Below are 72,089 nucleotides of genomic sequence, written 5' to 3' on the forward strand. Positions count from 1 at the left end.
TGGAACTCTTGCAAAGGATAGCGTTTTTGAGACCTCTGTCTTTTTTGCTGGATGAGTTACAAGGGAGGCTGGAGAAAGTCAGCTGCATTTCCACATGAGAATTTTTACTAGGGCTAAAAATTACTTTTGCATGCACTTCATCTCCTTGAAAAGGATATTGGTCTCATGTTTCTGTGTAGCCACAAGACTTTTCTACATATGTATCTATTTTTTTGTCTGTTTCCTTCTGTGCTGAGCTCTCACAGGCACTGGATGAGGTGCCAATCTCCTCACAGTGGTCTGCAGAAAGGCAAGAGGAATAGGCCTTTCTGACACCACTGAGGGACCAATTTTAGTTCCTAAAATCTCTTCTTGTACCCCTTTTCATTCAAGAACACTATGTTTCCTTCCAACTGGGTTTCCTTTTCTCACATGAATTTTGGTGAGACTGGTCTAAAAAGTGTTTTCCTTCTTAAATTCCAGGCAGGGGTAACTTTGCACCTCATTTACTCCATGTGCAACATATTTCTAATGAAACTCACAAGTCTGAAAACCCTTTTAAAAAGAAAACTGGAAATGTAGCTGTATTTCCAGTCTGAGTATTTGGATGTCTTGTGTTTTGACAATCTACCAAGACACCATAGTTTGCATAGCTAGAACTGATAATCCTGTTTTTTGTTGAATCCTAGAAAACAGTGATTGCTACCTATCAACACATTATTTCACATTAATCCAAGCTGTCTGCTTTTTCTGAGGCATGAACAAGAATAACTATGCTTTAAAATCTGTTACTTTAACATGTTCTTAAATGATTTTAGTATTATAGGTTTGATAACACTTCTGTAGCACTTTGATAGTTTGACAAGTTTGAAAACTTTTCTTGTTATTAATTATTGCAGATTCAAGTGACAGGTTTCTTCTAATGCTCTGAGTCTCTTTTAATATCTTTAACCCAAAAACTAAAAACTCCCCTGTTTTGTACCAGGCAAATTGTCCTTCCTTGAGGTAAACATTGTATAAGTCTATCCCTGCTTTGAAAAAGTCTTATTTTAAGGGTAAAATCTTTAAGGAAGCTTAAATGTAATCAACTATTAAGTAAAAAAATTACTCAAACAAGTAATCTTGAATGTCTGTAATAGCTGACATTCAATAATAGCTGGCAGATTGTGGTAAACTTTCAGATTTGCCTCAGAGTTGCCTTAAATTGGTGAAGAATTGATGAAGAATAACACAAGCTGGGCCCTGTGCTTATCTTGCACAGGGCTTGGGAAAGGCCTGAAGACTGAGATATATCTGGAGGGAAGCAAGTCCTCTCAGCTGATGTTGTTTCAGTGAGGCACAGGAGAGCACCTGCATCTCTGCACCACCTCCACTCCCCTTCACTGTGGGAAACAAGCCTTGTTATAAATCTGGTTTGCTAAGGAGATAACGAAAAACTCTCTGTTGAAGGTCAGAGAGCCTCAACTGCTGCCTCAGAGGGTGGAGGAGGACCCAAGTGTTTATTTTACCTTTTGTGTCAACTATAAATTCTAACCAAAAACAACTGAGGCTCTCATTTACATATTAGTTTTCACCCCCCCAAGAATTCAAATTAAGAAAAAAAAAGAAAACATTCTGTACACGTATGACCATGGTCACCAACATTCCACCTATAACAGGCGATCGTTCCACCCCTCTGGGAAGGGCGAAAATTATGGGATAAAAGAAGAGGATTGTTGGCGGCAAAAAGGGAGGGGGGATCATCCTCAGCTCGTTGGGATCACTCCACGGGTTCTGTCTCTTCTCCTCTTCTCCTGAAGGACCACCTTTGGGTAAGTTCTGTGCCTCCAGCTGCATTGGAGCAGACACGGGAATATTTATATATCTACACCTACAGATATATTATATATATATATATATTTATATCTATATCCCTCTTATAGGTCTCTCTTACTGGACCCCAAAACTCTGTAGCTAGTGCACCTCTCACCATAGCTCTGAATCTGCCCTCTGTTGTTTCAATGAGATGATTTTTGAATTTTTGTGAAATCTGGGTGAATTCACGTGAAAGTTTGTGATTCTGGGCTGTGTAGGTTTCTTTATGAACTCAGCCAGAGCACCAGCAGCTGGTGAGCTGCGCTATTTGCGAGCCTGGGATCGCACAAGTTCCTCCTGAACGTGGCCAGGCTGATAGAGCCAAATTTACTGGAGAGAGAAACGAAGCCCAGCTGCTCCCAGCCCCTCTGGTCTCTGAGGAGCAGCTGGAGCACAGGGTTGTTGGGTTTTTTCCCTGCCAAATTTCTATACCCTTATCACAACACTAGTTTCAAAAAAAAAGAGAAGGAAACATAGCTTTTAAGTGAGGCAGAGAATAGAAAAAACTTTTTATCCCTTGTATTGCCCTGACTCTGGCAATAGTCAGTCTGCTGTTTGGGGCATTTTCTTCTGTTACAGGGCATTTCAGATACAGAGATTTTGCCTAATATAGGGAAATATCAGTTCTTAAAAAATCAGTTCTGTCATGAAAACTTAAAGCAAACCGCTTTTAGGCTCTGCTTAAATTTCCTTTGAAACTGTGCAAGCCGGGCCTGCTTTGCATCACTTGATCTTGACTGATATCATGGAATGTGTCTGTGTACAGCCAGGAATTCTGTCTCATAAAGGCAGCTGGCTCTGTGACAGAATTCCACATCCATTCTGACTGTGAAGTTTTCATTTTCTTTAACTTGCACATAGTACTGAATTTTCAAGGAAGTAGAATACATGGCTCACACTAAAATTTGATGTTCGTCAGCTCACAGGCAAAATACCTTGGATAAATACTTGCCCAATATGTAACATTTTTCTCTCGTGACAACTAAGTTGCAGGTTCCTTAAATAAACTTATTGAGGTCACACAAAAAAAATTGAGAAGTTACCGAAAATAATTTTGTTCAGAGATTTGCAGGAAAGCGGACAAGAATGGGAGAAAAAAACCCAAAAATCTTCTTTCCTGTTAGAGAAACAGGTAACACTTTGGGTAACACTTTATTCCTTGTTTTTGAGCAGCAGCTTATTGGCAGGAGGGATTAAATTGTTCACTGTCAGCTGGGAGGACTCCCAGAGAAGAAACATTGCTCAAAATTTATGTGGTAGATTGGCAGAGAGGTGCACAAAATTCTCCTCCAACCAGTAAGTATGCTCTGCCTGAAGCAAAAAGCTGTTATTTATTTGAACCCTTGAGAAGTGAGGGTGTCAGTTAAAATACCACTTTGAGGGATTTTTTGTAATGGTAGGAAGGTGGTACACTTTGCCTAATTACGTAGAATTTTGTGGTACCATGCTGTAAATTTCAAAGAAGAGAATACCTGCAATACCCAAAGACTGCAAATACCTACACATTATTAAACAGAGTGCTTTTACATTCTGAGTACTCCTCTTGCCTATTACAAAAGGATAAAAATGTGCTGATTAGAAAAATCTGATTTCTATTAAGCTATTTGCCAATACACTGTGAGTTGGCACCATGACACAAGGAAAATGCCAGGCTTTACTGCAGTGCTGTTTATAGTTTAATTACATTCTAATAAACAGCATAACTAACAGTCAGCCCCAGAGGGTCATTTTATCTATAAGAGAGCTTATTCTGATTGAAGAAAATGATAATATTAATTTACACTTCTAGCCGAGACCGTAGACCCTGCATGGTATGCCACGACAAAAAAAAAAAACCCAAAAACCAGGGCTGGATTTACTTGTTGAAGAGAGGGTGAAAAGTAAGCTCAAATCAGAGTAAATCACACTGCAGTACAAAACTGTCAAAGTTCATATGAGAACATCAGTTTCCAGTCATGGAGATCACTGGTGTCAAACAAAAAAAGAGCTCAGGGCTCTCACTGGAGCATGCAGGTTAAATGATAAAAGTGCAGCAGCTCCCTGGCTCTCCTGCAAGTCGCAGGGGGTTTAAGATTTCAGCAGCACAAGTGGGCATGAGGGAGGAGGATTTTTCCCTGGGCATTTAGCACAGACACCCTTGGATGTTACTGTGCTGAAAGAGCAGGCAGTGATGCCTAATGCAGGTATTTTCTGAACACCTGGCTGGTCTCAAAGGAAAATGTTCTTTGCTTCTCACACTGATCTGCCTTTGTCCTTCTTTCTTGATTACTTCAGGGATCAGGTGTGTGGCTTTTCTTCCTTGGGCTTAATTCCTAGGTTCTGCAGGATGTTATAAACATGAACTGGTTTTGCCTTGCACTTTCTTTTTATTGCAAACAGGTGCTGTTTCTAAACTCCAGGCATGCAGCTTCTTAAACTTCTGTCATGCACGTTCAACCAGGCACTTTTTCCCCCTCTAGATTTGCCAAGAAAACAGGAGTGTCCAAAATTATCTCATGAAGTGCCTCCAGCTCCAGTAAACTGGCTGAATGGGAAGTGGAAAGTGTGTGTGTGGAGCTGGTAACACTCAGCAGATCAGCTGTGCAAAAGCAGGGCTGTTTCAGTCTTGTGGATGTGCTTGCAAGAGATCTGTGTTCTTAAAAAAAAAAAAAAAAGCTGAAAGATGGGGTAGGGAGAATCTATGTTTATATATCTTATTTTTCTTCCTATAGCACTTAACTCAAGGTTTGGGGCACACATAACTCAAAAGACACAGAACTGAAGTAACAGTTAGTTTCATCCTCTTTTTTTTTTTTTTTCCATATAATTGCTTATTTCTTGATTCAATGTAAACAATTTTCTTACCTTACAAAGGATTTCCAATATTTCTTTGCATCTAGAATCTAAGAAATCTGCAGGAGTGTTATCTGTTGGTATTTTTGTCAGAAAGGATCAGTAGAATTTTCAGGTCACTGGAAAGTAAAAAAATATTTTTATTTCAAACAGGAACGAAGTCGTATCCAGAAAAAAAGAAAGCTCCTGTCAAAGGGCATTTCTGAGATTAAGAAGTCTTCTCTTTTACAGAATTCAGGTGAGACAAAAGCTAAAATAGAGATATATTCAATGATGATAAATTAAATCCTACTTTGGTTTAATGTTTTTTGGCTGTGCAAAGTGTAAAGCAACAGGTTGGTACATTCAGCAGATGCATTGCTATATGTATGCCACAGGGAAGATAAGAAGATGATGATGTAATGACAATTTCAACAACTGGTATTAGAATTTTGAATAATAATGAGAACTCTGTACCCTTTTCACTCCAGATCATGCTGTGCAGTACCTTCAAGCTCCCCTGATGAACCCTTTTCCTGCTCTGAATACCTTGGGAAACTTGGTGTTCTGGACTATCAAAACCTTTGAAAAATATCTGTGAAAAACAAAAAAAAAGAAAGAATAAAGAATTACTAGAATCAGTGTCATTAAATACATAAAGTTCAGCTGTGGCTTTGATGATCCTGAAGCTCCAATTTTATGGTGTCTTGGGTCACAGAAATACATTAACTTCATCCTTTTCCCTAGGTCTGGAATGGAGGGTGGACCCAGAGAGATCAAAGTAATTAATAACTGATGCTTTCTTTCTGTTCTTCTCCCCCGTGGCAAAACATTCAGTAGGACGAGGCCTAAGAAGAGGAATCACATCAGGTGTGTGCAAATCATCTCCCTCACAACAAAGGGTGGAGGCAGTGTGGTGCTCTGCTGACAGGTTGTGCTCTCAGCCTTCAAAGTTTCTTCAGAAATATGCTCTATGTTTAGATGGAATGTGATGTATCTACATTTTTGGTTGAGTTGATGAGTTTTCCCCCCCTTACTTTCACTTTTGCTAGGTACCTTCTTCTTCAGTAAGACAACTTGGAAAGAATCATTTATTTAATCATTTGTTGCTTGGATACTGAGACTCTTCTTTGACCTAGAGCTGCACTCCTAAATCAATCTTATACAAGTTGAATGAAACTCTAAAGTAGCTTTAGATTAAAAATAACCATAGCATTGCAAAGCCTTAATTTTTTTTCCAAGAATGTCATAAATCTGCCCTTCTGATGTGATTTTCTTCTTTGTTCTTTCTGTGGCACAGTTAACAGTCCTAGCAAGTAAAATACAATGCAGATTATTTTATCAAAACAAATAGTTTTGCTTTTCTTTATAAATAACCATTCTAGTGACTATTTATTTTCTTTTGTGCTCTTAGAGAACACCACAGTCCCTTAGGAATACTGTATACACTTCCCCAAGATTAAAATTTGGATAGCAAAGAAAGACTTCTATTCCATAACCAAGTAATTTGTAAACATTTGAGAATTACTTCTCCTGCTAGAAAAAATATCGAGCAGTTAAATTCTATTTTGTTATATAAGAGTCTTTAAAAGACAGATTTCTCTTTGAGAGAAAAATACTATATGTTGGGAATGCTTTCATATAGAAGCTTAGTATATACTTGTCTATATTATGTAGATAATTGCAATGTTGAGTATTATATTTGTCTGATGGCAGGTTGAAGGTCAATGGCAGCAATGCTTTACATTCACCACTAACTGTCTCTTGCTGGGCAGCTAGAAAATGAAAAGAGAATGAAAAATCTAGAAATTAAAGAACAGGTACTACACATGCATCATCTAACTATACAACCTCATTATTTCCTGGGTTACTTATTAATTTCAGGGTTAAAACCTCAAACACTTTCCAGCTGATTGATGATCTATCTCTACAAATGAAAGGGGTTCCCTTATGGAAAGGAAAAAAAAAGTTTCCATCAAAATGTGCAGAATTTTTCATATCTTTCTTCCATCTTTTCCCCATTCAACAAGACTTTGAAAAACAACATCAGGGGGAAAAGGGCAATTTCTGCCTGGAAAACTGGGAGTTTTACTAACACAGAGTGTATGAATTATAATGTAACTTACAGCACCAGTTAAAAACCTCTGTAATGTGTAAAGGATGTACTTTGCAGAGGACTTCATCTTTAGGTTGGGTAAGTGTAAACATACCATAAAAGGGGATATAGGGCAGTTCTGCTGAAAATTAGTTGTGAATCTTCAGTGCAGATTAGCTTAGTGAATCAGGGCTTTGCCAGGCTGCCCAGATTGTTGTGTGGCCACATCACCTTTCCTCCATAGGTGAGATCTTCCCTCCCATTCCTGGAAAGGCCTGGATTCAGGGCATTCCTTGAAGAGGACCCTTGCCAGCCCACCAAGAAATTACTGGGTAAATAAACATGAAATTTGGGTTTGCTGAAGCATTGGCAGCAAACCACTTTCAGGGTAACCCACCTGGCAGAAATGCCCCCTAAGCAATGGTGAAACAATTGTACAAAGATTGAACTTGAAGCCCAGGTACTAATTTATCCCTTTCAGGGACCATTGCTGACTGGAATTCCATCCACACATTGGCATAAGCAGGTTTAACAGTTTTCAGATGTCCTTATCATGTCGACTGCCTCTGTCTGCCTCTGCCTGCAATCCTTCACTGGGTGAACTGGAAGAAAAACCTTTTCTCTTGATAGGTTATTCCCTGGATTCCCAGAATTAGCCATCTAGTTCTGGTTAAAACCTAGGTCTGGCTTTGATTAATGTTACTCTAATGATCACAACAAAACAACTGGTGAGTGGTGAATCAAGATCACAGGAGATCTGTGTGGAACTTGGTGGTTCACATTTAAAGTCTATTCACCTTTACTGTGCAAAATGATAATGGTGAAAAAGGTATTAGTTTCATCCCTCAAAAAATTTATTTGACTACAGGAAGCATGCAGATCATCTTTGTATTTCAGATATGTTCTTTCCAGTTTCACAAGCAATGAAAGTATTCTTAGCTAAAAAGCTGGCAGAATAATTTTGAGTTTTTCAGTAATGCTAACTATAGACTTTTTTCCTCTCATTCAGAATCTGAAATTTTTGTTCTGGAGAGGCCTTATGTTGTCTTCTCATTTAAAGATTGACAGAGAAGCTGTTATACCTTTGGCAGACTATAATTCATGAGATCAGTATTAATCCAGTTTTTAATAGAGCAATTAGAAGGTCAAATATCAGAGATAGTGTCGTTTCTATTAGCTTGGATTGAGCTGAATATAGAAGCCACGAAAATGAGGAATATTTTATTTTAAAATTTATTAGAACGATGTTGCTGAACAAGTTCCTCCATCTGTGGCCCTCTGCATAAACTATGCTCATAAATTACATGATAGTTTACAAAAATGAAAGCAAACTGCTCTTGTTTGAGTCCCTCATTGTGTCCTGAGAAGTTCAGATTAGTAAATTTGCACTGTGAGTTAAAGCAAATGAATAACATGGTACTTCTCAGTACCATGAGCATACCTTTGAGCATTTTCTAAAGGAAGATTTAGGTTTTTCTGTGTGTTTCTCCTGGTTATTTACAACTTCTTCAGAGAAAATAAGTCAGCTTTTATCATACCAGTGACAACAGGGACTTCTTCGAGGTATAATTGTTGTTGTTCTTCCTCATCAGGGGTTGTTTCCCAGAGTAAGGAAGGTAGTGGAATTTTATGTGCCTCCTGCCATGCAGGAATTGCTCTTATTAATGGCTTTAAGCCATTATAAAGCAAGTAAGCAAGAAAGAAAAACTAAGAGATGCCGACACCTGGGATGCCTCTTGCTATCCAGCTCCCTGGCATGAGCTTTTGCTCTAGTGAAAGTTTGAGAGCAGGCTTGAAAAAAGGAAGTTTTTGATGTGCAAGAGGCTGTAAAGTCTTCCCAGGACTACACCAGGTGACAAAAAGTTTGATCAATTGTGATCATGTGACATGAAAGTTTTACTGATCTCTGATTAATATTTTCACTGTGCTTTATTCAAAGCATTAAATCACTCTTGCCCACGCTTGGGAATACACATTATTATTGTTTCAGATCCTGCTGACTATATAATGCACCACCCAAATATGCTGCAGTTTCACTGAATAAGGTTGACTGAGTCTCAGCTTTATCAAGTCAGTGTTCTGGGAAAAGGAATATTTGCTTAGAAACAACACTGTGTCAGGATTTAGCTGAGGTGCAATTTTGGTTCCATAAGATTTAGAAATTAATTTGGATTAGGAGAAATTGAGACTGTCTTAAAACCTACATTTCATGCCACAACTACTTAGCTCATTTTTATCCATCATGATATATAGGGCATGGCATCCTTTTACACTCTTCATTAACAATAAACAGTTCTGACATAGCTGTTTGTTAAATATATGTACAGCTTAGGAGCTTAGGCAGAATAAAGCCTGATAGGCTTGAAGCAAAACAGGCAATGCAAATTGGTTCCTAGTATTTAAAGCACTTTGCATTTCCAGAATGGGGAGGGACAGCAACTCGACATCAGTGCTGGTAAAAGAAACAGGCACCACTTTGCCAAAGTGGATACAAAATGCCTGGAATAACTGTGACCAGCACTCAGACAGTAATTTCCACCTTTCTGCATCTTTTGGTTACCCTAAGTGCTGCCTCAGGGCTGAAAGCAGCAGGTCCTTGGGGGAGAAACCTGTAATTTGGGTGTTGGGGCTTTTTGTTTAGTTTGTTTTTCTTTGTTTGTTTTATTTGTTTGGGTTTTTTGGTTTTGTTGCTTTTTTTTTTTAGTGACCATAGTGCTTGAAGGAAGAGCAGAGGATATTGTTGCTATTCCATTCCAACAACACACAACATTTGTGGAAATCATCTTTTAGAGACTACAGTCCAGAACGATCTTTATCACTATCATTTGCTATAAAAGATGTTCACATTGTGCTTTTTAAAGGAATTAGTTGGCTGAGGATGTCTTTTGCCGTTCAGTTTTCCTCATAACTTTCATCTTGCTCTGGACATACAGTGTCATATTATTAGAATTAATTCTTACTGGTAGGTTATTTGGTTAGTATTTTAAAATACAGGAAGACAAAAGTGTGCAAGAGTGAGAATAAAAGTAAGAAAATGAAAATAGATTAAATGGGTAAATGCTCAGAATTTGTTTTAACAGGAATACTGACAAAAGGAATACTGACAAAATACAAGACATTTTTCTGGGGAAAGCAGTATGCTCAATAGTGAAAAAAAAATAAATTATGGCTTTAAGACAGCTTTTCAGAGCATGCATCCAGAGATGTGGCTCTGCACAGATGCTGGGAGCAGCAATGAGGATCCACTCTGCACTGAGATGAGCTGAGCTAGGAGTTTTACTACCAGGTTTATAAAATAGAGCTCCCTGACAGAAGGAGGAGCAAAGTAGCTGCTGTTTTGCAAAGTGCAATTGTTTATCTTGATTGCTGCTGGGGCACTGCTGCCAGAGTCTGATTTACAGGCTATGACCAACCTGGGTTTATTTTCTCAGCCATGCAGGTGACTTCTGTGTCAATTGGTCTCTGAGTACATTGTCAGCTTCTACTTTCCCAACTACTAATTAGCTAAAGATCATTAACAAGGAGGGTAAGACCATGAGACAAGATGCCTCTCATGTTCTGGGATAAAAGCTAATTATCTGAGTTCAAGACAAAAAAAAAAAAAAAGTCAAATTCATGATGCAGTTTAAGATAAATGCCCACTACACACAACTCTGGAGCAATTTTCCCATGCTTTAAGACTTTTATTCTATTCTCTAGTCTAAATGATCCTGATTTTTTTTCTATTTGTATGAAATGATTAACTTTACCAGGAGTTTTGTTTTTTTTTTTAACTCCTAGGCTTCAAGATACTGTTTTGTCTGCTTTGGTGTGGTGGCACTTTGGTTTGTGTCATCCACTGTTTTTCTTCCTTGTTTTGTAGCAGCAGAGCTTTGCTGATACATTCTCAGACAAATTAAGTCCCTTTTTACAGAGCTATCGACTGGTCAGTAATTCCTTAAATTAATTTATGCAGTTGATTATTTCTACTCACACAAAGAGGTTAATGGCATCACATAAGTGATTTATTTGCTCTTCCTTTCTGCAGCTCATTTATTATTGTCTCTAGGGAAAAGCTTGTGGATGTGTGGATTTGTAATGTGTGTTAGCACACATTTGGGGAGAACTCACAGCAACAGGCAGGTGTTGGGATCTGTCTTTGGCTCAGGAAATAAAGTAATGAGAAATATTCTGGAGCAACTCACCATTATGTGAGGTCTACACCTTCATTAGCTCTTTGTAAAATTTGCCAGAATGGAGGGGATGGTTTATTTAGATGGTTTTAAGTGAGGCTTAACTGACCTAGTGTCTTAAATTTCACCCTTAAAGAGCAAAAACACAAACCAGATTTTTCAAGAGGCCCAATTTCTTTAGGAACACCTAGAAATGAGATCAGGTTCAAAGATGGGGTTGCCCTGAGAGGCTCCTTCACTGGGGATATTCCAGAACCATCAGGACACAATCCTGTGCCAGGTGCTCTGGGATGGATCTGCTGGAGCAGGGATGAGGGACCAGATAACCCTCTGTGATCCTCTCCAGCCTGACCCACCCTGTGGTTCTGTGATATCTGACGCTGAGAAAATCTGATTTGGTTTGGTTTGTGCTAAGCAGCAATGGACATAATCTGAAAAGGGGAAGATTCTGTTTCAAAAAAAAAGATAAAAGCAACTTCAGTGTAGTCAGCCTGGCAGAGGAGCAGGGGCCCAAGGGGGCTGTCTTGGGAGGTTTTCAAGACATGACTGGTTGTTGTATGATCCTGAGCTGTCAATCTGAATTTAGTGCTAACAGAGTCTGAGCTGGAGGCTGCTCTAGAGATTCCCCTGGCCTCTTACAACTTTAATGACTCTCTGAGTCCATAGGAGTGGACTCACAGCAAATTCTGAATCCAAATATATATTGAAAAGTATACAAATCACTGTGTAGTACTTGTGTAAAATGTGTGTGAATTCAGCCAGTTGGTATTTTTCACCATGGCTGAAAATTTGCAAAAGTAATCTTGATAAAATTTTTGCTGTATTGCCTTTGCCCCTACTATAATATACTGCAATTCCATTTAAATATAACTCTATGTAATTCCATTTAATTCCATTTAAAATTTTCCAGCCATGGTGTCTTGATGGTTGCCTGAACCAGGTGTATATATGCTACACCAAAAGCAAATGATGAAGGAAGAAAGCATAGCTAAACATTCAGTCTGAAAAACACTTTCCAGACCTTTCAGACAGCAAACACTTCACACAGGGGAGGAATGGTCAAGTTTCCAAACTATTTGCTAAACAAAACAGAGGCTAAATTCTTTATGAATGGCATTAATAATTGAATAGCCAGTCAGCTTTAGCTCTAATTTTCTCTCCCTCTGCTGCATAACTGTGCTTACTAAGTCATTTCAGAACACAGGTTCCCAGGTCACCAACTTTTCCCACCCCTGGAAAGCCTCTAAAAGTCAGAGGGGGGTCAGGCACATCTCTTTGGAGGCCAGGTTCATTTCCTAGCTTATGACAAACAACATTCCCTACTTTGCTGCTGGAGAGGAGGGAGTAAGATGGAGTGTAGAGTAGTTGAAAGGGAGAAAAACAAGTGAAGGGAAGGTAAAAATGAAGTGGTATTTGCAAACAAAAACTTCCTCTGTTTTCAGAATTAATCCAAACACAGGAATGACTGAAGTTTTTGATGGGAAAATAGAATGTGAAATGAACAAAAAAAAAGATGGGGCAGTTAAGAGACAAGGGATGGCTGCTATGTGTTTGGATGTAAAAGTAAAACAAAATTAAAGGAAAAAAAAAAGCTCTCAGAAGCTTTCTTTTTGAAAAGAGGACTGTTTTCCAAACAAAAAGGAACCAGGAAACTCTCCATTTCAAAATACAGGTGAACTTTGTGGCAGTTAGAATGAGCCAATAGTTAAATAAAAAGAACATGTACCTGGGTGTGAGTTTTCAGGGGATCTCTGTATTCATAGGAGACTGCAAAAGAAAACACCCCAAGTGCTGCACAAAATAAAAATCAGTATTTGCCAGTGACCAGGAGTTGAGGATCAGGGGAGGAAGGGGAATGTTGCCACTGCTGCCCATGCAGTCAGTGACAGAGACATTTTTCTTGGACACATTGTGCTAGGAATTGGTTGAAGGGAGCTGGAAGCCTCTGAATAACAGAGAAATGTGCCCATTCTTTCCCATTCCGTATATTCTTTCCTGTTCCTTCTAAAACAAGACATTTTTTAGCCTGTTAATCTGTCTGAATACCTGAATGCCACCCCAGGGTTTCTGATTTAGTCAATCTAAGTCAGTCAAGTCTGGCCTTTGTCTGAACTCCTCAGTCATTCCCTTCTTTTTTTTTTTTTTTTTCTCTTGCATTATGGTATAAAAACATTTTACCTGATTTTGTTGCCCTTGATTCCAGGATTCCAGGATATTCCCATTACACATCTTTGTTCCTCTCTCTTTTGTTCCTCTCCAAGCAGCAGGAACACTCAGTGTGCTGAAATGGCAAAATGTTTCCAGCCACAAATTATTATTGCCTGCTCCAGACCTGATACCTGAATTTAAACTAGAGGTTGGCCTTCAGTGCAATAAAATGTTGAGCCAAGGGGAAAATGTGATCTTTTTGCTGGGCCTTGTTTTTTCTATTTCCTCCAAGCCTTTGCTCCCTAGCAAGTGAGATAAATTTAACATCTGAGTGCTTTTATTAATATATAATTGTTTTGCAGTTTGTCAGTAACTTTTACAGATTGCAAACTGTCACTGTGCAGATTTTCAGCCAGCTAGAAGAAGCCTTTTACTGCTTTAGCTCTTTCTCTTTCATCCCTTCTGCAGGAAAAAAAAGGTCCTACTGAGTTCTTACATCTGGTTGTTTGTTTTTTTCCCCTACAATGACAGAAGAAGGTAAGAGGAGGTCTTCAACACATGGACAGTATTCCTTTTCCCTGAAAAATCCAGTTTGAACATTGTTTCTTGGTGGTACTTCTTCCCAATCACTGCAGATGTTCTGCATATTTGCCATGTATGTAAAAAGGAGGTAATAATAAATCCCAACTGTTCTCTTCTCCCTCTATTTATCCACCAAGAAACTTTGGCCATTCATGCATTTGGATTATTTTTGAAACTGGAGGAAGTTTTGGGTTGGAAATACCTCTTCATTTTTACCTTTCCTTTACCTGTTTTTCCCCCTTTCTTTGCTCAGCTGTGCTACACTCCATCCTACTCCCCCCCTGGGCTGTAGTTTACTACAGAAACTCAATTCAATTATGTGAATTATGTAATAAGTGAACTTTTTTGTCTGGGGGCTGCCCAGGGTCTGTTCCCGAAAATTCCATCTGTGCCAAGGAGCCACAGCCAAGCATGGCTGAGCCATTCAGCCACAGGTGGGGCTTTATGGAAGTGAGAACCTCTGGGTGAGTGAAGGAGTGAGGAAAAGCCAGCACAGGGCAGAAGGGGAAGAGCACAAAGGGGCAGGAGCTGCCAAGCAGCCCGAGCTGAGCAGGTGTGCTGCCTCCAGGGAGAAGAGGGAACTGCACAGGAGAGGGCTGAGGGTCAGCTGTCCCTGCAGGGCCCCAGGTGAGCAGGCTGGGGGGACATCAGGCCCTGGGGGGGACAAAAGTGCTGGGGTGTGTTTTGCCTTTGTTAAAACCCATGCTGGTTTTAACTGGCAGTAAATTAAAGTTGCCTCCACCAAGCTGAGCTGGACTCACCTGCAGCACCCTGGGCACGAAAAATCCCTGCAGCTCCCTGGGCCCACAGGCTCTCCCATTCCCTTTCCTTCATCCTGCTGAGGATGACTGGCAGGGATGGATGGATGGATGGAACTTTGTTTTCTCCCCCTCCACAGCCTTAAAGCTGCAATCAGCTGGTGCTAGAGGCTTGTTCTTAGAACATGTCCTGTGGGATGTTCTGTGCTGCTGCCTGGGATTGGGAAGCACTGAAATTGGTGGCCCAACTAAGTGCCTTCACTCCTTTCTTCCCAGAGGCTTGGGACGTGGCAATGTGTGAATACCTTGCCTTGGGAGATGGTCTCTTCATGACACATCACTTGCTCATTAATTGTTTTTCTAGCTAACCTTGGCACCACTCAGATTCAAGAGAGAATCAGAATATAATTCTTATTTTCTACCAGAAGACATGAAATAACAGGCTGCAAACCCTGCAGCTGAATCTGCAGAGAGGGGCTGACAGCAGCAGTATCTCCCACAGAATTGCTGTTGTTGTAACCTATTTAGGAAGTTGGATTTTACATCAGTCATAAATTAAAGCATTTCCAGTAAGTGATGCTTGATACTTCATAAATACTTCATCAATTAAATGCTCCTTCTGATGCCTGCAAGCTCAGATGCTACACTTCACATCATTAAAATCCTCATTTATGACCTTTGCAGCAGATAAGTCATATCCTCTTTCAACTGATGGATTTTATTATTATATCATTATATGTCAAATTACTGTGGGAAGATGTTTGCTTTACATGGTTCAAAGATATGCAGACCAAGAGCTTCCATGAGCTCTGACAAGACGCAACTTCTGTGTATCCTTTATTTTCAGTAATTGAGTGCAGTGTGTGCACAGGACAAGCTTTTATGTGTGGAGCTGTCACAAGGCTGAGAAAAAGATGGAATTAAATAATGCTTAAATATTGTGTGTGCTTGCATTAGAGTGCTTATAAGAACAGGTCAGGTTTTCTTTAGCACCCTAAAGGCCACTGATTTTTCATCTCCAGCATAATAAAAGGCTCAGTGGCTATGAGAAAACAGAAAGTTGTGCAGCTCAAGGCTATGTAGAGTGGCAGCAGACCAGGACTTCTAGAGAAGTCATTAAGGATAAAAGGGGGTGAAGGAAATCCTTCTTGCTGCAAGTAAAGGATCAAGGTAGTTTTGAGAATAATCGGAGTTGCAATGACTTTCAGCAAAAGAATGCCGTGGTTTAATTCCTGTGCACTGTACAGTGGCTTGTGGTTTTTATTTTACATCTTAAGAGAACATGTTATGAGAGTTATTTGCATTTAACGATGCTCCAATTTGTCATTCAAAGCTCACTGAAGTCAGGCTCCCATGAATCTGCTTTACAACAGGTTCCTTTTATGTACACTTCATGGACATGACTAGTATTAAAGGCATCATCAAGTGTCACAAAAATTATGTAGCAGTGCACCTCTGGATGCAACTTTTATTTGCTGTGATTTCTAGTAGCAAACACAGGTTAAAAACTGTGCTGCAGTTGAATTCTGTTTTATTGCAGTAGCCCGTGAATTTGCATGGTACAATCAGCTTGCACAAGCTGAGTTATTTTAATATCACACTTTGCTTTCTAGCGAAGAACAGCAGCCTGGGGTTTGGGAGCTTCAGTGTGAAGGAGAGCAGGGCTGTTCTTTGCTGTCACCATGTGCTGCTCACACACATTGAAGGGAGGTTTCTGACACATCAGAGTGTGGTGTGAGGCAGAAATTCTGCAGGGGTTTCTTCTGAAAGTGCTCTTCTGAAACCATGGACACTCACTGCAAAGGCACAAGAAAATATGCTGTCTTTCCCATGTGTCTTCTACCTAAATAGTCCTTGCCCTTTCTGTCAGGCTCTCTCTTTAATGTTTCCAGATCTGATTTCAGAATGGCACATAGTTTTTTTCTCCTGGCCCTTTAAAAAATGTTATTCCCCACGCAGTGCCCTGAACAGCTGAGTTTGTGTTTGCATCCACCAAATGAGGAACACACTACAGAGGCTGCTGCAGCTGATGAGGCACAGCCCCACTATAGGACTGGCTTCTTCAAATTCACATTAGCAGCTGGATATGAGCTGGCATCATTCCATGGACTTAATAGTTTCATAGATTTTAGGGACAGAAGGGGCCATTATTGCAATCAGCACGCCTTGCTTCCCGTGTAGAATGAACCTCAGAATTTCAGCAGATGATTCCTGTGTCAGGCCTGATGACTTTTACTGGAACTGCAGCATATGCTATAGAAAAATACCTGTTCTTTTTTCAAAGGATCAGGCCATGGGGTATTCTCCATGGTCATTCCACCTAGGTAGTTGTTTTAATGCTTGATACACTTTTCTGATAAAAGATGTATGAGATAAGCAGCTTAAATTTTCAACCCCTCAAGCAATTGTTTTCCATGTGCTTTTGCCAACCAGATAATTATCCAAAGTTTGCTTATGTAGGCAGCCAGGTCAGGTCCAGTCCCTTCTGGCCTTGCACACATTTGATACCAACTAAGAAGCTGACTTGTAGAGTCTTAAGAAATGCTAAATATACACAACGAAGTAAAGCTTATGCCTGTTTAGAAGGCAAGCCCAAAGCCATTAACTGTGTGGGTGGAAACAGGACCTTGATGTGTGGATTGTGTGGATTGATTTCAGCAGAGTGAATTCATCTGAGAGCCTCGTGAGCCTCACACTCCCCTCGACAGCTCATGTACCTTGGTACTGATCCATGGCAGAGACACATGTCAGTCAAGCAGCACAACTCTTCACAAGCTGGTTTGACTGACAAGTCAACCTCCAGCTGGTTTAACTCCAAGCTGCCTTCACCCTGAAAGGGCACTATTACAAAAATGGCATTGAACTGCATGCCCTCTCTGTTCCTGTTTTGTAAATGTCTGCAAAAAGCATCTTGAAGGACTTTGATTCAGGACTGGAGGCTGCAGCATGCAGTTGAAAGACAGCCAGAGCTGAGGGGGACAAGGCTTGTGGCAGAGGGCAGGGTTGTTTCCCAGTGTAAGCTTTGTGAAAAGCAAATTTACTTGCTGGAGGAAGAGAGAGCCTTGGGGACTGGATGGCTTGACAAAAACTAGAGGAGAGTGAATTCATCAAGAAACTTTGGGATTTCTTGCGGCAGATGGCTGGTGGCTCCCAAGGACTCCTGGGGCAGAAGCAGCTCTTTGTGTAAAAAGCTAGAGGGTATCAAATCCCAGAAAGGAAAGGAATGGAGGATGGGAGGCATGAAATGGAGAGGAGCCTGGAGATGGAGCAGCACAGACCAATGTCTGGAGATACGCTAGCTTTTAATTTACTGTTTTATTTAAACAAACTTAAAAAGGATTTTGTTCCCAGCCACAGACAGGGATGCTGTGGTTGCATTCCTCAAGGCTGCCCTTAGCTGCAGCCTAAAGATTCTGGATAAATTAGTCTTTATAATGAAAGCTGCTTGAGTTTTCATTCTCATCGAGGTGGTTTTTTTCATTTTTTTTGTTTTGAATTTGTCAAGAAGTCAAAGGTGCCCATGGTTAAAATCTGCTCCAGTTGCCTATGGATAAATCTGGAGTAAAGTGAGTGATTCAAACTGAGTTAGTGAGGACTTACAGAAAAACAAAAATGAAGGCATAATTAGTTTTTTAAAATAATGCAAATAGAGGGAACAGGTCAGAAATTATGTGGTATGATGAACTGATGGGAGACATTGAGTGTTTTAGGGGTCATGCCACAGCTTCACCATTTTCCTGAGTTCACTGTGTTATTATAGGTGCTAAACAAGACCTGGTGAATTTTGTGAATACCAGTGACAGCTGTGAGGGGCAGAAATGGGTTGCAGAGACAGAATTGAGGTAGTATCCAAACTCCTTGTAGTGATTCATTAAAAGGCTTATAAATACCCATCCTTTTCATAAACTAATTTTTTTTAAATTGTGTTTCTGAATACAAAGTATTCTCTCTAATTTCTCCTACTTATATTTTTTACTACTTTTGGTGATACTGCATTTACAAAAAAACATTCCTCATCTTTTGCCAGATAAAATTATTATTTTATTCTCTCCTTGTTACTTTTGTTAGATGTTGCTTCACTGCTGCTCCATATCCCAGGAGAAGCAGAAAATGTGTTGTGCAGCCACTGTGCATGAATGAAAGCCTGAAGAACTTTGTTCTGGTGACCTTGTGGGTCACAGGAGGGTGACCCAGTAAAGGCAGTACAATGTTTTGTTGTAAAACCTCCAGAACTCTTTTTGGATAAACCCCCTTTTCCCATTTATTCATTTTATTCTCATTGGCACATGGATTATTCTTCAGCTCATGATTTTCAGGCATCTTGAGGGCAAGGCAAGGCGTTTCTGTAATTTTGATTCACTTTATCTAAACCAGGCATTGGTGGGGGACAGGGAATTTGGAACACTCCTTCCTAAGTGAGTGTTGAAAACCTGCTTTAGCTGTTGGGAGGTGTAAACTGCCTCATTTATTGCTTGAATCATACCCTAAAAATACCCACATTTAAACTTGTGATTGTATCAACAGTGCAAAACTGTGCAGCTGTGCCTGCCTGTTTCTGATTAACTTGTTTTAGACAAAATTAAAACCTCTGGATTTTATTCAAGAGAGAAACAAGCTAACTTCTGAAACATGAAGCATTTTAGGATATGGAAATTTCTCCTAGCCAGCCCAGACAGTTTGACGAGGTGTCATCCTAGTGAATCCAGTTTTGTACTCTTTCATGTACCCTGGACAATTAGAATGTATCTGGGGCTTTTTTTCCTGTTTTTTGGGTAAAGAGAAAAGCCTGGTCCAACATGTATTTGGAAGAGAAAAGTTCTTGCAGATAAGTAGAATTATGAACCTGTATGAAAAAAAAAAGTCTTGATGGATTGATTGCAGCTCTCAAAATTAGTGAAGTAGAAGACATTTCTTATAGGTAGTGTCTTTAAGTAGATGTCCAAAGTATTTTTCCTTATTAATAATCATTGAGGAGCTCAGAAAATTATTACAATCATATTATTATCAATCCCCCACTAAAACCTGCAGATTTTTTAATATTCTGGCACTAGCCCATTTTAGGTTTAATCAACAGTTTTTACTCCTCTAAGCCATGATATTAAGGAATATGTCAGTGCTCTGAATTTCAAATATTTTACTAATCACTTTACTTCAATGGCTGGAAAAGCATTTCTAAAATGAAGTTGGGAAATGTGATAGAGAGATTTTAGATTATTTTTAAAAGCTTAAACCTTGCAGGTGATTTTGCTACATTGACTATTTCAGCAGAATATTAGCTGAAGTATTTCCATGCCTTCTTTCAGTATTTACTCATATGTGAACCAAGGATTTTAACTATTAGATTTTCAGTGTTAGATTCTTAAGTTGGACTCAATAATCTTAGAGGACTTTTCCAATCTCATTTGATTCTATGAGTCTAATTCTGTGTTTAGGCTTTGAATTAACTAAACCCATATGACTCAACATTATGTTTCCAACTCCCTTTTCTAACAAGATTTGTATCCACTGTAATGTTTAGTAGATTATCACAGGATAGTAATTAATTTTAGCATGGGAGAGCTCAGTGTATTCAACATAATGAAACAATGCACTAGAGAACAGATGTCCAGTTTTAAAATAATTAGCTCAACAGTAACCTGTACCCCTGTAGGAAAACGTACAGTTTTTGTAAAATGATAAATATTAATGTTTTCCCTAAGGATCTTTTTAAAATATAAATTACTTGTTTTTCCCCTCTTTGGGTAAGTATAGGATAATTTGCATTTATATTATCAAATGAAAATACAATAAAAAGTCAACAAGCTATTGCTGATCAAAAATAGACCTGCAATGTGCACAAGTCAGATAAATCTGCACAAGCTAAAGAAGATTCTGGTCTTCTTGTAGATAGGTTCCCTGGAGATGGACAAAATGACAGTAAAAAAAAGTTCTGTCCCATTCAAGAGAACCCATTAAGCTGACCTGGTTTCAGTGAAGATATTGAAGAGAACCCAGCCCATAAACTACCCACCAATGCTTCCAATTTCACGTTATCTGAATATTTACCATCCATGAAATGGGAAGCTTTATTTTAGAAACAGCAACACACAGTATTGCCAGAGCAAGTCCTAATTTGTGAGTTGGAATGTTACAAGCTTCCACCCTCGAGATTAAAGCTGTGAGCAGCCCCAGCATGCTCAGTCCAGTGAGGGAAAAGGGAAGAAAGGCCAGAAAGGGAAGGGTCTACATTAAACAGATTTTAGACTTTTTCTTAGGAGGATAAATTAAGAAGCTGAATTCCCACTCAGAGTTAGCTGAGACAGTGAACTAATCCCAGGGCATTTCTGAGATGGACTCAGGTGCTGCTGTTTTCTGATCCTCCACATGGGAAGGTTGATTCTGTCCATGGATGGGGAATTGGGATGTGTAAACTGGATTAAAGGACAGGGGAACTCACAGCACCAAATCCTCCTGCAGGAGAGGTTTGAATTTTGTGAGTTTCGTCTGAAAGCACAAAGTGATTTCCCCACCTTTTAAAAGTAGGCTTTTAAAACTACTTTTACTGCCTTAGAATTTGTGTTTCTCAGATTCTGTTCACTGAATTTTCAGATTTCACAAGTCAGGGAGGGAGGGAGAGAGCAAGTAAGGGGAAAGGAAGAGGGGAGCGAAGGGCAAGGTAGTGTTAAGAGGGCAGGAGAAAGGGAGGATGGGTAGGAAAGGGGAGAGGGAAGAAAAGGGAGTGGAAAACAGAGGAAATCAGTATAAAGTACAAAATCACCTGCTTTGAGCAGCTCATTATTGACTTCCTGATGGCATTATTGTTCTGTCAGTACTGGTGTTATGACAGAGGTGCTGTGGCAGCAGCAGTGATTTAGAGAACACTGTGGCCAAGCTCACACTGTTGTTCTACTTATTCATTTCACAGGTGTCTTCTAAATTACTCTACCTTTACTGGTATAGTAGTCTCTGAGGGTTAATTAAGCACAGAGGGTATAAGTGAAAACATTTTGTAATGCAAGAGGTGCATTAGATGCAGGTGAAATAGAACAGGGAACTCAAAACTCATTGATTATTTTGAGCAAAAAGAGACCTGATGTTGCCAATCTCTTGCAAAAATGGATTTGAGTGCTGTTTGGTGCAAGGTTTGAGTAAACCTGCAACCCTTTCTGATTCTGATAAATTATTTACTTGTTGCCTCATAAGTCAGCTCCTCAGTCAGTCACAAAACTGGCACATATGAAGTACTCTTCCTTAAAGCACTGAGATTATATGCATGCTATGGAGTAATGCTACATGTAGGCACTTTATTTAATGGGTTGCCAGGCCCTTCTTTGATTAGAAAACCAGTGTTTTGAGAGAAAAAAGTAGACAATCTTCAATGCATAAGCAGCTTCTGAACTCTGAAAGAGTCCAAAACACAAGCAAGCTGGAAAAGGTGTACGGAGTGGAAGTTTAAAATTCAGCGATTTCAAGGGTCAATAAACTCATAACGGCCTTGCCCAAGCATTGTTTGGAATGCCTGGCTCAGAACTGCTGCCAGAGGAGTCAGAATGAACTGCTTTGTTGTGATACAAACTGGGCTCAATATGCTGACAACGTCCGATCAAAGTGAGCCAGTTCACAGGAAACAGTGAGATTCTCAGGGCACTGAACTCTCTGATACAGCAGGTTCTGTGAAATTTCTTTAGTCAGTCCTGGCAAGAAGGATGTGATGACAATTTGCACTCCTCTTGTCTGCACTCCTCTCTGTACCCTTTGTTCCTGTTAGCACCGAGGTGTCCTGTTGACTGTGAGCCTGCAAAACACATTTCATTTCAGAAAGGGTCCTGTGATATTTATCTGTAGATTCTACCTGTGATTTTAAACAGGAGATGAGAGTAAAATAGAAGTTAAAAATAATTTGATATCTGTAAGTTCTGTTTTCACTGTAGTTCCTCTTTTTCAAGGATATTTACACACTTGGAGGGAAGGACAGATTTTGAATGCCAGAGATGCCAAGCCTCTTTGAAAACACATCCTTTTGGCTCACAGTGGTGCTTCTGAACAAAGTGCATATTCAGAGCTGTGAAGCTGCCAGCAGACAGGTGCTGCTCTTTCCTGTGCTGTGGTTTACCCTTCTGGAATTACCTGTCTCCACTGACTACCCAGAAGGCTGAAATTCCTGGTGTGAAGCACCTCCATTGCATGGGCTTCCTGCCAGGATGACTGGTTTTAGATGCAGCCCTTTCATGACCAAATCTATTTGTCTTGAAAAATTTACTCTACTTATACTGTCACCCTATGATGAGCTGGAAACACCTCTTTACACAGAGCCTCTCTTGATGCCAAGTGTTCTGCCTCATCTGTGTTTATTTTTAAGCTGTTTGCATTGATGTGTGGAAGAGAATACTTACCTTTTTCTGCTTTCCTAGATTACTTTCACTCAAGCCCCTGGGGTTTCTATGAAATCTGACCTCTTCTGCAGAATTGCTGGTATTCTAAGAGATTGAGACTGTGAATTTTAGTTACTGACAGTGGAAATACAGAGGGCTAGAAGCACTTTTTTGGTTTTTTTGGTTGCTCCATCTGTTTGGACTCAAGGATTAAGCAAGGAACAAATGAGAAGAAAATATGCACTAATACATCAGTAGTAGCTTGAAAGTTTTATTGCCAATAAAAAACCACTTAGATAAATAACCTGTTTAGGAGTTCTCAAAGAGTCTGAGTTAGTAATGGAGTGGAAAACTGCATTGCTCCAGGACTTGCTTGGCTTCCATTAGGTAGCTGTTATGTCTTTTCAAGTACAACACAGCAGTGGATACAGAATATTCTTCTGATGCGTATTCCCAGTGTGAAGTAATGTTAATTTTTTAATGGAGAAATTTAATGGAGGTTTCACACGACTGGCATACATTAATGGCATGTGGGGTATCATGTGGCAATGGTCATATTTGAGTCTCAGCTGCTCAGTTATTTTTCCCATTGTCAAATCTGAACATAAGGGTTTTAGTGACTAAGGTTTCATAATCAAAACCAACTTTTTTGGGAGCGTGTACAGACATTTACTGGTGTGTATCACTTCCTGCTTCTGTTTCCAATAATGATTAAGTTTAGTGCTCCCAATTTTGGAGTGGATAGAGACACATAAAAGCAAGTAGTAGGTATTTGCTAAGTCCATTTCATATGGGTGGGGTTAGCCAATGATAAGAACAGTTTATGTAGCATTGAGAAATACAACATTTTCTGTCAATAGTAAATGAAATTATTTCCTCATTTGCTGTTAGCGGAAACATATTATACTCATTTACCAAGGAGGAAATGGAAGGATGGAAAAAGTTAAGGAAGAATTGTTGCTTCTTACTGAAGTACATAGTTTTTGTGCAGAATTCTTCCTCTCACAGCAGGCTTTGTAAGGAAAACACACTCACTGAACCTACACATTTTATTAAAAAGGCACTGAATCTTATCCCCACAGATTACATGCCCAGCACACTATATATTGTTCTAAGCCAAGGCTTTGCTTCAAAGCAAAAATATATTCACTTGGTGTGTTCTCACACAGTGAGGCTGTGTCAGAATGAGCATTGCCTGCCAAAACACAAAGTGCACAGGCTGAATGCTGAGTGAAATCCAATAGAATTTCTCTGTTGGAGGTGAGGAGAATTGGAACCTTGCTGTAGTTTATAGCTTGACCTAGTGATTAAGGTGAAGTTGTGCCATTTTGTCACCATTCTGCTGGTGAGGAACAGCCAGGGGTCTTCCCCAGGTCAGCAATGTCTGGGGGCTGAGCCTGCTCAGCTGCAGGGGAGGGGGAAAAACACACACAGCCTCCAAAGGTTGTCCTGTGAAATCATGGGGAGATCAAGGGAAGTGGCATTGAGAGGACCTCAGGGAGAAAAATCAGAACTGAGCTGAATGGGATTTCCTTCTTCCACATCCTCCTTCCTCATGCCTCTACTGATGCTGTTGTCCTCCCTGGCCACAGCAGGAGGCTCTTCTGCTCACTCTTCCATTTATTTTTTCTTCCCACTCTCATCCTCCTTGTGTAACTTTATCCACTGTTGCCTTTTGGAATGATCACACTACTCACATCTTTATCTAAAACAGTGCCTGGCTTCCACCATTACAGAAACCTTGAATTCTTTTGTCATTCCGTTTTGGCACCCCTATATCCAAGTGCAAGCCAAAATTTTATGAATTTTATGCAGATTGGTTTGTTTGTGATTTGTAGCTGAGGCTCTGCTTTGGCTGGAGAGCTGATACACCTGGGAATATCCACCCCTTCCTCACAGAGCTGGAGGAGTGCAGTGACTCTCTGACTGAAGGACTTCTTCAGAATCCAAAGTTCATTCCTGAGCAATTTAAATAGAGGGAGCAATTGGGAAATTAACTTTTTGGGGCCTGGAGGAACAAGAATGACTCAAGTGAAATCCTCATTAGACTTGTGTGACTGTTTAGCTGGATAGCTATCTTGATGAAAAGGGAAAAATAATAGTTTATTAAGCTGCATAAAATTGCTGTTGCCATTTTTCTGTACACAATTAATTAAATTTGATGAATTATACATCTACAAGTACATCTTAAAGTCGATATTTCAGTACTGCATGTTGGAACTGAATTTGTTCAAGTGTAGCTCTGCTTTATCTCAAATTTTTTTCTCCCATTTTTATGTCTGACCGTCAGACTGAAAATTATTTGCATGGCCTGGCTAGTGGAGATTCAAAATGTAAGCCAATACATGCCAAATGATCTCCTTTAGCAAACAATTTCTACTACATTATATATGACCAAGAGTGTGTTTAATGAAGTGCCTATGACAATAAGTGCAGGGTCAGCTCATGTTTTATGTAACAGAGGATTAAATATTTGCATGAATTGAGCATAAACTTTCTGGAGTTGAAGATTATTTTATGCATTGCATTTATAGGGTTATTTTTGTAAAAGGAAAAGCCACCCAATGCAACCAAAGTGTAACCCAAAATACGTGCAGTGCACTGAGTTCTGCACTAAGGGATGACCCTTTGTGTCCTCTGCTGTTTCCAAAAGATGGCAACATTTTGAACGGGAGAATCAAGTCAATGAGTTAATTAGTTTGCCATCTATTTCTGCCTTTTGTAACCAAAAATATTCTCGACGGCTGAGAAACGAGATGGAAGTTGCACTGCAGAGATTGATAGGTTTTCTTTGTGTGTTTGTGGGCTATAAATAGGCATGGACTACTTCAACTTCTCACCAGGGAATAAAGTTTCATCATTCTGTTCAAGTCAATGAACATTGCACAAAGTGATGACTACATACTATGACATGGTGACTTATTTGTGTTTCTGTCAGCAGTATTTTTTGTCACTCTGGTATTTTAGGATCATGTTTACTTGAAGTTGAAACTGCCATAAGACATAGAAGGTTCTGCAGCGTTCTCTGCCCCCTCCAAATGATCTCTCCATGTTACAAGAAAAGAATGCCAGACTGTCATTCTGAATTGGCCATTAGTCTGGTATGACTTGATAGTAATCAAGAGACTGGGAATTGTTGAGTCTTTCCTGCATTTATTCAGCAAATCCAATGAAAAACGATTGTTTGGGGGTCTGTGTGTCATAGAGGACATGGCCAGCCTGGAAAAAAACTGATTTTCAGTCCCTGCAATAACTGAGATAACAGTTTTTATGGTAGGTCTGCTGTTGCCTGACTTTTTGATTAATGTTTCTCATAATTTCTCTGACACATGCTCCCTGTCACCACCAGTGTACCTGACAGGACGCTGGCTCTGTCCAGCCACAGGAAAATTGCAAGTAGTTCCCTACAAGGATGATGTGGCATAAATCAAAAAATAGATGAAGAAGGCGAGGCAAAGTCAGGTTGTCTTGGAGCAGACACACCTCCCTTGGCTGTGTGAGGACTGAGCCTGCTCTTGTGATTTGCACAAGTGAAGTTACAGCCTTGATTCTGGAAAAGAGGGAGAGATCCATGGAACTGTCAGCATTTCATTAACGAGCTGTGAGAAACGTTCATTATCTGCTCTGTGCTGCTTTGCAGAAACACATCACTCCATGATGGCATGCCTCTGGTGCCTGTGCCATCCACTGGCTGTTGTAAGATTCAGATGAGAAAGTGTTATTTTCCATTTATCAGACTGTGAAGGGAAAGAAAGTCCTGAGCAGGTCTGAGCGATGTTTTCCCTCAGCCCTCTGTGAGAGAAGCTGAAGCCAGAGCTCAGAGAGGGAGTAGTGCCCTCTTCAGTGTTACCAGATGGTTTTCATGCACAATTCACTGTCTCCATCTGAAGTCTATTGTATCATCCATCAGTAGTTGTAGCAGACACTGTTTTTGTCTGAGTTAGAGAGAAGAGCTGGGTATATTAACAGCTTTCACTCTCCCTGAGTATTACTTTTCAAGCTTGCTGAGGAATTTAGAAACTTAATTAGTACTAACTGGAAATAAGTTGCAAGTTTCACCTGACTTCTTGGAAAATCAGAGATTCAATTAGTACTTACACTGGCACAGCTGTAGGATCTATGTTTTATGAAACCAGCATTTAAGGACACGAAATCCTGCAGCTTGTGTGAGGCATTGGTCCTTTCCAGAAGAACCAAAGCTGTGCTGTTCATTACCCACCACTCCAGGGTTTCTGAGCACCCTGACACAATGGGAATCTTTCCCCTGCTTTGCCCCTATGCCAGGACAAACGTCTGTGGATCTGGTTAGCCAAAAGTGACATCAACAAGCAAAACACAGAGATCTCCCATGCAGTATTTACAACCTGTAGCCCAGTGCCCCAAAAAGATTTTTCATTTGTAAATGAAACTCTACAGGAAACATTAGGTAGGGAAAACATCCCTGTGTTACCAGCACTGTTTTTATCACAAATCCTAAATACAGCCCCACGTTAGTTACTGTGAAGGAAATTCACTCCATCCCAGCTAAAACTACTACACGTTGTACCCAGGGCACAAAGCTGTGATAATCAACCTTACTGTTAGCACCTTTTCCACTTTTAATTTGCAGACATTTCTCTCTCTTGGATCTTTTATCAGTTGTTCGACTTTTCAGACATTTTCCCATTTATGAAAAGAAAACTTTCAGAGCCTGACCTCTGCCTTTGTAGATTTTGACTCCCTGGAATGACTCTGCTGCCTTGACTGCAGTGCTTCACTCTGCAAATCTTACTTTGTGTCCTTCTTGCATTTTGTAGCGTGCAAGTTTTTCATTGTTTTATTCCTTAACATGATTTGCTCCCTTAACAAGTGCATTCTACTGCTTGAGAAATGGTCTTGTTCAGTTGCTTGTGGGCTCAATGTGAATTATTGAAGGGCCAAGTTGCATCTGAGGTGAGACTTTGCTTATTGTGAACAAATATATATGGAGGGGTTTTTTGGCTAAAATCAAGTGCTCAGAAGAGAAAACCCTGTTGTGACGCTGCTGACTTTTGCAATAGTTTTGGTAATAAGAGTTTAGCAAATCTCTGGTAATACAATCTGTGGGGTGTACAGATAGGGCTACAAATGCAGTTCCTCAAGTCATTCCAGAAGAAATGGCTCTGGTTACTGGTTTGCCATAATTTCCTCACAATCATTTCCTTGGTTTTTTTGCTTTCAATTTGATAATCTTTCTCAATGTTTCCCTGACCTGGTTTCTGTTACCATAAAATTGTTCAATTTAGCTGGCTGGGTTTTTTTACTTTAATATCTTTCATATTTTCTTGAAATTGTATTAGTAAAAACCATTTAGTAAAAAAAACTCAATGGCAACAAAAAAAATTAGGAAAAAATCCATTAGTAAAAAACAGTTAGTAAAATCACATTTGAAACTGATATTTTCCCCTCTCTTTTATTTGCATTGGTTCTCTCCTAATATTTTTATATGATTGCAGGTTTTTTCCTTGACTTCACCAACATTTCTTGACTTCAGCACAGGTGATCTCTGACTTCTCCAGATTTTCTTTATTGAAAGGACTTCCTAATTTTGCCTGACACTGCATGTTACTGACCATGGGTGAAATGCATGCTATTGCTACATGAATGCTTTTTAACTCACATACTCTTAGTTCTCACAAACAATCAGATGGCTCTTGGCAAGTTTTTCACAAAGAACTTGCAGTAGGTTGATCTGTTTTCTGTAGGCTGATCACTGAGGCTGAATCTTTACAAGTCAGTGTCTCCTGGCTAATTTGCTAAGTGTCATGCTCTGAGGTCAAGGTGAGTTAAAAAATTAAAATTTCCATTCTTTTTTTGGCTGCCTCACTGAAAACTTTTCCAGCTGTGTAACTACACCTTGTGTAGATGAGAAGTTTATAGGGTTGTTGTTGTGTAGTTTGTTATGTCTGTAGAACCACCCCTGGTTTTAACTGGATCACTTTGGTGTTGTTGCTGCCTCAGTCAGTAATGGTCTCTAAAGCTACAATCTTCAGTGTTCAGAATAGCCCTTTGAAAAGTGTGGTGGGGATAAAAAGTTAAAATTAATTAAAACATATTCCTATTATTTTTTCCAGTCACTTTGGTCAATCAGATCCTTGCCCTGTGCTGGTATAAACCTGAAAGTATCAGAAAAAAAGTGCAAGGATCTGCTGCAAAGATCACTGGAAGTAAAGGAAAAAGCTCTCATGATTTAGAATGCACAGCCTTTGGAGTATGCACTGCAATTTTAGTTGGGTTTGAAAGGAGCTGAGCGTGAGGAATCAATGATGGCCTCAATTCCTTGGTGCACTGCCACAGGGCACACAAGTAATTGGCAGCTGATGCTAGTGGTGTAAATGCTTCAGTTCAAGTAATACATGAGAAGTTACTATGGGGGAAATACCTAAGTTCAGAGTGAAATTTGTAAATGTCTTTGTTTGAAGAGGATTATTTTTCTTAGGCAATATGAAGTGCAAACATAAAAAACAGAGAGCAGTGGTAAGATTGGCATGCTCAATGATCAAAATATTCAGTTCCTACAGCTTCAAATTCTTATTGCACTTATATCTTATTGACTCAGTAACCTTTTCATATTTTCCTTGATATTTGATTTAGTGATAAATAATCATTCTTAAAGAACATCTTGGAGTTAACAGCCTGATTTCAATGACATTGTTTGTCTTTATTACTTTCTCTTCCAAGGTTATTTGGCACTCACAGTGCTAAATAGCTAAAGACTTAGAGTTCATGGATAAAGCAAATTCAGGCGATTTGATATTTATCTGCATTTGACCAGGACAGTGATGAGAGTCCACTGTAGAAGAATTTTTTTCCTTTATTCTGGTGTGACCAGAGTCTTTTTTGATGACCTCTAACTGGCTGACAAAAAAAAAAATTGTCATGCATCCTATGATAAGAATGAAGGACAGACCAACTTGACAACAAAGGCTTGAACCTCATGGGAAAGTTAAATGCCTTTTGTTTGAGCCATAAAAGATTACTTTAAAATACAAACATTTATAAAGCAAGAGAGCAAATATTAATTTGTTCTGACTAGATAGTTCTAGATCCCTCAGAATACCTGACAGATTTAACAGAGAGCATTCACTGGAAATTCACTCGAGACCCTCCCAAAGCATCTTTGTTCTAGGATGCCTAGTTTTGTGATCTGTTTCACAAAAATGCTCCTCTCTCTTCACAATTGACCTGACTAAGTCCTGCACACATCAGAAAGAAGTCTCTGTCAGATGCTCGTGACTCAGAGCACGCAACTTTAGGTCATTTTTTAAAAGGCTTTAAACAAAGTGTCTGAAGAGCTTTTCTGCATGTTAATAGCAAAATGCTTGTGTTGTCTCAGTCACCAGGCAGCCCCATGTCTGGTGATGAGGCTCTGCAGATATGCACTGCAGGAGGAGAGGTTTGAGTGCCTGGACACACTGAACACTGCTGATGGTTAGATGGGGAGCAGAGACAGAGAATTCAGCCAGTTCCATTTACATCAGAAATTAGGTGCTGCTAGATCAAGATTTCGTTATCTCTTCCCCCTTTTCACAGTTTAATTTCTGCACCTGTTAGGACTATGGGAGAGAAAAAACTCTGTTCTCCAGTTCTTCAGTGGGATATTTAACACCTTGCCAATGTCATAGCTAGAGTAAGAGCATGTATACAGCTTTCAGAATTTCATTTGTCAGTTTTGCAAGATATTAATCTTTTTCTGGGTCTGTTTTAGTGACAGTTTTTAAGATGGTGGGGTTCTGGTTTGTGTGAACACTTGTTTTTCCCTGTGGTTAAGCCTAAGATGTAAAAGTGGCTGGAAATTCTGAAATTCTGAACTCAAAGCTCTTCTTTTCTGTCTCTTTATTGTTTCTCATGAGACTTTTCAGAGAGATGGGTAATTGAGAGGGATCCACCTTATCTTTTGAAGCTCTCTGCCAGTGGAGGCATCCCATACATACAAAAAATATTTAATTTTAATTGTTCTTTTGAGTTTTATCACGGACTTACCTGTTGCCATGGAAACTTCTGAGCATGCAGAGATTAGGCGGCCCCTGTCCAGAAGCCATTTGTCATATAGTAGCTATATATTTTTAAAAAAAAACCTCAAATAATAAATAATTCAGAACTGACAAGCTACAGCCTGCAGCTAGTGATATGTGTAAGGCTAATTGAGGATGAAGGAGAAAGGAGTTTCTTTATCTTCCTGTGGTAACTCCCTGGTTTTGCACTTTCTTCCTTCAGTCTATTGTGATTTCACGGATGGAACATGTAGATACCACAACTGACTCCCCTTAAGTGAGATTTCCCACTTCCAGCTTTCATTCAGAGATAGGATAATTTCTGTTTAGCTCTCTGGCTACCAGGACATACAACATCACAGAAACAGCCCAAGTTTTGTGTAGCTGTGCTCTGCTAATAGGTCTGTGTTTCCAAAGTGTTAGTTTAGGTGAAAAATCCTGGATGCTTTCCTGAAATTCAGGCTTCATCAATCATAAGCTACCTCTGGGATGACACCAGACCCATCTAGAAGCTGCTGAGCCCAGAGCAATTGAGAATGCAACTCTGGTGCCTGAACACCTCTTTGGCCAAAAAGTGTCTTCCCTGAGGAGCTCCACAGCTTCCTGGATGGTCCAGGCAGGCAGGAGGGATGGAGAGGCAGATCATTTTGCCAGGACTAAGTCGCTACTAGTTTATCCACAGATATTTAGCACATTGATGCCTCTGCTTGAAAACAAAACCCCTGTAATGCAGTACTGAAGGTTTCAGCATTGGTTTGGGCTACATGGAAAATTTTGACCTTTAAAAAATGCTGACTTGACTGGTTGTCACGTGGCTGTTATTGGCCCTTGGACACTGATTGTTTGGTGAATTGTTTGGAAAATACCAGAAGATCTGCAGGTTGTCAACTCAATATTAATAATATCGAATATCCTACTAATATAATAATATCCTTTCCTTCTGGACTAAAGGAATGGGTTAGCACAGAGCTCATAGAGAAGGAAAGATGCACTTCCAGAGAGTAATGAACCAGATTTTTATGAGTTCTGCAATCAAGAAAATAAAAAATGGAGAGCATCTAATCCTCTTTTTAAAAGCTGTTAGTAACTAGTAGTGGTAATACAAATGTAAGGAGCAGGGAAAACACTAGGAGACAATTTTGAAGTACACATTTCATTTCTCTGCAAAATGGAAGTAAATCCAAGTGTGAAATGTATCAAAGATAAAGGCTCAACAGGGAGAATGTAAACCCTATCCTTAAGTTATTGAAGTTTAATCAGCTATATCCATAAAAGACAAACCGAAATAGCAGAGCAAGGAAAAAAAGGCTATTTTGTAATACACTGAAACAGTATAATATGAAGAAAACAAAGTGTATGCTTGCAGTGTGTAACTTACACGTATTAAACAAAAATGTTTAGTTGAACCTGTTCAGAACACTCAAAACTCACTGAATAAGTCCATTAAAACTAAAACAATAAATTCAAGAGCTGAAGGAGAATTAGAGTAAACACATTTAGAAATGCTTAGTAGATTAAGGAATTCTATAAAGGTCGTTCATCTGTGGATGCAACAAAACCTTTTGGTATTGTGCTTCTTTCTCCTGATACAATCACCCATTGTCAGCTGATTCTGTGCAATCATTATTTTGGATTGTTAAATTCACTGTAGCCTTAACTTGTGGCTGTGAGGATTAATATTTGGGCACAGAAAGAACCCTTGAATATCTATGGGTATGAATTCAGCCAGCAGGGTAATAACCAAAGTTTGCATTTGAGTGTTTTACAATCTACAAAGCTAAACATCAGTGGTACAGTTTTATGGCATTTAAGAGAAAGCAGAAAATCACATTCTTCCTCTATTCCAGATCCTTTGAGTTCTGTGTAATCAGTGAGATTGTTTTCCTCATTTAGATGAGGAAACTGAGCTTTGGAAAATGAAGTCTGAAAGAAGTTTAACAACATAGGCACCATCATTGTCGAAATAAAACCTACAGATACCAAGATCTTCTCAGGTCTGGGTACCTGGAGGAATTAGATTCAGATGTCAGAAAGCAGCAGCGATTGGAGTTCAGGTTAGAGAGAGTTTTGAGATAGACCTGTTTAGAACTGACCCAAAAGACTAGAAAGATCTAGATGAAGTGTGGCTTCCACTCTGCTTTGTGAAATAAGGAAGACTCTTTAGTGATGAAATCAGCAGAAAACTAAAATCAATTTCCACCTCAGTTTCCCACTCTGCCTTTAGAAGAGTCAAAAATTAAGGTGTGGGAGCTGTAGTGAACCTTGAGAAGTTCACTGTATTTCAAGAAAGATGGATTTTCCTTCCTTTATGAAGCCTGACTGTGTTTGTGGTTTCCTGACACAGTGTTCTGCTTTATTTATGTGACCAGCAGGTTCCCAGAGTGGTGACAACTTTCTCTCTCATGTAACTGCCATGTTTTGCAGTGTGGTGCTTGCCCTGGACAGGCTCTGTTGCCACCTGAGAGAAGGAAAAAGTGTATTCCCTTTGTAGAGGGTTCTGCTTTGCCCTGTCTCCAGAAAGCAGCAGAGCCCACACTGAAAACATATCGATTGTACACATATTTTCTGTCTTTTGTGGAAAGGAAAGCTGACGAGCTCAAACAGCTATTCCCTGGGAAAACCTCAGAGCACAGTGGTAGCACTTGTGACATCTTCTAAGACAACCTTTTAGAGTATGAAATTTGGCAGAACACACCCCACCCGCCCTGTGTTCCCGCTGGACCTCAGAGATCAGAGGGGAAAGGTGTGGTTGGGCTCCATTTCTGAGAAGTACCAATTCAGTGCTGTCAGTCTGGTCATGTTCAATATGCTATTTCGTGAACAGTGTGACTTATTGATTGTTCTGACAGAGTATGGGTGAGAAATTGCCATGGCATTGGTATCAGAAAGGTAAGTCAGTGCTATCACCACAGAATGTAGCTTATTCCTTAGGCATCCTTAGGAATGCCTTAGGGAGGAGATGGGCACAGCCCTTCAAAGGTCCCAGAATACAAAGGTGGAGTCTCCTCTGACCTCCCTTTCCTTTTAAGCCACATGTCTATTGTTTACTTTCAGAGAGGGAAAAAGGTAAAATTCTAATTGATGTGATTTCATGATCTGGTGGGGTTTGAGTGACTTTATTCACACACATAAAGCATGTGCAGGTTTTATTTCATGCAGAGGGTGTGAAAAGCAATACATATTTTTGAGTTAATGAAGCAAAGTTCAGCTTTTGCTCATGGTTGGGCCCTTCCTTTGGCTTAGCTCCCGTTGGCTGCATTGCTTTAAACAGACCATGACCACTACACCTCTGTGTCACTCCATCCTTTGTTTCCTGCCTCTCTCAGGGCTGCAGCCCAGGCTCCCTCAGTGTCTCTGCTCCTGGGGCTGCAGACAGCTTGTTTCTGGTGAATTATTGCCCATGCAGACACTTCTCCTTGCAGAGCTTTGTCCTTCAGTGTTTCTTTCAGTATTCTCTCAACAACATTCCTGTTGTGAATTTCAGCACCATCTCCTGCATTACTTGCTGAAGGATTGTTTTTTAGATTTTCCCTGTTCGTTTCTGAGCTCATGAGATTCATTTGCCTGTTGCCTTTAGAAACCACTGGGATATTTTTTGTATTATGAATCAATGCCCTCTCCAGTGTACCAGGTTGTCTTCAGAAGAATGTCATCAGAAGTACAGTCATGCCGAAAACAGCACTTCATTCCGTTCTCTTTATGTTGAGTAACCAAAGCACGGCCTGGGGACCATAACTTACATGGGTTTTAAGGGCACAAAAACTCATTTAACATCAGGTCTGCAGTTTGCTCCTTCCTTGGCAAACCAGTTATATGCACGGCGTCTAAGCCATCCCTCTATTTCCTAATTTTTGGCACCAAGATTTGATCACCCATACATGAAGATCTTGGGGTCCAAATAGCTGCGGTGTTGGAGTTCAACACATTGGAGAACAGGTATTTAGCAAAACTCCCCCCCAGCCCCAGCTTCTGTATAAAACACCCTCCAGGTACTTTAATTCAAATATGGTCTGCAAAAGCCTTCATCCTTTATCTCTTTATCCCTCCATCAGTCTGACCTCTGCTGTGCTGCCATATTCCTAACCCTCCTTTGTGCAATATGACTTTGCTGCACTTCTGGGCCCTCCATGGGAACTGTCTCCAGCTCCTAAGAATTTTTGTTCTTTTTGATCATTTTTTTAAAGGTGAAAATACCCTTTTGTTATATTTAAATATTTCGTTATCTTGTGAAGTTGAAACTGGTTATACAGTACCTGATGACATTTTTGCTTCACATTCTGTTCAGGTTTGACAAAATTCCTGTCAATCTGTAATAAACGCAGTTCTATTGTTATGTCTGAGTAAAGTTGCACATAAAGGCACAGGACTGATTAAAGGCAGAATGAAAAAAACCAAAACCACAACCAATTCCTCTAGAATACACGGCCTGGAATATTTGTGCTTCATCAAAATCTCTAATATAAGTTTTTTAATGACCTACACCAGTACTCAACACCACATTGTAGGTCAAAATGTCCCGAGCAGCAGCTGTGAGAACATAAAGATCTTTGCTCTTATCAGGGACAGAGAGAATGGGAGAGCAAAGTGCTCAGGAAAAAGTAATTTGCCAAACTTGATTGCTGATTGCCGAGGTTTTATTTCTTTTCCCCCATTATTCTTCTGAGTGGGACAATCATGTGGTGGTGGCAGATGCCCAGGTATGTTAAACTAGAGCCAAGCTGTAGCTGAGCAAATCATTCTTGCAAAACTTTTGTAACAAAGAAAAGAAGATCAAGTTCTTCAGCACATTGGTACAGAGTTGACCAGGTTGGTTGGTATCACACTGATTTTTCATGTTCTTGTGCTTCTTAGCTCTTGCTTTGGGGAGTTGCTTTTTCTTCCTCTTAAACTGCTGGTGCTTAATTATATCTCTGGAGTTTGTCCCAAGGGTATGCTGGAATATTTCAGATCATCTCTTTAGAGACCCTCTGCTTCCTCCTAGCTACCCAGTCCACTATGGAGTCTATTAATTTTCAAAATAAGGAAAGGGATATAGGAAAAGAACACTAATTAGATGTGAGCCACAGGGCATAAAAGATGACATTCTTCAAGACAGAGGCACTGCTCCTTTGACAGACAAAATTGTTTTATTTCCAGAGCAGCATAATGTCTTTAACACACATGAAACTTGTATCTCTCTTAAGAAAAAAGTTAACACAAGCCAAGAAATCAAAACACTTATGATGATGCACAGGTATCATTTAGCAAACAATGAGAGGCAGGAATGGAAGATAACATGGAGATCTTATCTCTAATATTGCTTAACTCCTGGCTGGCTGAATTTGAACCCTTTGAAAGGTAACCATTAATGCACCTCACCACTGATATTTTGCCACTTTTTCTGAAGCAATGACTCTTCTGTAAAGGAAAATCAGGTGTGGATCTCAAAAGACAGAAGGGCCATGGAGTACTGTACATGGAGTGGATGTTGCATTCACTATGTTTAGATGTGAGGTGTTTGTGGAGATTACTCCAAATCTGTTGTCCTCACAGAGTGACTCATATGAGGTTTAGCCACAAAGGCATTTCATAAGGAAAGACCTGGAAGGAGCTGCTTACTAAGAGGAGAGATTTTAATTTGTTAGGTGAGAGAGTTGTTAATGCATCAAACACAGAAACTGACACCTGGCTTAAAAACAATTGACTCCCTGAAGAAAGTGAAACTAGTTCAGCTGAGAGGAAAAGACAGATTATTTCATGAACAGGAAGGAATGACCAAGGCTTGTAAAGAAAGATCTAGCCTGTTTCAGCCCTGCAGGTCTCCAGAAGACTAGGCAGGTTGTACAGACCAGAATGTGCCATAGGAAACAAAATTTTACCCATTAAAATGAGTATGCAGAGATTCTCTAGCAAAGCATGTGTTAGGAAAAGTGATGAGTCAGTCGGCCAGTGGGGGAGCAATACCACTACTGATTGAATTTAGTCATAAGTAGTTTAAAAGTTCTTTTTCCTCCATTCTTCACTTAAGTTCTCTGTAGCTGCTTCTGTACTGCATGCAATGAAATGTTTTTACTTGCATTTTACTTCGACCTGGCTTGAGCTAAGAACGATTTCACAGTAAACTGCCCAGCACAAGATTCTTCACACAGCAGCAAAGGGAACTTGTGAACCAGGATGGTGGGACTACCTGCCTCCCTCCACATTGCACAGAGTATCCCAGGGTACCAAGAGATATCCCAATAGGAGTGATTTAGCAATGACAGAAGTGGAATGAATGCTAGGAGAGTAAACAACATCTAATGAGCGAGGAAAGCTTTCTGGTATTTAGAAAATCACCTGGTAGCATTAACTTCTGCTAAGATATTTCCACAGTGACATCAAAATCTTGTATAAAAACACCCAGAGGACAGGGATTTTATGTTGAATATTCTGTCTTTTCTCTTTTTTCTTACAGGGACTCAAATGCTGCATAGTGCAGTCCTGCCCTGAGAAGACAGCTGGTGTTGAGGAAAGAAGAGACTGGTAGAACTGACACAGCTCTCTGGTAAGGTCAGGGGCTGATGTGCCTCCAGGGCCTGGGCTTCCTTTGGAGCTTTGTTTTGTGTCTGTGTTGAAATATTTAGAGAGATGGGATAAATGGTGCTTACACTTATAACTTTTCTACTAACAGAGTTTATAGCCTGTGATCTACAGTCAGTTGATGGCTGCTGTTACAGCGGGATATAAAAATTACATCCAGAGTAGTTCAATAGGTGTCTGCCTTGCAGACATTCTGGATGGAGGGGAGAGCCTCAAGCACTGACATATGTGCTCTCACATGGTTGTGAGGGCAAATTAAAGGGCAGATGCCATGCTCTGGAGAGAAATCTGTTGGAAAATGCAAGTGCAAATAGATTTTTGAAACCTAATTATGATTCAGCAAATATTCATACTGGTTGCAGTAGCATGAAAGTCTTTAGATTTAATCAGCGGGCATTAATTCAGAGCCTATTCCTTCTATAACTTGGAAGGTATTAACAGCAGAGGAAGGACAGTCCTTTTTTTGATTACAGAACTCTAGTCAAAAGGACATCAAGATGTTTATGAGAGATGTGTGTAAATTACTGTGGAGCACGAATAAAGTACTGAAGAAGTGGTAGCAATATAGTAAAGTAGTAATGAAGTCTTTAAAGATGCTGCATTTTTTAACATGTTTGAAGGATTTTTACGCTGCCATCTTGGAGGACAGCAGTACCAGAAAGAGCTGAGTGATCAAGGAGGCTTGAGGTGTATGAGACAGTGAGCTGCACTTACTGACACGTGTTCCATGCCCCCTCCTCCCCCCTCCCTATGGAAACTGAGAGCATTTCACCTCTGAATTTTCACTAAATAATTAATTAGACTATGCATATTAGCCTTAGAATAGCCAGCTTTGAATTCCTCTGCACAAGGAGACTTGAAATTGAATCCTTACTGTTCTTTCTTTATCATAGACACATAGTGTATGCCAGGTCAGTAATCTTCTAAACCGGTTAAAACATTTTAATTTTTTGTGCAGGTTGTACAAAATTTTGGGTTTGATTCCTCCACAAGGAAAATTATCTATGTCATGTTGAACATGACTGTAATGAAAATATCATTGAAGTTAGGTTAGGTGTGCCTCCCCTGCATGTATTTTTTAGGTTCACTATCGCTAGTTTGATTTTCTTAAGATTTCCACCAAAAGAGTTCTCAACTTGCATATTAATGGTGTCTGTTTGGAGTCCTCAGTTTGCCTTAACTGTTAGAATGCTGCATTCTTGAGTCAAAATGAAGGCTTAGACTCCCTGTTCCAGTGATCCAGCCTGTCCTTTGTTTCAGCCTCATTTCTTACTGCATCACTGAGTTCTTAAAACACAAGTACAAATGTATGCACCACAGACTAATGTAACGGAACAAAATTATATTACAATAATAGAATCTCTTTAAATCACTGTTTCATTCAGTGAAAGGAAGCTGTGACATGGTACCATCTAATGGTACCTAAAGGGGAACACTTCAAAGGAATCTTCAGTGCATTAATATTGTTTCAGAGCTAGTATGCAGTGAAAAAGAAAAAAAAAAAGGAAAAATATTTCATCTTTTTAGGAAAAAAATCCAACAAATCGTCCCCCCAAATTCAACAGTATTTTCCCTTCCTGATACCTTTACTGTTAACAAAAGATGTAAACTTCGGTGTGAAACACAATTACTTCACCCTCAGTCCCTCAGTTATGTCCATTGTTTCTCCTAGATCTGATTTATTTGCATCATAGATATAAAAATGCTTTAAATTCAGATGTCTGCAATTCATGATTAAAAAAAAAACAGATTTAAGTTTCACAGTTTTACATTTTCAGGTTTTTGATAACCTGAGAAATACAAGTTTGTAATCCTTTAACACTGTGGAAACACTGAAACTTATCATAAAGACTGACTTATTTTACATTCCAACAGCCAGCATACTAATGAGAGAAAAATTCAGCCTGAAGTTGTCCTGATTTTGCAAATAGAATAAGTATTAAAGCTGTTGCTTATAACCGTACTTAGCGTTCTCAATGGTCATGTATTCATTTTAAAATGGACCTATAAATTTCAAATGTATTCGAATGCCATGTCTGAGGTTTATATCACTATTAAATAATCCCCTGAATACAGTACAAACATAGCATCAGACTTCATCAAAAGCTAAGTATCAAAGAAAGGACTAGCAGTTTTTAAGCATCTAGTCCTCAGTCTCAAAGCAGTGACTGTTTTGTTTTTTCTTTCTTCTGGTTAGGGTTTTTCTTGTTTGTTTGTTTGATGGAAGAAATCAAAGGAATACCTCAATCCACTCTAGCAGTAACAAAGGAAAACAAGAGATGTGATTCAGTCGTGTGGCTCTGGGTGACTGCTGGGCAGAGACAGACTCTGGTGTGAAGGACAGAGTCCCTGTCATTTCCATGGACTCTCACTGGTCCTGTGCAAACAAAACTCTTTACTATCCCTCCTCTTGGTGATTCCTGGTATTTTCATTTTGAAATGCCAACAGAAACTTGCAATTAGCCACTGATTTTCTTCAGCTGCAGAAAGACTATTTCATATATAGTTCTGAGCTTCAGCTGGAAGATTCTCTCTGAGCCTTTGATGTGTACCATTAAGTCTTTCAGCTACACCTTAGGTGAACTTATCTAACAGGCTTTCTAATGTATTTCCCAGTGTGGTTTCTATGCCTACAACAAGGTTATTAAATTAGCAAAATTTGAAAATGAGCACAACTGATTTCAAGATGTAATTAGTTGTACCATGACTGATCTTTGAGGAGGCATCTGCAATGCAGTTGCAGCAGAAAAAGGGGGAGAAAGGCAATATGATGTCCAGGAAGAGGTGGTCTGTGTGGAAGGCTTGCAAAGGCAGCTTACAATTGGAACTGGAATAGTGTAGTAGTGATGTCTTTGAGAGGTGACATATTCTTGCTGTAATCCACTCAAGTCTTTGAAATGTGCAGGGTTTTTAATAATTTTTGCAGTGTTTTGCACAGCCCTATAAGTAACTGCAGGTGTGTGTACACTCTGCATCACCACCTCCCGTGGTCCATACAATGCCCAGCACTGCCAAGGGTACCTGCAAACTGTTTGTATGTAAGCTGTAAACTCTGTGCCAGCATTTGTGGGTGTGGCACAAACTTTTCAAAGCAGAAAAGAAGTGGCATAATCACTATTTCAGGCTGGCATAGAGAGCAGGACATGTGCGCGGCTTCTGAAAAGGCTTTTGTTTGGTGGTTTTATTTACTTCTCAAAGATGACTGACTGAGGTGAAGGTGAGGCCACCCCTTCTGCAGTGGCTTTTATAGAGACCCATGAGCAGTTACAGCAATCTCGAGGTCATTGATCAGCTCTGTTGCTACCATTGAAGTACAAGGAAGCAATAATTAAAAAAGTGAGTGGAGAAGGATGATTTCTAGATGCAGTTAATTTATTACTCTTCCATCACCTGCTCTTTATTTAACTGCTACCTGAGGAGGCTCAACATGAAGTTTGTATTTATGTGGTCAGCAAGTTACCCAGTCAGGCTTGGATGGGTACAAGAAAGGCAAAAGGGGTAACTTAAACCCAGAATTCATTCATACATAGTAATTCTTACTTTCACTTACAAGGCCTTTATAACCCATTTTCAAATAAGTGCCAACATGGATATTAAAACTCCAAGTGGAGATTTTAAACAGGAGTGAGGTAGAGGGGTTAGTGTTGTCCTGCTCATATTCCTGGTGGAGAGTCACAAACAGTGGAGGGAAAGTGCACAGACAGGACACCTGTCTGGTGCCTGGACTACACAGTAGGTAGGAGGTTCTGTTCCCTGTTTGACTTGGAAAATCATTCCTACAGTTTACATTTTGCTTCCATACACATTTGTGACCCCATGCTGAGCTAGGTCAGAGAAATCATCAGGTGTAAAAATGAACTTTATTTAAAAAGAAAAAAAAGTGAAAATGTATTGTTAACCCTGTTTTAGCAGATCAGCTGTGCAAATGTTGTGCAGATAAAAGAGGAGAATGGAGAGATGTGGAAAAAATATTTTCAGAAAGTTTGAATCTATGCTGGCTGGAATTGAGTGACCTAGACATAATGTAGTCTATTGCACTTCACATTCAAGCCAGAGAAGATATTTCTGTGCTCTGGTTTTGGATTGGTGGGTAGGATTTAGCCTTGGGCTTCACTGAGTGGTCACACTGAGGACTCAGGTTTAACACCAGCAAGAGGACAGCTTTAGGCAGAGAAGCCTCAGGCTTCTCATTTACGCATTTTAAGAATACATTTTCAGCAAATGTTTCTCTTTTGGTTTTGCCAGCAGTTGAGCAAGTGATTAGGCATTTCACTAAGGAAAACTTAGTTCTGAAAGCTATCACTGCACACAACAGGACCCGCAGTTATATGCTAATAGGACAGCATAATTATTGCTTGTTTGAAATGTAGCACAGAACAAAAAAACCCTTGAGGCTGAATGGCACCTCCGGAGCTCCCTAACCTGGTCAAAAAAGGACCAACCCCAAAGACAGATAAGTTATACTGATCCCTTTTCTTGCTACTTACCTCTTACAAATCTATCACTAAAGAATCACAGAATGTTCTGAGTTGGAAGAGACCCACAAGGAGCATCGAGTCCAATTCTTAAGTGAACAGCCCATACAAGTTAAATTAAGCTCAACTTCTAGTCCCCATAATATCACACACTTTTGCTTCAAGGACCATACACAGCAGGACAAGCCTTCACAGCAGAGGTGTCCAGTGAGCTGAGTGACAAATACATTGTAAAAATATTGAAGGGGATCTCCTGATAGCTGACTTCTGCTGCAGAGAAGTTATAAAAATGCTGAGAGAGAGAGTTTGGGGGGTTCTTTTTGAATTATATCTTTTGCAGTTCTGCTTTTCTTTCTGCTGCAGCACTGCAGCCTGAAGTCCTGCAGGGCAGTCCAATTCAGCAGCCTGTTATTAAAGCTGACTTGAGGTTAAAACTAACTGGAAGTCTTCAGAAACAGTTTTGATGAAAAATGGTATTTTTTGTTTGTTTTGTTTATTTTCTCTTTTTTTTTCCTTTTTTTTTTTTTCCCATTTAACTCCTTTTACAATAAGACCATGGTTTCAATGAGATTTTATTTGGAAGGGCCTCAGAATTTCCCTGGGTGGAGACTGCTGGCCCAACCCCCATGCCTCCTCCTGGCCACAAACAAGCACAATGCCAGTCTCCCATCTCCAAATTCTGCTGAGTTGTCTGATTTTGGGAGGGAAAGGACTGGAAACTGAATCTTTCCTGTCCTGCAAGGACATTGTGTTTGACAGAAGAAAAAAACTCAGACCCGGTCTGTTTTAAATGAGCTTGAGCTTTGACTTTCTTTGTATTTGGGGTATTAGAAGAAAAGGTGTAGTGATTTTGTTTTTGAAGACTTAATGGCATTTTTATTCTAGAAATAGTTGCTATTGCTTTTTTAAATTAAAAACTTTAAGGATCACATATGTATTCTCATGAAGAGTGGTATCTCCTGTCACTTCTTAGTTCCATGGGAAATTGTTGAATTTCCCTTAATCTGAGTTTGTGGGTAGCAGAATAAATTTTGCAGTATTTAGACTCTTTTCTCCTTCAGTCTTTGCTAACATGTGTCTTTCCTGTACACATTTGTACTTCAGCAGATTTCAACAGATTCTTATTTTGAAATCCTATTTCACATCGACTGTGCTTTGTCTGTTCGTTTTACCTTTATCACCTCTCTTGCAGTGCAGGGAATTTTCAGGGATGTCTTGGTCAGTATATTAACACATCCCTTCAAAAGTCTATCTAGTGACAAATCAATTATTGTGTTAAGCATTTCTCTACTGGCTTTCATAGGGACTTCAGTATATAGGATTGATTTGCAGGTTAGAATTTATTCTCTTGGATCCCCTAACAAAGACATCACTAAGTTTTTATTGACAGTCCTACATTAGAATGTATCAAAAAGCCCTCAAGGGAAAACATGTTGAAAATGTTAAATAAGAGGTATTTTACTCACAGTCTGTCTCCAACAGAGATTTCTTAATTACCTTATTTTCTGCAGAACAGCAGGTCTTGGCACTGGTGCTATGAGAACTCTGGTGTGCCCCTGTGAATTTGTGTCAGGATCACAGGAATTAAGGAAGCTGGTCCCTGTCACTATCTTTTTTGTCAGGGAGCTAGTCTGTCATATTTCTGTGGGCTTCTGCTGGTTCTGCAGGACAGCTCAATGAATAACTAAACACATGTGAAAGTTTCTGAGTTGAGAGTATTTCCAATCTTTTCAGTTTCCCTAAATGCCTTTGCTGCCTTAGGGCATTAAGAAACCACTTACAATTCAGTGTCTTCCAGAAATGGTCACGACACACAGGAAGAGGAAGGCTATGGACTGGTGCAAAAATAACATTTCAGTTGTGGTGGGTGTGCTTACAGCTGTGTGCAAGATGCAGTGACTTCATGTGGAATGACAAAATACTGCTCACTGGTGAAAATCTGTGGCGGGTTGGCCCTGGCTGGATCAGAGGTGCCCACCAGAGCCACTACCCTATCAAGTTCCCTCCTCAGCTGCACTGGGGAGAGAAAATACCACAAGAGGCTTGTGGGTCAAGATGAGGGCAAGGAGAGATCACTCACCAATCACCTCATGGGCAAAACAGATTCAGCTTGGGGAATTTATAACCAACCACATCAGAGCAGGATAATGAGAAGTAGAACCAAATCTTAAAAGACTCTCCCACCACTTCCTGCCTTCTTCCCAGGCTTGGGCATTTTGTTCCCAATTTCTCTACATTCATCACCCTCAGCAGCCACAGGGGGACAGGGAAAGGGGGTTATGCTTAGTTCATTCTATGTTCACAGTTGATAATGTGCAGTTTTTTCTCCTTTCTCAGGTGCTTCCTTCCTCTGGGGTCATCACACCAACACACCCACGCAGCATAAATCAAGTGTGCCAAGAGGTGAACTGAACTTGTACTTCTACTTTTACGTAAGTTTTATACCAATGCTTGTTTTTCTTTTAAATAGAACACAGAGAGTTACTCTTGTAATAGATAACAGCCCTTAGTGAAAGACACATCCCTTAGTGAAAGACACACCTTTGACATTTATTATTTGTTATGATAACAGTGTTATGTTAACAGTGATCTCAGATAACTGTCTGAGATCTGTCAGGGGTGTGACAATATTTCTGCTAGTTTCCACTAGGCCATTGGCTGTAGGAGCAGAACATCATCATCTCTCTCTGGGAAATGGTTTTCCCACTGCTGAAAGCCAACCACAAAGGCATTGTACATTAAATTCAAAATGCTAACTCAACATTAAATGCTCGACTCTAGTTGAGCAGAGATAAATACAAGTTCAAGAGCACCACTGCTGTAGTTTGTTTACTGCCTTGCTTAAGCGGAATATACTTAAATCCTGTGCTTTATAGGGGTTTACATAAGTAATGTGCAAACATGTCTCTGAGGTTTAGAGATACAGCACCAGGACTGAAGCTAAGTTCGTATTTTCTCAGGGCTTGCTCACAGAAGGTTTGGGTCTACCCTATGTAATCTAGATTACTTCAAGAAGTCAAAACAGGAGCTTTCAGGGCAGAGTGACATATATTTAAGATTTCCAGGCACAGAATACTTAGGGTCATTTCCCAAGAGAAAATTGCTGCCTGTTGCGGTTTAGAGGATGTTGCAGCAGACTTTACCCTAGAGCTTCTCTACCCAGCCCAGTTCAGCGCCTCAGTGCTCCAAACCCTCTGTCCCAGGGCTGGACACTGCGCTCTCACCGGCCGGGGAGCCATAAGGCTAGCTCTGGTCCGTCTGCTTCCACAACCGGCAGTGATAAAGGAGGCGAGGAGGGTCTGTGCGTTGTGTCCATGGAAGATGTTTATTCGCATGGTGCAGCAGAGGCCAACGACCTCCCCGAGGCAGAGATGCCTCGAGGGCGAAGGCCTCACATGCACAGCCACATGTGGAGCATAAACACACGTGGAGCATAGACAGCAAGATGGCGGAGGGTAAGGGGTTTTATAGGGAAACAGAGAGGGGCAGGGACAGCACACAGGCCCAGTGACCTCTGGGTACAGGGGAGGTACAGGGGCGGAGTTAGGGTACAGGAACCAATAGGGGAAACCCGAGGGAGTGGCCAGGGCCACGTGGGGTTAGGGTACAGGAACCAATAGGGAAAACTGGGGGCGTGGCTAGGACTATGTGGAGTAGGGAAGGCAGGACAATAGGTGACAAGTACGGTCGTTAAGAAAGGGGTGTGGGGAACTTGCAGCCATTATCACAATATTTCCCCAATTTTACTAAATTAAAGAGGGAAAGGCTTTTCCTAAAAACATTCATAGCAAATTTTTAAACAACAGGAAAATGGTAAAATAACATAATGTAAAGCAATAACAAAATTAGTTTTGCTGTGAGTATGGGGAAAACGATGATGCGGTTGGTTGATTTTGATGTTGGAGTTTAGTACAGGTTGAATTTTCGGACTGCAGTCATGTTTGTAGTCTGTTTTTCTTTTGCTGGGGCTGCTAAGATGAAGGCAGGGTTTGCAGCAGCAACGGGGTTGTCACCGAAGTCTTTCTCAGCTTAGGAGAGGGAGAAATCTTTGGATGCAGCGCAGCTCCACTGGGTGACACACAGCTCTTCCCTGCTGTGGCTCTGCCGGGTTTGGAACAGTTTCACTAGGCCCCAGCATGGCTGGACGGCAGCACAGCTTCAGGGACTGCTCTGGTGCAGCTCCACCGGGCTCCGGGGGCAGTGTCTGCCGCGGGGAGCTAGAGGTGCAGCTCCACCGGCTCTTTCGAGCTTGCCGCGGGCATCTGGAGGTGCTGCTCCGCTCCCAGCCAGGCCATAGCTGCTTCTGGCTGAGAGGGAACACCTGAGAGGATGGGAGGAGGGGCCCGCACCGAAGGGAAACACTCAGATGGGGAAGGATCTGTAACTGAAGGGAGCGCCCACTGACGCGGGGGGAGGGGCTACAACGGAACACGAGGGATGCAGGGGGCGGGGCTTCGGCAAGCCCGGGAAAATTTCAAGGGGAAGACGACAACATGGCGTGCCTGATCATGTGGCCGGCGCCATATTGGAAAACATGTGGAGTCAGCTCGGCTGAGGTTTGGGGCACAGGAAAGGAGGTTAGCAGGGATCTCGAGTTAGAATGGCTAGTTCTAACCCGGGAAAGGGACAGGAGAGGCTGAAAAGCGTACGATCAGCTCTCTCCTGAGGGACAGAGGGGGAGCACGAGCTGGTGGAGGAGGGGGTGCTACTAACACATGGCCAGCACCATGTTGGGGGATACATGCAGGGGAAGGTGCTTATTAGGGAGAGAACAAGGGTTTTTCACTGCCAGATAACTAAATAAAACAAAACACAGATTAGTTTACTTTATCTCTCGCGTGCAAAAACTTCCTACACAACAGCTGATTCCCCATTCCTTATAAAATATGTCTAATTTTATAAGAAAAACTTCTCTCAAAATGGGGGCACAAAACTTAGGTCTCCCCTTGTTAGAAGTGGGTTTTTTCTTGTCGAGATTTTGCATGGAGCGCGACTCCCTTCACCTCGACAAGGCACCACCTCTAACCCTCCACCCACACCGAGGCAAAAAGAACAAACTAAAAAGAAAAAAGGGATCCCCGTACTAAGCCGACCAGGCCTTCACTGGCTCCCCTCCCAAGGGGTTTTCCAGAGGGCTTACTAAGCACAGAGAATCAAAATAAAAAGCACTCGGGATGGTTTACCGCCGTTCAGCCGACCTCCTTGAAAAGCGTGACTTTTTTCCAGAGGCTACCGGCCGCCCCTTCGGTCTTCTCGCCTAGTGCAAGCTTCTCGTCGGGGAAATGGCTTCCCAAATGCGACTACTCCCCTGCCGCAGTTGCGGCTGCAGGGGGACGCTTTCCAGGGTGGCTTCTGCCCCACTTGGGCGCCATTTGTTGCGGTTTAGAGGATGTTGCAGCAGACTTTACCCTAGAGCTTCTCTACCCAGCCCAGTTCAGCGCCTCAGTGCTCCAAACCCTCTGTCCCAGGGCTGGACACTGCGCTATCACCGGCCGGGGAGGCATAAGGCTAGCTCTGGTTCGTCTGCTTCCACAACCGGCGGTGATAAAGGAGGCGAGGAGGGTCTGTGCGTTGTGTCCATGGAAGATGTTTATTCGCATGGTGCAGCAGAGGCCAACGACCTCCCCGAGGCAGAGGTGCCTCGAGGGCGAAGGCCTCACATGCTCAGCCACATGTGGAGCATAAACACACGTGGAGCATAGACAGCAAGATGGGAGAGGGTAAGGGGTTTTATAGGGAAACAGAGAGGAGCAGGGACAGCACACAGGCCCAGTGACCTCTGGGTACAGGGGAGGTACAGGGGCGGAGTTAGGAGTACAGGAACCAATAGGGGAAACCCGAGGGAGTGGCCAGGACCACGTGGGGTTAGGGTACAGGAACCAATAGGGAAAACTGGGGGCGTGGCTAGGACTATGTGGAGTAGGGAAGGCAGGACAATAGGGGACAAGTACGGTCGTTAAGAAAGGGGTGTGAAGAACTTGCAGCCATTATCCCAATAGCTGCCCAAACAAAGCTTTGGACAGGCTCTGATTTGGCAGTTTGACAGATGATTTAATGCTGGTAAAATGTCTTCCCTGATCCCAGCAGGGCTCTTACTGTGCCTCAAACATACCCTTAAATTCTGTATCATATTGTGTGTTATTAGGGCTAATAATTGTACTAGAAATCATAAAACTATCAGCTTGGTCACAAGAGTAAGTAGGAAAGAACCTCCTTTGATGAGTACTTCTGCTTAAGAAGCAAAGTTAGTGAAAAATTAGCTATTTCTGGCAATTATTTTCCCAAGTACAACTCTCGTCCAATATCTAGATATATGCTATGTAACTCCCATTAAGACTAGCAACTTTTGCCAACCATTAATGCACAGAACTTTCCCTGTCCCTGATGCTCATCTCAAAAGCACTCCTCCATGAAAGAGAACACCGTAACATACCATTGTTTCACATTGCAGGCCTGTGGTTTAGCCCAAAACGTTTAAATTATTGCTGTTTTGAAGAGTGGACTTGCCATTAGCTCCAGTCACCTGCAAGAGCTTTTCAGTATGCTTCACTACACTGCCAAATCAAGAAACACTGATCTCAACCTCTCACCCTACTAAACATGCATGCTTACCCCTGCTAAAATGTCACACTCTTCCCCCACCCTCACGCTGGTTATTTGGAATTAAAATTGAGTGAAACAGACAGGTGAGGCTTCTCCCTGTGCTGGCTGGTTGCCATTGGCATCTCCCAGTGCCATCACTCCTGTTTCGCCACCCTGGCTGCTTGGGACAGCCGAGTGAAGGTGAACTGTGCCCCCCGGGTGGTCTCTGGCGGGGTGACAGGGCTCAGGGAGCCGGGAGGGTGTCCTTCTTCCAGGGGCCTGGCCATCAGGGAGCTGGGAGGGTGTCCTCCTCCTGGGGCAGCCAGTGACCATGGGCTTTCCCTCCCCGCAGCCTGCCACACCAGCGAGGCCGAGCGGCTCCCGTTGCTCAGCTGTCCCCAGCCCGCCGACACCAGCAGCATGGCCACGGGGCCAGAGTGGAGCTGCCCCATCTGCCGCGAAGCCTCGGGCGACATCGCCTACGTGGGCTCCTGCCTGCACAAGTTCTGCCGGGGCTGCATCCTGCGCTGGGCCAGGAAGAACGCGTCGTGCCCGCTGTGCAGGCAGGTCGTGCACACCATCATCTACCCGGCTCCGCCCGACCAGGCCTTCGTGGAGATGGTTGTGCCGCAGCCCTTCATGCCCCGCAGCGCCGGGCTGAGGGAGCTGCCGAGCGCCGTGGGGCCGCAGCCCCAGCGCCGAGTGGCGGGCTTCCCCGCCGAGATGTGGGCGCTCTTCTTCCGCAACTGCGCCGAGATCCTGCGCCCGCTGGAGCTGTGGCTGAGCGAGGTGCTGTGCGGGGCCTGCTGGTGGGACGTGGCCATCGCGCAGGACAGGATCGTGGCCAGCCTGTGCCGCTACGGGCTGAACGAGGCGGCCTTGGTGCGGGAGCTGCAGCCCTTCCTGCAGGAGCAGACGGCCGCCTTCGTGCGGCAGCTCACCAAGGTGGCCGCTGACCAGTGCGGCGAGCTGGCCCTGCGCTGCATCGAGCCGGCTCCCCGCACTGCTGAGGGCCACCAGGGCATCCCCGCGCCCAGCCCCGCCGCCGCCGCCGTCTCTCCTAGCACCAGCGGCGCGCTGGAGGAGCCGGGGCCGGCGCCGGCCGAGCCCGCGGGAGCTGAGGCGGCGGGGCCCGGGCAGGGCAGCGGCTGTGCCGCCGGGCCCTCGGGCCAGCCGGGGCGGCGCAGGGCCGGCGGGCCGCGGGGAGGCTCGGCTGCCTTCAAGAAGGCGTGCCGCCGGCAGAACTAGGGTGCTGCAGCAGCAGCAGGAGAAGCGGGGCCGGGACAGCAGCTGGGGTGGGCTTAACAGTAAAGAAATGTTAAAAAAAAACCCAAACAAAACCAAGAAAACCCCAGCCAAACAAACAAACAAAAAAAAATACAACTTAAAAAACCATGTGAAAACCTTGAAAAAAACCCTTGAGTCTCTCGCTGCAAGCCCTGCATGTGGCATTGCCATCGCTGTCACCAGAAGGCCTCCTCCTCCTCCTTCTCCTGGTGCTGTGCACACCTTCCTTCCCCCTGTGTCTGCTGTAACTTCCACGCTGTCTGCCATAGCTTGAAGCCCCAGTCCGTCTGTCAGAGTGTATTTCTCACAGTTTCTCACAATCGAGAGATTGTACTGTTTCAGCTATTGCCACCTCAAGTCTTACTTCCAGTGTGTCTCTGCGATTTTAGCAAATCAATGAATTCCAGACAAACAGAATTTTCCATTGTACTGCTGTTCAACTTCAGCTGTGTGAAAAACGAGGTTCAGTCTCCTGTTAGGATTTAAAAGGTTTAATACAAGACAAAAGGGGACAGATAAAAGCAAAAGGTCAGCACTGGGTGCTTTGATTTTCAGCCAAAAAAGCACACCTGGTATGGACAGAGACACCCTTTACATACTCTTCAGCCTAATGCATATTCATAAACAGTTATTCATATTTTTCTCCAAAGTATTTTGCATGTTCTGGGAACTGATCTGCCTCCCCAGAGCACGCACAGTCTTCTTTAATCGATTCTGTTATCATTCCCAGATTGTGGTTCCTGCAGACAGCAGGTGCTGATAGTTGGAGTGTCAGAGGCAGGGTCCATTCGTGGGATGTTATCCAGTTCAAGCAGATAGTTTAAGCATTCTAATAAAACTATAACAGCTATTTTACTACTATTAAACTCAGCTAGTAGTAGAAAGAAAGACCTTAGTCATCATTACACAGCAGTTTTTCACAAACATGCTACCTCTATAAGAAAAGAATTACAACAATACACATAGTATCCATTGTGATATTTGTGAAAAGCCAACATCATGGCATGTATTTATCGCAGCTGTGTTTGATGATATTCTGTGATAATGATCAAAACTTTTAACTGTATTTTAAAATCTAGATTTTTCTCCTTTTAAATATTTTCCATTAATTCTTTGTGTAGACATCCTGTAAATGTGAAGACTAAACTCCTTCTGTGATAATGATCAAGACATTTAGCTGTATTTTAAAATTTAGATTTTTCTCATTTTAAATATTTTCCATTCATTCTTTATGTAGACATGCTGTAAATGTGAAGACCAAATTCCTTCTATCAAGAGATGAACATATTGTTAATACTCCAGCAAGAGGTCTTTCATATTTTTCTCACTTAAATTAGAAGTCTCTGTGACAAATACTTGAAATGTAGATTTTATTCAATAAAATAGCAATAATTCTGGAAAAAAAAGGTCGTGTTGGAAATATCTCACTTTTTTGGATACAACTAAGTGGGGACAAAGTCTTCGAAGCAAAAGAAAACTGTTTATTTGTAAAGAGTCAGCTGAGTCAGGTGTGTATCTCTTCCCTGAGAGGCAAACATACACAACCTTTGTCAAAATGGGAACCTTTTGTACCCTTTTTCTGCCTGAAGGGTCCCTGTCCTCTTTCACATGGGATGGGTACTCAGGAATTTCCACTCTCTCCCAACTGCCTATTCTTCTGTCCCCTCCCCTCTCAGCCTTCTTCCTTTTTTTTGCCATGTCTTCAACCCTGCCCATCTCCCAGTTCTCAACAACAGATTAAACAAAACATCCAAACCATAGACAACAACAAATGGGAAACACAACCAACAACTTCCATTCTTTTACTCCATAATTTTTTGGGGTGAAGCAAAATGTTATTTCATCTCTCACAGTCATGAGTCTTTGTTTGCCTGTAGGTGAACTGATCAAAGAAAAATTGTTTCTCTCAGCCTGTTTTCCCTGAATCACTGCACCTCTATCCTGCTCCCAGCTTTCATCAGCTGCAACTTGTACGTGCCAGCCTCAGACTGCTCAAATCAGAGGCAAAATACCCAATACTTCAGCAGTGGAGGGCTGCACCCACAGTCAGTGAAATCATTCTCTTGGACAAAATTAAGAAGTCACAGAAGTGTTCACGGGTCTCCAGCTTTACATTAAAAAATACTCAGAATTTCAGTCGTAACTTTTTGTTTCATTTCTGCTCTTTTTACCACAAGTTCACACGTAGAATTTCATACTCCTTTTTTGGTACTGTAAAGCTTTAGCATCATTCATGGGTGTCTTGCTTGCACTACTGAGAGTTACTTAAACAATTTTCTTAATTGGGTCTTTCTTTAATAAATACATCTTGCATTAGCACACTTGAATGGTAGCAATAACAGAGCAATTGTAATAAAACTGCATTTCTATATAAATTCCCATTTTCCCTTCTAGATACGTTGAACATCTGTTTCGGGTTTTATTACTTTGGTTTCCATTCTCTGTCCTCCTGTTAAGGAATAAAGCATTTACCAGATTTTCTTGTCTGAAAAGTGAAAGACTCTGTGGTCTCATTGACTTGAGTAAGAGTGGAAGCCACTGTCTGCTGCTCCCTTCCTACTTTTCAGTGGAATCACTGGACAGAATTCCCCAGGCTTTGAGAGGTACTCACCATCCAGCCATTCCCTACAATGGTGATGACATTTGAGGTGCTGGGAACATTTGAAAATTATGATTTTCTACTCAACCTGTGTTTTACTGAACTTAACACCTTTGCTTCACATTGGTGGTGAGATGGGTAGATCATCTGCCTACAGCAGGTTGTAAAGTTGATACGTCTTTCCATTGCTTGTGTCTCTCTCCTGTATGCAATTATGATATCATTTTTCTTTCCTGCCTCCGTAAATAATGTTTTTTTTCTTTTTCTATTATTCTTAAGGCATGCTGGCTCTTGTTATTTTAGAGGGATTCTGTTAAATTGTCAGAGAGCTTTTTTCCTGTACCCAGACACTTGATCCCAATTCCACTTTCAGCTTGGACATGTCCTCTGGTTTTTCCTCTGCAGAGTAGCTGTGGGATGAGCTGAATTATGTTGGTCTGGTGCTCGTGCCAGTCCCTGCAAGCTCCGCTTAAAACCACATTAGCTCCTTGAGCACAGAAAACCTGTGTGTAGCTGGTCAGTAGTTGTAACATAGGAGTTAAAAATCTCCTTTTTCAGTCTGATGGAAATGAAGGTATTGATGCCTTAAGAAAGACCTGTGTGAACCAACTCTCCTTATGTGAGGTTGACTTTGTAATATTAGTATTCTCAGTGATTTTCAGGCTCTTTAAATGGTAAATTATTATATAAATAGTTTTGCTGCAATTCCAGGACAGTACAGGACCATGCTTAAAGCTATTAGATCTAAATTCCCCACACCTTGCTCTTTCTACTGTCTCCCTCCCTCACACCAAATAGTTAAAGAATTCACAAGCAATTGCATTTTTGCTGCTTCTGAGTACTGGGAGGTGTGTGGAGGTCTTGATGACAAATGTGAGGCTGTTTCAAAGAGATTAATCAGAATAAAGTAAGTTTCAGAAGCAGAACACTTCCAAAGAGAACACACCTGATACGAGGAGTGAGATGTCAGAAATGGATACAGCAAATTATAACATATTGAAGTTCATGAGATGAAATGAGTGATGAAATTAGTAAATTTCCTCCATTACCCTATTTAGGAAGGATACATCTAAGTAAAAAATAGCCTGCCAAGTCACAGTAATGTAAAAATGTAAATGGCTTTCATCAGGGATGTGTGTCATTTTATGCCAAATTAGACACGTGAGCAGTAAGTAGGGCAGGGGCAGATTAACAGAACAGGCAGAGAAAGCAGGTCCAGCCTTCCTTTTTTGATGTGGTAGAAAAAAAAGTCAAATTGGAAGGCACATATTGCATGTGATAGCTGGTGAAAATTATAATACAATCACACATATGCTGCAAAAGAGAAATACAGCCACAAATAATTAAGTCACCTAATTGCTTCTTAAAAATTGTATTTTGATGGCACTACTTTGACGAATTTCAACCCTGCAAGAAAGAAGAAATGGCGTAGAGTTGAAAGGAAGAATTGATTCTGATTTTCTGACAAGGGGGCTTTCCACAGCAGCACCCCAAGCACCTTCTGACAATGGCAGGGGTGGATGATACCTGCTTGTGAGTTGTCTGTGGTGAACAGAAGTTTGAATGGGAATTGTTTGGGAATGTTCTAATTAAGAACAGTAATGTGCTGTGAAGGAGAAAATTCTGCAAGAAAATAGCCCATTAAAGAGACAACTGGAACAAACATAAACCAATGGGAAATATGAGGAACCGGCTGTATGCAGTTACATTTTGCCTTCAGGTCTGTGCCTTTATAAAAATTGCAGTGTTTTTTTCTTATTTGTAAAGAATGTGTGAAGAAAGCAAAAGGATTTGCTTGACTGTAGGTTGGGCAATTTTTTCTGTGAAGGTAATTCGTAGTATTTTACCTATTACTGGTTAAGTGGGTAAATGGGAGTCCTGTGGCAAGGCTACAACAATAAGGCAGAGGGGTCTTTTTCCTCTCCTTAGACCTTAGCAACCAAACAAGTTGCTTCAGGCTTTACCACTTCCTTTGCCTCATTTTTGAGCTGCACAAAGGGTGTGAAGGCATTGCTGCTGAGAGTCAGCTCAAGGATAGGTATTCTCTTAATGTGCTTCTCCCACAATGGTCTGAGGAAGGAGTTTTCATCCAGCCAAGTTTGTTAAACTTTAGAGAGCATGGAGAGGTCTTTGAAATGGAAGAAGTTCCAATAGCCTGGCAAATGAGTGTTGTTATTGCTACACTGCTGGTGGCCAAGACCTTATAATAAGGCAGAACTAGTTGTGGTTCTTTTATGGAAAAGAAGAGGGTGCAGGAAAAACAGGGTTGCACAGTGACATGCCATTTTCAGTCTTTTGATGAAGAGGAGGTTTCTAAACCACATCAGGTTTCTAACACAGGATTCTAAATCCTTTCATTTTCACCTTCCAGGGGCCTGTGCATGCCCCTGCAAATGAGAAAGGGGAGTGAGGGGCAGAGCTCCTTGGTTAGCAGGTTACCTGAAGTTCCCTTGGACAGAGCTCATGGAAATTATTCCATTACTGAAAGCTAATGACAGCCCTTTGGTGCTGTGCTAGATTCTGCCACAGAAGTGAAGGGGTCAGGCTGCCTGTCCACTACTGAAATGTGATGACTCTTCGGGAGTGATGCTGCTGATGCAGTCTGTTCCTAAAAGCACAGAGGTGTGCTGTGGGCTGAGGCTGCGGGTCTGTAGGGTGCATGTACAGATACTGTGTGAGGTTTCCGTCATCAAATGGGGCAGAAGATTCCATATGCTTTGCTTAGAAAGTTCCTGACATGCAGCTCAGCATCTGCACTGCACTCCCAACTTGATGAACTGGGTCTAATGGCCTGTGATTTAATTTTAGTGCAGATTAAATATTGACAACCCAGAAGTGTTGCTTTCTGTTGACACCTTGATAAATGTTTATGGCTCGATGTGTGGAATGTGAGATCAGCCGCATGTGTCTTCCTTAACATTACTTTGGAAGCGGAAAATAAAGTCTTGCGAAGAAGATTGTGGTGAACAGGATATCAGCGTGAATGTTGCCACATTGTGCTAATTAGATGCTGAAATTGCAATGGTTTTTGTGATACATATCATGTCATTAATTTGTATGCTTTTCAAAGATTTTGCGGAACAGATACGCTGCTGAGGTTAAACCATTAACACAAAATGCAAAACAAAGTGTCTTGCTCTATTTCTCATTTCACAGTATTGAAATCTAATCAGGCACTTTTGCAAAACACTGGGGAAAAAAGAATCTCAGATGCATTGTGCTGGATTAGATGGCAAATCCAGCCCTCGGCATGAGGATGTGGACTCATGGTGTTAATCAGCATCCTAGTAATTGCAATGATGTTATGTAGATGGTTATATCGATATTAAATGCAGCCAAGGGTTCAGGGATCAAATTCCCATAGGAGGAATGATGACACAGAAACAAAACCATGCTGGAGTAAAATGTCTTGAGAGCTATTCCCTAGCCTGCAGAAAAGGGAGAAAGATAATTTGATTTGGGTAATCAGTTTTTTGCATATTCCTGGGAGTGTTGGAAAATGTGTGTGATTCCTGCTTTGAAGACAGACTGTGAAGAAATTACAGAAGGAGGGGAACATCCATGTTCTCCTCAAAGGCAGCTACTTTGATCTGACACCAACTGTTACCTTTAATACCAGACCTTGTGCTTCAGTGACAGCTGCAATGACGATATCATTCTGGAAAGCATGAATGTCTTAAAATGAAATCTGCAGTTTAAATTTTGGGTTGAGTTACATATAGAATATTTCACAATATTTTACTCTGCATGTATGTGAGTATGTTTTCACCATCTGTGTGTTAGGACCTCTCTGCATTTTCCTTATCCCTGAAATTGAGCACTTCTGTTCTCTGACCTGCAGCTTTGCCTTAGGTCATGGTGCCAAAAGCCTCTTTCAAAGATCCAACCTTTAAGCATTATGTTATATGCTGTTCTTCAGAGATTTCTGTGTTTGCTCCATAAAATAGTACCATTCCCATGTGAGATCTTTTGCACTGACAAATCTTACTCAGATGCAGTGTAAACATCTCCAGGAAAGTGTGTTATCTTCCCACAATTGCCCTCAGATGCTCATCAGCATCCCTGCTTGTTCTTAGCCATGCGTGGATCATGTAATTGATTCACACCATATGTTCAATTATATCGCCTTTGGTGGTTTATTTCTTTTTTTTCCAAAGTTGTTTCACAGAGATAATAATTTTCTTAGCTTTTCGTTAGGCAGCAGTCACTGTACGCCCAAAAGGTAGCTTTGCAAAACCTTCAGTCTGTCACCTTCAGTGAAACACCTAGAGTTCCCTGAGATGTTGTGGCAGTCCAGATTTTGACAAGTTACTTTGCGTTTCTCAGAGATGGTTCTTTTTTATTTTTTTGTAATTTCTGCATCCCTGACTAATTTGCCACATCCATGACTACAAACAGTCCAGACTTGGAACAAAACTTAAGCCAGTTAATGACAACGCTGCCAAATACAAATGCTGTGTTTCATCACAGCTCCAATTTGCAGCAGATACTTCAATGGATGTGTTTATAAACTTCAGTGTGATCCAAACCACTGTTTTTTGGGATGACTTGGGCAGCTGCACTATCCAGGCTGCTCAGCATTCAGCCTCTGGGTAGCTGCTGCTGTTGAAGCTGGAGTCACAAGCTCCTGCACCAGGGCAGAGTCCATTAGAATGTGCACCATGAACAACACTCCTTCCCAAGGAGACTGCCTTTTTTTCTCCAGCAACAAGTAGTTATTCATTGTAACAGCTGACATTTTTCCAGGTTTAATGAAATGAATATGCTCACTAGTCCTAATCTGCATGTGGAGACAATTTCAGTTGATGGTTGCCATGTGGTGGTGGCTAAGAGCTTTCTAGTTCAAGGGCTGCCCTTTTTTTTTAATTCAGTAGACTTTGGGCTGTGCCTGTGAAAGCTTCTTCTCGAGTACAGGATGTGTAGGGTGAGTATTGGCAAAACTTTCTGCATTTGCTCCACTGGAGATGTTCCATCAGTGACGATCATCATTGCTTCTAGTAACATCTGCCAATGCTTCATTCCTGTCTGCCCAAACACTTGGGCAGTGCCACAGTGGAAAAGAGCAGAGGAAAGAAGGTTTATATGCTGTATGGCTGGGTTTGATGGCAAGAAACAAGATCTTTTTGCACCAGACCCTGAGATCCCAGAGGAGAGTCCCCTTGCTCAGCACACTGAGACAGAGCAAAGGGGAAAAATGCTTCCATGAGGGAGTTCTGATGGGGTTTCTCTGCATGGTAGGCAGGGAGTGTCTTCAGAAAAGAGGTCTCAATCTTGTTTAATTTCCCCCAAAACTGCGAGTTTGGAGAAAGGACCATTTCTACTTGTTCCAAATAAGGCGGATGTTCAGTGCTCTTCATCATTTGTGCACCAAATGTTCCAGTGAGGCTCCACCTCAGGAAGGAAAAATCTCCTTTGCTGTGCCCATGAGGAGCTGAGACACAGCAGAGTGCTGGGGCAGGAGCTGGGTGGGGTGCTGCACTTTTCCTTCAACTTCATTGCTGCCCAGAGCTGCTGAATCTCACATCCAATGGTGCCTCATTCTGAAAACTGTGGAGAGTAGCATGTCCTTGAGGACTCTGCCATTTCCAGAGAAAAGAGCTGCGACAGAGATGGTTATTTCAGTGCTGGTGATGCTTAATGCCAACTGTTCAAAATATGCTGCTGGAAACCCCACAGTTCCAAAAAGCTGTGTTTTTTAAGTGGTGCGTTTTTAATGCTGTGAAAGTGCATTCCCATGGAGTGGGAAGACCAAGGATAAGAGGAAACAAGTGAGGAATAATATCAGTTTGGGCTTGCAAAGCTGAGGTAACACAAGTGTTACTTGGTGCACATCATCATGGGAGATGAGTACAGACCTGCTCCTGCTCATCTGTCTGTGCACAGTGAGCAGGAGCAGTGGAACGTAGTCAGTATAATTGACTTACGACATACTGATGTGGAGAGAAAACAGAGCATTTAATCCATTGAGATTCTCCATTTGCTGCTTTGTGAAGAAGGACACAGTTGCAAAGCTAAGACACCCAAGAAGTAAAAGCTTGCAATAAAAAATTAGCTTTAAAAAGATGCATTGCTGATTGCTAGGAAAAAAGCATTCAAGGTTGCATGTCCAGCTAGGCTGCCCTAGTCTGGGAGAAAAAGAAAAGTATGATCTGCTTCTTTTATTTATTTATTTATCTTTAAAGTAATTAGGTCTAATAAAAAATAAAACTTTTGCTCCTCAGTGGCGTTTGTCAACAACAAAAAACACATGCAGCCAAAATGTTTGGACCAGCTCCACATGAATCTATCTCTTTACTATTATTGGGCTTTTGAACTTAGAGTGCAATTTCTGATGTCTTATTTCAGAGTTATCAGCTGAAAATAGCTTTTGCTGAACTGATTTCCTGACATGAGATGTTATGAAGGAATTACTTCTAACTGATGCTTGAAGCTACAAAATACAGTGTTTACTGAAATGTCATCATCTGCTTTATGTTTTGAGAACAGTAACCTTTTTTTGAACTGCCAGTTTCACTGTATTTCTAGTTCGTGCTCGTTTCAAAACATTTGGAGAGAAAAAAAAGAAGAAAGGCATATATGCACCAAGGAACAGATCTGATGAGATTGCCCAGGAGATTTCTGCTTAAAAGTACTGTTTTTATAGCATGACAAGCGTCTCGGGCATATGATGACAGGCACAAATGAACACGTTACTCGTGATTTCTGAGCTGAACAAAGTGAATAACCTAGTGGAGGTCAGTGACAATGATGGATGGATCTGCTCAGGACTGTCACAGATTCATTGCAGTTCTGTCATCTTTGTCTCTTCAGAGGGCCTTCAATCAATAAATGAACAGTGGTAGAATGCACTAGAATTGGGAGCAGGAGCAGTTAACAGAAATTCATGCTCTTCCTGTTGGGCCAGAAAATTAACTGTGCAGATAAATGGCTCTTTTTTGTTCCCTTCTACCAACATGTTGATATCACACACTCTCCTCCCATGATTTGTGTCCTGTTTTGGGCTGCATGATAAAGGGTGCACAATGAGAGCAGTGCTGTGGTTTCTGAAGAGCTTTCCCTGTAATGGTTCACCCTGGACAAATGTTTAATTCATATACAGTCAATGGTGCTGTTTCACCCAGAGTTTGTAGCACAACGGAAATGGCTGTAAAATAAACTGAGAGTGTACCTACCAAAAACAGCTACACGGCTTAGGTCTCAGGGTATTTAAATTTATTTCCTTTCAAGTGCATTTGTAATTTAGCTCTGGACTGAACACAGTCATGGCTGTAGGGTGGGATGCTGGGGCTTTCCCTGCGTGAAAGGTCCAATCTGTAGATGTAAGAGCATCTGAAGCAGGGAAAACCTGAGCTATCAGGTTGTGTGACACTGAAGGGAGACCTCATCACAGTCTACAACTTCCTCATGAAGGGAAGCTGAGGGCCAGCACTGATCTCTGCTCTGTGGTGACGGGTGACCAGAATGGAAATGGTTGTAGCTGTGTCAGAAGAGGTTTAGGTTGGATATCAGAAAAAGATTCTTCCCCCAGAGGGTGGTGGGGCACTGAACAGGCTCCCCAGGGAATGGTCATGGCCCCAAGGCTGCCAGAGCTCCAGGAGTGTTTGGACAGTGCTCTCAGGCACAGAGTGGGATTGTTGAGGTGTCCTGGGCAGGGCCAGGAGTTGGGCTGGATGATTCCTGTGGATCCCTTCCAATTCAGGATGTTATTCTGTGATTTTCCAGACGTCTGCCTCCATGCAAAAGAAGTCCAGGCACAAAGCCCAGACTGGCCTGTTGGTGGGCATACACTGTTAGATAGATTTAGAAACAGGCTATAAATTTAGGCTTACAGGCTTACCAGACCCGCATTTTCTTTGGGCTTTGTATTTTCTTTCCTGTCAGGCTAGTTTTGAGGTAAAGCTCTAAATTTACAAATCCTTTTTTCTCAGAGGAGGAATGCCATGTTGACAAAGTGCTGGCCTCTCACAGGAGAGGTCTGATTCATGCAGATCTCTAAGCTACTCTGGAGTTTACAGAATGAGGAGACAATGGTGTTGCTCTGTCAGGCTGTCCCAGGAGGTGATGTTCTGCCTCCTTGACCAGAAATATGACACAGGCATTTGAAATGTGTCTGGCTTGGTCAGTCCCTTTATCTGTACTCCATACTGGTTTTATTTCCATCTGCATGGAAAGAGAGGGGGAACGGGATCCAAAGGTGGGAAGCACACCCCAATGAATGAACTCTCCTAAGGAGCAGTGTAGATGATCTCCAGAGGTCTCTTTTAGTACTTCCAATCATCTGGACTTCCTGCTTCTTTGGACTTTTGGGTCTTTAGTGTGTGAAACAGATGAAGCAACACTGGATCCAGTGCTACAGAGGGGAAGGTCTGCAGGCTTGTCTGTTTATTTGGTAACTCTTCTTTGGCCTGCAGTGAAGTGGTGAGGTGGGATGGAAGTTTTACATCGCTTTTTGTTGATAAGCAGAACTTTAAAGTTTCTGCCGGAAAAAAAATACAAACAGACAGCTCCTTATTGAGCCTTATGGAAGGCTGTGTAACTAGTTGCATTCTTGATTCTAGATAAAAAATAGCACCTTCACAAACTGCAGTTGTGAAAGAGAAGGCATCCAGTGAGGCTCCTTACTGTTATCCAGAAACAGCAGTCCCACAAACTTTCTGGGTAATTACATCTTACCTTGCTCCTTAATTTCTCTCCTAGACCTCCCTTATTCCAGTTTTAGTTCCTGATTTCCAGTACTCTTCAAGAGAGCTTATTACTTCCTCATGAGAAACTACCTCCTGTGGATTGGAAGACTTGCAATCTCTCTCTACACAAAACTACAGCTGCTTCTTCATCCCTCCCTCAGAAACTGCATTTTGCAGAGCAGTCTGTGTTCTGTATTTCTATCAGTAGATTCACCATCTCCAGTGAGAAGAGGGTTGGTCTGATCTTTAACAGTACTGGGTGGAAGAGAAGCTTCAGCTATCTCACAAGTTCTCATTCTACCCTGTCCAATTAGGAAATGTATCACTGACCTCAGGATCCTGCTTTGCTGACTGTTGTTATATTTTATTCTTCTATTTACCATTATAGGAAGAAAACCTTTCATTTAACATGTAGGGTGATTAAAATAATAAGGGACTGCCACAGAGATAAAGAAAATTTTCTGATATATCACTTATAGGAGCTCTGCAATCCTTTTAACAGACAATACACAGACTGCAAAATGGTTGCAGTAATCCTCTTCCTGGCACTATAACCTTGAACTAGAATCAGGAATTCTTCTCTTCCCAGATTTTTAGGTGTGGTGGACTCCACCTCCAAAATGAGAGTGTGAAAAAAACCCCTAATTCTACACCCAGTCACAGAAGAGTAGATTTGGTTAAAAAAAAAAAATAAAAATGCTCAATCATTCTTCCTCTTCCTCTTCCTCTTCCTCTTCCTCTTCCTCTTCCTCTTCCTCTTCCTCTTCCTCTTCCTCTTCCTCTTCCTCTTCCTCTTCCTCTTCCTCTTCCTCTTCCTCTTCCTCCCCTTCTTTCTTCTTTCTCTTCTGGTGCACTGCTGCTAAGTTTTCATAGGACATCCTTTATAAGGTGTAATTCAATTAATTCTGTTGAAACAGGAATGATTGTTATCAAGGTGGGGAGTATCTCAGTATCTGCTATATCTGTAAGTGAGCCTATATGTCATTTATCAGCTATAGAGTATCTGTTTTATGAGTTCACATCTCTTATATGTAAATTACAAAAATGTCCCCCAAGGGAAACTGAGAGAGGTGCTTAAAAATTTGGTCCTGATTGTCAGTCTTCTGTCACTTCACCTTGGAAAAGGGTAGAGTCAGTCATGGTGCAGTTCAGAAATCAGAGTGACAGTGGAAGAACTGAATCTTAAACATGGTCTACTTCCTGAGAGTCACTTTATAAATTGAACATTTGAAGTGTTTTCAGAACAATGCACTTGATGAAAATTGTTTGTGGTCATTCTGAGCAATCAGGTAAATTCTTTTTGCCTAAAGAAGAAAGCAGAAGCAGTGAAATTAGTACTTGGAGGAGGAAATGCCATGTAAACCTCATTATAATCCAGAATATTTTATTGAAGAGTGATATTTTAAAAAGCTGTAGTAGCTAGATGTGGCTCCTTGAGTCTGAGATTTAGCACTTGTTTCTTTCCAGTTAATAGTTTCTGGATGTGGTTAAATCTTACCCTTGGTGGCACTATGGGATGTAAACCTGGACGTGTTACAGAAAGTAAAGTCTGACACTTTTTTCCCCCATTCAACATCTCTTTTTTCTACAGGCTGATGCAGGGAAAACAGAGGTGCCAGAAACATATTATGTATTTCTCTCTTGGCAATCATTATTTGTGTGCATTTGGTCCTTGTTTTACGGTGGGCAATATTCATCTTTTCAAGTGGTATTTGCAGTTGCCACATTTCTTCCCCCTCTCTTCCCAGTAATCCGGCAAAATTCTCCGCTAGCCTACTCTGGTCCCACTGGCTGAGCTCACACAGGAGCTGCAGTGACAATTCCTCTTCCCTCGCACAACAGACAGCACTCATTCCCCATCCCAGGCTCAGGAATTTGCTCACACTCTCTTTCACTGGTGCTACATTAAAAGCTTGCAGTCTGATGGTGTTGCCACCCGTGATTTTGCTGTGTATCTGTGTGACACGAGGTGATAAATGGCAGTAGCTCATGGCTGAACCTCTTCCACCTCCTGCACAGAGGTTACTTGCTTTGCCATTAATAACAGGAGATGGCTGGGGTGAAATTAATCGCTGGAATTCAGATTTTCTGAACCATGCTGCAGCCCACGTGCTGCTCCTGAAGTGTTTTGTGACGGGCTGGGTCCTTCAAATGAGCAGCTTCAAACGCGCTTTGTAGCTTTTCACACTTCTTAATTTTAATCCTACTTCTGCTTCCTGGTTATGACCTTCTGATCTTCTATGATGTCTTCCTGATGACATTTGATACCAATCTAAGTAGAAAATGCAGGTGTTGGATGCAGCATTGTGGTTACCCGGAGCATAATCTTCTAATTCTACAGGTTTGCCAATCAGATTCATTTTTGGGTTTCTTAATGATCTTAGCAACATTTTCGTCACCCAAGTCAATGTTTACTTTCTGTGTAAGTGGAAAGTGTACATGTAGTTCCAGTTTTTGCACCAGAAATTCCAAGCAAATTCATTATCCTGTGTCTTAACGTGTTGATACGTGTTTAGCACTCTGTCCAAGAAAATTAATGCAGGGCTGTGTAATTAGTTGTATCAGAAGTGAAAATGAGTTAAAGCCTCATCTTCTCCTAATGAAGTCTGTGGCAAAACTGCCGCTGAGTTCAGGGGGAAAAAAATTACTGGCAAAAAGCAGATTTAGAAAAATGCTAATCAGCTTGTTAGTGTGCCTAGTTAGACATACTGAAAGGTGGCAGTTAGATGTAAAACTCTGCAGCTCCTGAACTGTCCTTTCAGATTGCCTGCCAAGAGCATTTTGTGCAGTTAATTTTCACTGATAGTTGAGGAAATAGAGTTTAGTAGAAAGTCTGTAAAATTACTGGAGTCTTATTTATGTAAGACAATGTGTCTAGTTGAAATAAACATAAATTTGAACTTACAGGCAATTATACTTCTGTCCCTCTGAAGTCCAACTTGTGAGCTATATTATTGTAATGATTGCATCACATTAAACACACGATAATATTAACGTATTGTACATGGAAGATCCACTCTTATTTTCTAGTAAAATTCACAAGGAGGTGGAGAGAACTAGGGGAGATTGAGACAGAGGAAGAGGACGGTGATTAGTTAATGGTCATGAATCACTGGACTTAATTTTCAGTGTATTGAATTTCTTTTAATATTAAAGAATGAGAAAATGTATTTTTTTCTGTGATAGCAGAAGTATTTTTTCCATACATATGTCAAATGCATGGGCTACATGGATGTTCACTTTTATTACTCAGTTATAGTGAATATATTGGTTTTTTTATGCACAAGTATAATATTTAGTGGGCAGCTCTGTGGCTTTATCAAACTGTGGAATATTAATCCCATGGTATGTCTTTGTAGAAATTTAATGCCTCAATATTTTTGTGATTTTTGTTTAGTACAGCAACAGATAAATTAAGAAGAAAGTTATAGGAATAGTAAAAATAAATGAAATCGCTTTCAAGAGATCACATCAGTCACAGTGATAATAAAGTGAGGAAGATAAAATTATTGGCAAGCAGAATGAAGCAGAATCAATACAAAACACACAAATTCATAAACTAAGAGCATAGCACTTTGCCATAAATCAAGGGGGAAACCAGTATTTTACAAAATTCAAGGCTGTTACTCACAGAGGGCAAAAGCATTTTTTTCCTCATTAAGGATAACATATTTCTCCTCGAAAAGCTCCATTAAAGGAACTAACCAATCTTCTGTGCAAGGAGCAATCTAGCAGGAGCATCAGCCTCCAAACATGGTCTGTGACTGCTAAACTCAGCAGCAAAGAGGCAAAAATCACTGCTGAGGCTCAGCCTTGTGAAAGGAACAGATGGTGCTGGCCCAGGGTACAAAGAGCTGGGGATAAATGGGGATAATCAATTTGTTGCTGATGAGCAGAGGGCTTGGGAAATAGATCAGAGATGTCACTTGCACTCTGGAAACCTCATGCACACATGGAATAAGTGATGAGAAGGGAGGAAAATGTGTCCTGGGTGGGCTTGGCAGGTGCTGCTGGACTGGGGGATCTCAGAGGGCTTTTCCAGCCCTGATGGCTCTGGGATTCTGCAAGGAGCTGGTGGCACACAGCCTATGCTGCTGGCTGCAGAGCACACAGCAGCTGGCAGGATGGAGTTTTGTAGGCAAGATTCAGCCCACTGCAGCTGACATGAGAAGTGCCTGCCTGGGTGGAAAAAATTGGCAGAAAGGGTTATTTGCTTCAGGGTCCTGCACATGAAAGCAATTCCCAGTGTAGTGCCTGGAAGGTGAGGAACCCTTTGTTTCTCTGTTCATCAATTTTGTTTCTTTTCCTACTCCTCTATTACTTGTCTAGAGCTTTTCCAGGGAGTTCCCTGGGTACCATTTCTGTGTGGCACAGTCACAGCATCAGGGGGGATTTTGTAGGATGCAATTTTCAAAAGCATTTGCTGTTGGCCTAATCTTGTCCTCACTGATACCTCTGAGAATTTTACCACTGACTTCCAAATAAGAAGGAATCTGGCTGCTTAAATTCTGCCTGTTTTCCTCTCCTTTGCAATCATCACTGCCTTAATGGGTAAGTAGATTTGCTCATGAAAACTGTTTTAGCAGATGAAATCTTCACCTTTCTGAAGATTTTAATTGGAGCCACATTTTGTGTTTTGCACAGAACTGAGTAATTTGCTTCTTTCCATCTCTTTGTGAGTAGCATTGAGGAAAAAACCCAACTCATCCCTCAGCTTTATCTTTGCTAATTGCTCAGGTGTCTTTTTGGCAGGTGTCCTCAAGCAGATATTTCACAGGACTGAGGCTGTGGCAAAAGGATGCCTATTACTAGCTAAAAGACTACTTTCAGAAAAAGCGATTTCGTGTGTTTATTTTAGAGTTTCTCTAAGATTTAAGAGTTGAAGGAGCTGGAATTTTTTTGTTTGAAGGAAATCCAAAGGTCCTGTTGAAAAGGCAAGTGTTTTTTGACCCTTACAGGTGGTATGGATTCTGGCTTCTCTTACTGTTAATCCTGCTTAAGCCTGGAAATAAGAGTAACATTTATGAGATATCCATAAGTGTCTGTGCTGTCCAAACCTGCCTGTTACATTTGGAACAAAAATTTATTTCTGTGAGTCTTGATTAATTTAAGGATTTAAGGTTCCAGAAGAAAATGTTACTTTCCTGAATTGGCACTGTCAAATTAGACCAAGAAGATTATTCAAATTACTTCAGTGTCCTAGTTTTTGGATACCTTTCTAGTGAATAAACTTGGAGTTTCAGAGCCTTTGGAATTACGTGGTCTACAAAGGCCTTAATTATAATTATTCAATGCAAAATATCTGTAGTCTGGATCTGTCTAATCAGACATCTTTCTTTCCATAATCTCCTGTATCATTCCATGGGTTTCCTAAGTGCCTTTATTCAGGGGTTGTATACAACCCCTGAATGAATCTGCAAGTCTTTTATTATTACTTTCTATTATTGCTTAGTCAAATATATGTTTAAACTATGGATACTTCTGAGAATTAAATTAATAGTGATTTAAGTGTAGGAAGGGATCATTAATTAGCACTCTTCCAGGGATCCTCTGATCATCTCCTCCTAATTTCTTTTTTGCTTAAACATAGGTTGGACATTTTATTAATTCAAAGATGTGCAGAACTGGAACACATTTACCTAGTCCTCCTGTACAATTAACCTTTGATAGGCCTGTTCTAATTGCCCATTTAATGTCTTTGCTATATGCAGAATTGTGTAACTCCTTTCTCCAGGGAGGGAGCTAGAAACACCACAGAGATATTGATCAGAGTCAAAGTAGATATGAAATTTCAGAAGCCTTAAGAAAAAAATGAAAATCTCATTTTCTTATGCTTATAGGCTTTTATTGTTTTATGTCAATTTATTTTAAAAAATATTCTAATGATAAACAGAGAGAAAACTGACTAAACTTGATTAGTCATTCAACTCTTCTCTTTCAATTGGGTGACTGATATTCTAATAATGTAATGTTTTACACTTGGATTATGGAAAATACATAACAATGATATATTAATTGAAGACACACAAAACCATTAAGAGTCCTTGGTTTGAGCAAGCTGTTTCCCTAGAACAGAACTTTCATTTATAACAAACCCTAGGAAAAAGATTAACTACTGCATTCATTATTTTTCTGTCACCTTCTAGACCTCAAAAGAAGGATAGAGTTTTAGAGTTCATAAAATAATAGAATAGTTTGAATTGGAAGAGAATTTAAAAGGTCATCTACTTACAAACCCCCTGCTCTGGGTCAGGACACATGCCACTATCCCAGGTTGTTCAAGCCCTGTCCATCCTGGCATTGGACACTTCCAGGGATCCAGGGGCAGCCACAGCTTCTCTGGGCACCCTGTGCCAGAGCCTCATCACCCTCCTGTCAAGGATTTCATTGTCAGATGCTTTGCACCAGTCCAGGCAGACCATGTCAGAAGCTCTTCCCTCATCCACCACTCATGGAAAGGCACCACATTGGTCAGGTTTGCCCTCGGTGAGGCTGTGCTGGCTGTCCCTGTGCCTTAGCATAGTTCCCAGGAGGATCTGCTCCATGATCTTGCTGGGCACACAGCAGAGACTGACAGGTCTGTAGTTCCCTGCATCCTCCTTATCCCTCTTTTTACAAGTGGGGGTTGTGTTTTCCTTTTTCCAGTCGGTGAGAAGTTCACTCAACTGCCACAACTTTTCAAATGTGATGGAGAGTGGCTTAGCCACTTCATCTGCCAGTTCCCTCAGGATCACATCAGCTCCATAGAGGTTCTGGAACCTGATCTTTTCCTGCAGTGGAAGGTTCATTCTCCCAGTCCCTGCCTCCTGTGGCTTGGGTGGTGTGGCTGGAGACCTTGCTGGTGAAGACTGACACAAAAAAGTCATGGAGTACCTCAACCTTCTTCCATGTCCCAAGTAACCAGGTCTCCTGTTTCCTTCCAGAGAAGGCTCCCATTTTTCTCAGTCATTCTTTTATCATCACATCTATTGAAGGTTTTCTTGTGCCCTTGACATCCCTGGCCAGGTTGAATTCTACCAGGGTTTTAGATTTCCTAACCCGATTCCTGTCTGTTTGGACAGTCTCTCTGTATTCCTCCCAGACTCTGTCTCTGCTTCCAGCCTGTGTAATCTTCATTTCTGTGTCTTGAGTTTGTCCAGGAGCTGTTTGTTCACCCAGATGTGTCTCCTGGTGTTTTTGCCTTCCTTTTCATTGGGATGCATTTCTCCTGAGCTGAGAGGAGATCCTTGAACACCAACCAGTTTTACTGGGCTGCTCTTCCCTCCAGGGCTTTATCCCATGGGACTCCACCATGCAGGTCCCTGAAGAGGCCAAAGTCTGCCTAAGTCCAGGGCACTGAGCTTGCTGTGCACTCTCCTTGCTGCTCCAATAATTTCAAAATCCAGCATTTCATCATTTCATGGTCCCTTCAGCCCAGACTGCCCTTCAGCTTCACATTCTCCACCAGTGTCTCTTTGTTGGTGAGAACAAGATCCAGCACAGCAGCTTTCCCTGTTGGCTTCCTTATTCCCTGGAGGAAGGCATCACCAGTGCATGCCAGGATCCTCCTGGATTGCTGATGCCTGCTGTGTTGCCCCTCCAGCAGATATCAGAGCAGTTGAAGCTCCCTGTGACAACCAGGGCTTGGGAATGAGGCTGCTCTTACCTGCATATAGAGGGAATAATCCACTCAGTCTTCCTTGTGGGGTGGCCTGGAGCAGAACCAAAAAAAGTCACCTTTAATCCTGGTCACCTCCCTTTAATCCTGATCCATCAGCTCTGGGACAGCTCCTTATCCATCCCTGGGCAGAGCTGCCTTCACTCCAGCTGGTCACTGGCACAGAGGGTGACCCTTCCCCATCTTCCATGCCTGTCCTAAAGAGCTTCTGTCCTTCCTTGCTATATTAAACTGCCTTCTCCTGATTTTTTTTGTGTTCACTCTGCTACAAAGGCATTCTCGGATTGTGAAGATAATTATTTTTCAGAAGAGGAAAGAATTATTTGAGGACAAAACTGGGCTAATTTATTCTGTATTGTCTTCCTTTTTGAGTTCTGAAGAAAATGAGGAGGAAATTGAAAGAAGACAGATAAAAAATCTTTAAGAAATGCGTCAGAGAGAGCAAAGAGAGAAATGTTACTTCAGAGCGTGGGATCATCCCAGCATGTTTCTGTTAAAATGGAATAGCTCCGAGTTGCCTGACTCTGCCCTTTACAGCAAAATAGTCTCATCAATAATGTGATAATCCTCATTGTGTTCATCCTATTGCTATTTTCAAGCACAATGCACATTTTTCAAACACAATCAGCTCTTCAAAGATATAATTGGGCAATTTTGTTGTGAATGGCATTCGATTTCGGAACCTTCGTGGCACTCACTGAATGTGCCATATCCACAATTTAGTAAATGAAGCTGTGCCCTAGCAACTGCTAACAATACAAAGACATGCAAAGACCACAGCAAATATGTACCTCTGTAAATCAATATTTTTTTGGTGCCTGGTAGTACAATGATTTTAAACTCTATTTCTTGTGGAGTCAAGATATGGTAAAGTAATGGTAAGGCATGTGTCATCGAGAAGGTACTTCAATTTCCTCTCATTTTACTTGATACATGACATCTCCTTCAATATCCTTTGATTATGGGATGACTGTTTCAGAAGATCAGCCTTGCAAAAAGGTACCCTTCAGTCACATCAATAGAAGCACAGCTGGCTGAATAGTTTTCAAATTACTTTTTCAGAGGAAAATACTTGAGTCATTAAAACACAAACTAGTTGAGCATAAAGGTCCTTTTCAATGAGACTACCATCACCAGGAAAAAAAGTGTAAAAGCAAACATTTCAATTTAAAGAACGGCTTTGAGAATTTGCTTATGTGGACACTAAGCATGATCTATAATATGTACTATAGATGAAATATAACAAGTCTTTGGAATTATTGAAACAAAGAATTTGATTGACTCCCTTTTATTTGATCTGAATGAGATTTTTGCTTTTCACGCCTTTTTTAAGGTTTGAAATTTAGGCTTGATTCAAGCCACTGAAAATGTCAAGAAGTCTTGCAGAATGGGAAAAGTGCTTTCATTCCCCTTTTTAACAGTCTGTTCTGAATGCAAAGGAGAAACACTTCCATTCTTACTTTAACATCCTTCTGCTTGTTTATACCACAGGCACTGTGCACATCCTCTAACCTTGAGGCACAGGGTGCTAATGGAACTTACTGCAAGTCTGGCCTCTGATAAATCACTGCTTGAGTGCCTGGGCTAATGAAAAGCCCCTATTAACTACTACTAGTGATACAGCCAATTTGATAAGATAGATACAAGTATTGGTCTAATTGTCTCTGCCAAAATGCAGTGGTGCATCTACTCACTGTGAATAATGTCAGTCTGCCACATGCTGGAAGATTTTGAGAATAAGCTTCTTCTAGAATAACCATAAGGCAGATTATGCTTCACTTATTCCAAAGTTGATTGATGTGCCCTCCAGTGTGTCCTGCAGGTCACTGAGAGGTGGTCAATGACTTTATCCCACAATAAAACCATAGTTTATGGGTTTATTAGCCTTTCACTTCTTGCCAGACTGTATTGTCCAAACTTGGACTCAAGCAGATTGTGGCATAAAGTGTTGACCAGCCTTGGCCATATCTAGCTAAGTCCACTGCTCCACTAATCCAGTTTTTTTGTCAAAAGGTAAAAACCTAGTTTTCTTTCCATCAATACAGGGCCTTGTGTGCCAGTAGAAAGTTGGGTGCAGTAGAAGAGGTCACTATGAAAAACAAGACAAAGGAAACCCATTTGTGTTTCCTTTGTTTCCTTGTGTTTCCTTGTGTTTTCCTTTTGTGCAGGATACCCTGCTTTGGAGTCTCTGGATGATAAACTGCAGGGAAATTTGAAAGCAGGAGCTGGAATTTGAAGGTGCTCTCTAGGTCTGGCCTGAAGTCTGTCACAAGTAGTGCTGCAGCTGAGTTGTTGTGAGTGCAGCCCTGCAACTGAACCCCGATGGGGCTGTGAGAAGAACACATTTGTCTTCATGAAAGAGGTGTGTTCCTGCCCTCTAATCCCCTTTGTGTCAGTTCTCGTTCTCTCCCTGAAATACTTAGAACTAAGTCCCAAGAGTCTGGAATTCCGCTTAGCAGTGAAATAACACTAATACTAATATAACATGTTTGTGCAAGTGAACCTATGAGATGTTCCTGTGCTTGTTTCCAATGGCATTTTTAGCAATAGCATTTCCCTAGCCTGGCTTCTCATTGTGGATACTCTAAATTTTTGCAGTAAACCTTGATGACTAAAAGGGGAAGCTGTCTGCTTTACTGGATGACTGTTTCACACAACTCCAGGTTCCCTTGTAACTGAAACAAAGATATATAGTGAATATGAGGGCATAGGGGAGATTCAAGAATGAAAGTGTCCTTGTCTACCTCTCCTCACCTTCCCTGGCAATGATGTAATTGGTGGCAAGGACAGTTTGGAGCTGCCACTGTGAGGAAATCCAAAGAGTTAAAAAGAAAAAGAGCGTCAGAACTACTAAACCTACAAGCTGTGCTCCTTAGGATGTGTGACATGTGCTGTGGCTGGTTTGGGCATAAAACCCTCAATGCTTTCACATGGTGAATGCCTAAGTACTTTAATTTTTGCACGCACTGTGCAATGCTTTCTGCACAAAGCAGTCTCTTGGAAATCAAAAGGACCACCCTGCGAGAACAGATGCAGTTTTCAGTCCCATTTATGATTCCCTAGCATTGAACACCACAGTGATATTGCCAGACAAGCAATCTTGTCCCAGAAGAGATGGATTCTCATTATGGTTTAATTCATAGAGCAGTTATTGTTTCCTGTATGATGTACAGCAAAAGCTCTACAAAGTTAACTTCTAAAACCTGGGCGATGTTGAAGAAGCAGGATGTGAAGCTGCTTTGCCTCAAAGCCATTATGTTCTGTTTTCTTTCCTGCCTTTGGTTTCTCAGGTGCACCACAATAATGGAAAGAGGAAGAATATTCAGTAGAGCTATTATACTGGAAAGATGAAAGCAAGCCAGCAAAGAGAGTATCCTCTTCTATATTCAGGACAGGTTAAAAAACTTCAATAAGTTTCTCAAGCTGAAGCACATTTCCTTTGAAATGTTTCCACCAGGGGCAGGAACAAAACTCCTACCAGCTTC

At 41.3% G+C, this 72,089-nt stretch overlaps 1 protein-coding gene across 1 annotated transcript; it reads left to right on the forward strand.

The window, feature by feature from the left end:
• Nucleotides 1–1,581: 1,581 nt before the first annotated feature.
• Nucleotides 1,582–49,625, forward strand: LOC146424299 (E3 ubiquitin-protein ligase Topors-like). Its single transcript, XM_085042829.1, has 7 exons — nt 1,582–1,790; nt 4,819–4,903; nt 5,482–5,514; nt 37,196–37,285; nt 44,133–44,227; nt 48,247–48,334; nt 48,730–49,625. Exon 7 carries the CDS (start codon nt 48,798–48,800, stop codon nt 49,623–49,625), a length of 828 nt encoding a protein of 275 aa, XP_084898955.1. The 5' UTR covers nt 1,582–1,790; nt 4,819–4,903; nt 5,482–5,514; nt 37,196–37,285; nt 44,133–44,227; nt 48,247–48,334; nt 48,730–48,797.
• Nucleotides 49,626–72,089: the final 22,464 nt, after the last annotated feature.

The sequence above is a fragment of the Lichenostomus cassidix genome, chromosome Z (genome assembly GCF_008360975.1).
Source record: "Lichenostomus cassidix isolate B80296 chromosome Z, HeHo_3.0, whole genome shotgun sequence".
Taxonomy (NCBI): domain Eukaryota; kingdom Metazoa; phylum Chordata; class Aves; order Passeriformes; family Meliphagidae; genus Lichenostomus; species Lichenostomus cassidix.

Excerpts from the sequence above, each read along its gene's own strand:
- LOC146424299 (XM_085042829.1), top strand. The coding sequence starts at position 48,798 with ATGGCCACGGGGCCAGAGTGGAGCTGCCCCATCTGCCGCGAAGCCTCG.